The sequence below is a fragment of the Triticum dicoccoides genome, chromosome 5B, assembly GCF_002162155.2.
Source record: "Triticum dicoccoides isolate Atlit2015 ecotype Zavitan chromosome 5B, WEW_v2.0, whole genome shotgun sequence".
NCBI lineage: Eukaryota > Viridiplantae > Streptophyta > Magnoliopsida > Poales > Poaceae > Triticum > Triticum dicoccoides.
In genome coordinates, this window is record NC_041389.1 from 155,781,551 (window position 1) to 155,853,639 (window position 72,089).

Consider the following 72,089-nt stretch of genomic DNA (forward strand, 5'->3'; position numbering starts at 1 on the left):
GCTAAATAATTATTTGACTACTCATTGATCTTCACTTATATCTTTTTGGAGTAGTTTGTCATTTACTCTTGTGTTATATCCCATGAGTAAATGGTTGAATGAATTGAATATCATAAATCTGAATTTATATATGTTTCATATGCTTATACCATGGGGAGTAATGACTTCACATATAAGAAGTAGAGGTGGTAAATTTATTGAAAGTTAGCAAACATAGTATTGGTAACTTGTACAATTCATGAATGAATATTGAAGGAAGAGAGATTTCACATATAAATATACTATCTTGGGCTTCTTCTATGATTGTGAGCCCCATTAATTATTTTCAAACTTGATCAAATTAGCTGAAGTTGGACAAGGATGAGAACTTAATGAGTTATGTTTGGGTATATTTGTATAGAAGTTATATTGTTACAGATCCTCGAACATGTGGTGCTTGCTTTTTAGAATCTTTTGCTAGCCAAAATTTCTGTACTAAGTAGAGATACTACTTGTGCATCCAAAAACCCTTGAACCAAGTTTCTTCCATGAGTGTCAACCTGCGGTATTTACCTACTGTTCCAAGTAAATTTGCATGTGCCAAACTCTAAACCTTCAAATAATAATCTGTTTTGTATGCCCGAATCGCTCATGTAGCGACTAGGGGCTATCAGTATCTTCCATGCTAGATGGGTTATTTTCACGATGAGTGGACTCCGCTCATCATTCATGAGAAAATAGTTGGTAACCGGGATGCCCAGTTCCATGCTCAAATCAAATCAAATTATAATTGCAAACAAAACTCCCCCAGAATTGTTGATAGTTGGACGCTACCCGTTGTTTCGGATCAGCCATGGAATGTGCATGTTGGTGGTTGGGGAGTAAAAACTTTACCATTCTGTTTGGGAACCGCCTATAATCTGTCTAGCATGGAAGATAGTGAGAACTCTTGGTTGCTATGTTGACAATGAAAGCATACCTCTCAAAATAATTTTCATCTCTGTTTTAAAAGCTTCGAGCTCTGGCACCTCTGCAAATCCCTGCTTCCCTCTACAAAGGGCCTATCTTTTACTTTTATGCAAGAGTCAGTAGTATTTCTTCTCTTTCCAACCTACTCTTTAGTTGGCAAGCATCATGTCATGGGGAAAGATCTAAGCATATATGGCCATTCAAATATATTTTTGACCGTGAATTATTATTGTTGACAATTATCTATATGATAAATAAGTTGGGAGGCGAAACATTAAGCCCCTATCTTTCTCTGTGTTCAATGGATGCTATTTGTTCTAAAAATATGCTTTGAGCGGTAGCAATCATGGAAGACTATATGATAGTTGACTATCTGGGATTTGCTAAATCAAAGCTCTTACATAGACCCTTCCAGAAAATAAGATGAATTGCAATTGTTTGATGACTGGGAACCTAGTTTGTTAGTTTTCAAGAAAGTTTATGATCTATGCTTTAACATGTGAATAGCTTGCTACTTGATCATGAGAAGTTTTATGAGATGAGCTACTGTTATGATATATAATGATGCTAGAAAAAGTGACTGAAATTGTCATTGATCAAACTTGTGCACTTGCTAGCATTCACACTTCATAAATTATTTCTTTTATCATTTACCTACTCGAGGACGAGCAGGAATTAAGCTTGAGGATATTCATACGTCTCCAACATATATATAATTTATGAAGTATTCATGCCATGTTTACAACAACTCTATATGGTTTTGGTATGATTTGATTAGAACTAACCCGGACTGACACTGTTTTCAGCAGAACTACCATGGTGTCGTTTTTTTGTGCAGAAATAGAAGTGCTCGGAATGAGCTGAAAATTTACGGAGAATATTTTTGGAAAATATAAAAGATACTAGAAAAAAAAGATATCAGAGAGGAGTCCCGAGGCAACCACAAGGGTGGGGGCGCCCCCCCTAGGGTGCGCCCCCTGCCTTGTCATCGCCTCGTGGGCCCCCTTGACTTGTCCCCGATTCCAACACCTCCAGAAATAAACCTAGATCGGGAGTTCCACCGCCGCAAGCCTCTGTAGCCACGAAAAACCAATCGGGAGCCCGTTTCGGCACCCTGCCGGAGTGGGAAACCATCACTGGTGGCCATCATCATCATCCCAGCGGCCTCCATGATGAGGAGGGAGTAGCTCACCCACGGGGCTGAGGGTATGCACCAGTAGCTATGTGTTTGATCTCTCTCTCTCTCGTGTTCTTGATTTGGCACGATCTTGATGTACCGCGAGCTTTGCTACTATAGTTGAATCATATGGTGGTTGTCCCCTCTACCTTCTTGTGATGAATTAATTTTTACCTTTGAGGTTTCACTATTATCAGATTGATAATATTATGGATTTGAGAACACTTGATGGATATCTTGCATGGGATACCTGTGGTGACAATGGGGTGTTATATTGATTCACTTGATGTATGTTTTGGCACTCAACTCGCGGATTCCCGAGGTGACATTGGGGTAATCAATGCATAGGGGTTGATGCATGTTTTCGTCCTTGTTTCTCCGGTAGAAATCTTGTGGCACTCTTTGAGGTTCATTGTGTTGGATTGAGTATTATGAATCTGTAGTTGTTTGATGCATATCATATAATTGACCCACATATACTTGTGTTGACATTGGAGTATCTAGGTGACATTAGGGTTGATTGATGTGTGTCATACGGTGTTATTTTACTACGAACTCTAGGGCTGTTTGTGACACTTATAGGAATAGCTCAATGGATTGATTGGAAAGAATACTTTGAGGTGGTTTTGTACCCTACAAGCAATTTCATCTTATGTTCTCCGCGATAGGAACTTTGGAGTGACCTTTGTCGCACGCCGAGGGATCGCCATGTGATCTAATTATGTTATCATTGTTGAGAGAACTTGCACTATTGAAAGTATGAACCCTAGGCCTTGTTTTCAAGCATTGCAATACCGTTTTCGCTCACTTTTACCAGTTGCTACCTTGCTGTTTTTTTTATTTTTCAGATTGCAAAAACCTATATCTACCATCCATATTACACTTGTAACACCAACTCTTTGCCGAACTAGTGCACCAATACAATTTACCATTGTATTGGGTGTGCTGGGGACACAAGAGACTCTTTGTTATTTGGTTGCAGGGTGTTTGAGAGAGACCATCTTCATCCTATGCCTCCCACGGATTGATAAACCTTAGGTCATCCACTTGAGGGAAATTTGCTAGTGTCCTACAAAACTCTACGCTTGGAGGCCCAACACGAGTCTACGAGAAGTAGGTTGGGTAGTAGACATGGAGGAGATCAAGGCCCTCATCAAGTCCTACAAGAGATCTTCATCATCTTCCAGAAGACGCTCAAGAGCACATGCTTCCGAGCTATGATCTCCGGCAAGATCACATCAGGATCGACACCATCACCAACGAGAACGTGAAAGTCAAGAGCTCAACACCCACCACCGCTCAATGACTTCACCATCTCCCTTGGCATCTTTGCCAAGCGACTTCAAGGCATCTTCACCTACGGACATACAACATCTTCGCCAACAAGCACCCCAAGACTACGCTCAAGAGAAGCTCCCCAAGCTCAAGTCCACAACTTCCACGAGCTACTACGACCTCGGCACCGACCACGAGATTCCTTTCTATGGGACTCTAGAACCCGAGGAGTATCTCGAGTGGGAGCGCTTGATGGACGACTACCTCAAGCTACGTCAAGTTCCTCCTGAAGATCAAGTGAAGTGCGCCACAAGAAACTTCCACGGCTACGCGTCGACATGGTGGCTTCACATACCTTCAGAGAGCTATAACATGACTTGGCCCAAGACGAAGAGAGCTATGCGGTGAGATTTCGGGCCTCCAACCTACACAGAACAACTTCTACGCCAATTGGAGAACACCATACAAGGATCCACGCCCATCGACGCGTACTTCAAGGAGATGAAGAATGCCTTGCGACGAGCCGGCATGGACGACCCCATTTCGATGAAGTTCCACTCATGATGGGATTGCACAACGACATCTCCAAGACTAACTTCCTCGAGAACAACAAATCCCTCGACGACAACTACATTGGTGCTCTCAAGGCGGAACAAGAACTTATGAAGGCTACGACTTCTCCATGATACGTCCATTTTGCATCATGTTTTCCTACTGTTATTTACGATTTTTATGCATAATAATGTTTTTTTGGAGTAATTCTAATTCCTTTTCTCTCATAATTTGCAAGGTACACACAAAGAGGGTGAATTCCGGCAGCTAGAAATCTGGACCTGGAAAAGCTATATCAGGCTACCTATTCTACACAACTCCAAACAAGCTGAAACTTTACAGAGAATTTTTATGGAATATATGAGGAATATTGGAGCCAATAAGTACCAGAGGGGGCTCACCAGGTGGGCTCAACCCACCTAGGCGCACCAAGGAGCTCAGGCGCGCCCTGGTGGGTTGTGCTCTCCTCGTCCCACCTCCGGTGCCCATCTTCTAGTATATAAGTCATTTTAACCTATAAAAAATAAATAAGGAGAGGACTTTCGGGACAGAGTGCCGCCGTCTCGAGGCGGAACTTGGGCAGGAGCACTTTTGCCCTCCGGCGGAGCGATTCCGTCGGGGGAACTTCTCTCCCGGAGGGGGAAATCATCGTCATCATCACCAACAACTCTCCCATCTCGGGGAGGGCAATCTCCATCAACATGTTCAACAACAGCATCTCATCTCAAACCCTAGTTCATCTCTTGTGTTCAATCTTTGTACCGGAACTATAGATTGGTGCTTGTGGGTGACTACTAGTGTTGATTACATCTTGCAGGTTATTACTATATTGTTTATTTGGTGGAAGATTATATGTTCAGATCCAATATGATATTTAATACCCCTCTGATCTTGAGCATTATTATCATTTGTGAGTAGTTACTTTTGTTCTTGAGGTCATGGGAGAAATCATGATGCAAGTAATCATGTGAACTTGATATGTGTTCGATATTTTGATAGTATGTATGTTGTGATTCCCTTAGTGGTGTAATGTGAACGTCAACTACATGACACTTCACCATATTTGGGCCTAAGGGAATGCATTGTGGAGTAGTTATTAGATGATGGGTTGCGAGAGTGACATAATCTTAAACCCTAGTTTATGCGCTATTCCGTAAGGGACCGATTGGATCCAAAAGTTTAATGCTATGGTTAGAATTTATTCTTAATACTTTTATCGTAGTTACGGATACTTGCGAGGGGGTTAATCATAAGTAGGAGGTTTTTTCAAGTAAGAATAACACCTAAGCACCGGTCCACCCACATATCAAATTATCAAAGTATCAAACAGAAATCGAATCAACATGATGAAAGTGACTACATGAAATTCCCGTGTACCCTCAAGAACGCTTTGCTTACTAAGAGACCGTTTTGGCCTGACCTTTGGCTCAAAAGGATTGGGCTATCTTGCTGCACTTTTGTTACTGTTATCGTTACTTGCTCGTTACAAATTATATTGCTATCAAACTACTTTGTTACTTACAATTTCAGCACCTGCAGACATTACCTTGTTGAAAACCACTTGTCATTTCCTTCTGCTCCTCATTGGGTTCGACACTCTTACTTATCGAAAAGAGCTACAATTGATCCCCTATACTTGTGGGTCATCAAGGCTATTTCTGGCGCCATTGCAGGGGAGTGAAGCGCCTTTGGTAAGTGTAATTTGGTAAGGAAACATTTATAAAGTGTGCTGAAATTTATTGTCACTTGTTACTATGGAAACAATCCTTTGAGGGGTTTGTTCGGGGTATCTTCACCTTGAACAGAACCACAAGTAGCTACACCTCAACCTGCTGCACCTACTGAAAATATTGAATATTAAATTCCTTCAGGTATGATAGAACAACTGCTAGCTAATCATTATGCAGGAGATGGAACTGAACATCCTGATATGCACTTGATATATGTGGAACAAATTTGTGGATTATTTAAGCTTACAAGTTTACCCGGAGTTGAAGTTAAGAAGAAGATTTTCCCTTTATCTTTGAAGGGAAAAGCACTGTCATGGTATAGGCAATGCGATGACATTGGATCTTGGAACTGGAATCGATTGAAATTGGATTTTCACCAAAAAAATTATCCTATGCATCTAGTTCATCGTGATCGGAATTACATATATAATTTTTGGCCTCGTGAAGGAGAGAGTATTGCTCTAGCTTGGGGAGGCTTATGTCAATGTTATATTCATGGCCCAACCATGAGCTCTCAAGGGAATCTATTATCCAGAATTTTTATGCTCGGCTTTCTCATAATGATCGATCCATGCTTGATACTTCTTGTGCTGGTTCTTTTATGAAGAAGACTATTGAATTCTGGTGGGATCTTTTGGAAAGAATTAAACGCAACTCTGAAGATTGGGAACTTGACGAAGGTAAAGAGTTAGGTATTAAGCTTAAGTTTGATTGTGTTAAATATTTTATGAATACCGATGCTTTTCAAAAGTTTAGCACTAAATTTGGACTTGTCTTTGAGATAGTAGCCTCTTTCTGTGAATCATTTGCTACTCACGTTGACCTCCTTAAAGAGAAGTGGTTCAAATATCACCCACCTATTAAAGAAGAAATTAAAGAATCGGTATTAGCTAAAGAGGAAACTATTATTTATAATGTTCATCTAGTTGTTCCTACTGCTTACATTGAGAAACCACCTTTCCCTGTTAGGATAAAGGAACATGCTAAAGTTTCAACTATGGTTACCAGAAGTTGTATTAGAACACCTAAACCCGATGAACAAATCAAAGTAGAACCTAGTGTTGCTATGGTTAAGGATCTCCTGGAAGAAAATATAGACGGGCATGTTATTTACTTCTGTAATGAAGATACTAGAATTGTCATGCCCGTTGTCTCAGTTAAAATAGGAGATCGTTGTTATCATGGTTTATGCGACATAGGTGCTAGCGTGCGTGCTTTTCCTTTTTCTTATATCAAGAAATTATGAATGAAATAGCACCCGCAAAATAGAAGAAATACATGTTACTGTTAAACTTGCCAATATAGATACTATTTCACCATTTGGGATTGTTAGAGATGTTGACGTCTTGTGTGGGAAAATAAAATACCCTACTAATTTTCTTGTTCTTGGTTCCCCACAAGATGGTTTCTGTCCCATTATGTTTGGTTGTCCTTTCTTGAACACCATCGATGCTAAAATAGATTGTAAGAAACAAACTATCGGTGTCAGCTTTGGTGATGAGTCTCATGAGTTTAATTTTTCCAAGTTTAGTAGAAAACCTCATAAAAAAGAATTGCCTAGTAAGGATGAAATAATTGGTCTTGCTTCTATTGCCGTGCCTCCTACTGATCCACTAGAACAATATTTGCTAGACCATGAAAATGATTTGCATATGCATGAAAGAAATGAAATAGATAAGTTTGAACAACGTCCTCTGGTTAAACATAATTTGCCTATTGAAACTCTAGGAGGTCCTCCTCCACCTAGAGGTGATCTGGTGTTTGAATTAAAACAATTGCCAAACACTTTGAAATATGCTTATCTTGATGAAAAGAAGATATATCCTGTTATTATTAGTGCTAACCTTTCAGAACATGAAGAAGAAAGATTATTGAAAGTTCTAAGGAAGCACCGAGCTGCTATTGGATATACTCTTGATGATTTAAAGGCCATTAGTCTCACTCTATGTCAGCACAAAATTAATATGGAACTTGATGCTAAACCCATTGTTGATCACCAATGTCGGTTAAATCCAAAGATGAAGGAAGTGGTAAGAACGGAAATATTAAAACTTTTGGAAGCATGTATAATCTAGCCTATAGTTGATAGTAGATGGGTAAGCCTGTTCATTGTGTCCCTAAGAAAGGAGGTATTACTATTGTTCCTAATGATAAGAATGAACTTATTCCACAAAGAATTGTTACAGGCTATAGAATGGTAATTGATCTTACAAAATTAAACAAAGCAGCTAGAAAAGATCTTTACCCTCTGCCTTTTATTGATCAAATGCTAGAAAGATTATCTAAGCACACACATTTTCGCTTCCTTGATGGGTACTCTATTTTTTCACAAATACCTGTTTCTCAACCTAATCAAGAAAAGACCACTTTCACTTGTGGAACTTATGGTTACAGACGTATGCCTTTCGGGTTATGCAATGCACCTGCTACCTTTCAAAGATGTATGATTGCTATATTCTCTGACTTTTGTGAAAAGATTTTTGCAGTTTTCATGGATGACTTCTCCATTTATGGGAAGTCTTTTGATGATTGTTTAAGCAATCTTGATCGAGTTTTGCATAGATGCGAGCAAACAAATCTTGTCTTGAATTGGGAGAAGTGCCACTTTATGGTTAATGAAGGTATTTTCTTGGGCCATACAATTTCTGAAAGAGGTACTGAAGTGGACAAGGCTAAGGTTGATGCAATTGAGAAAATGTCATGTCCCAAAGATATCAAAGGTATTCGTAGTTTCTTAGGTCATGCTAGTTTCTATAGGAGATCTATCAAAGACTTTTCTAAAATTTCTAGGCCCCTAACAAATCTTTTGCAAGAGGATGTTTCTTTTGTTTTTGATGATGATTGTTTAGAAGCCTTTGAAACACTCAAGAAAGCCTTAATTTCTGCAGCTATTGTTGAACCACCTGACTGGAACTTGCCTTTTGAAATTATGTGTGATGCTAGTGATTATGCTGTTAGTGTTGTTCTAGGACAAGAGTTGTTAAGAAACTGAATGTTATTCATTATGCTAGTAAAACTCTAGACAGTGCTCAATGAAATTATGCTACTACAGAAAAAGAATTTCTAGCAGTGGTGTTTTCTTGTGATAAATTTAGATCTTACATTGTTGATTCAAAAGTAATTGTTCACACCGATCATACTGCTATAAAATATCTTATGGAAAAGGAAGATGCTAAAAATACTTATTCGATGGGTTCTCTTGCTACAAAAATTTGATTTACATATCACTGATAGAAAAGGAGCTGAGAACCTCGTAGATGATAACTTGTCTAGGCTTGAAAATATGCTTGATGACCCACTACCTATTGATGATAGTTTTCCTGATGAGCAGTTAGCTGCAATAAATGTTTCTAATAACACTCCTTGGTATGCTGACTATGCCAATTACATTGTTGCTAAATATTTACCACCTAGCTTTACATACCAACAAAAGAAAAAAAATCTTTTATGATTTAAGACATTACTTTTGGGATGACCTACATCTTTATAAAGAAGGAGTAGATGGTATTATTAGATGTTGTGTACATGAGCATGAACAGGTACAAATCCTACAGAAATGTCACTCCGAAGCTTATGGAGGGCATCATGCGGGACATAGAACTGCTCATAAGGTATTGCAATCTGAATTTTTTGGCCTACTCTCTTCAAAGATGCCCGTAAGTTCGTCTTTTCTTGTCATGAATGTCAAAGAATAGGTAATATCCGTAAGCGTCAATAAATGCCTATGAATTATTCACTTGCTGTTGAACCATTTGATGTTTGGGGATTTGAGTACATGGGACCTTTTCCTTCCTCTAATGGGTATACACATATTTTGGTTGCTGTTGATTATGGTACTAAATGGGTAGAAGCTATTCCAACCAGTACTGCTGATCACAAAACCTCTATTAAAATGCTTAAGGAGGTTATTTTCCCAAGGTTTGGAGTCCCCAGATATTTAATGACTGATGGTGGTTCACACTTTATTCATGGTGCTTTCCGTAAAATGCTTGCCAAGTATGACGTTGTCGGGGGAAACGACACCTACGGGATCCCGGGGAATCCCTTCTTAGGTTGGCGGGGCGTGGAGCTGTGCAAGGAGTGGGTCTAAAAGATTAGCGCGAGGGGATTTTTACGCAGGTTCGGGCCACAAGCGATGCGTAAAACCCTAGTCCTGCTTTTGTGTATATTTAGAGTTCTTGAACTAGCTGCGATGCATGCCCAGTCAAAAAAGTCCGAATCCTCCCTCAGTACACCTCGAGCCTAATTTTATATGTCAAAGGGGTCGCCACAGTGGCACACAGGAGGTGTAAAGTGTCTACAGTGCACAAGTTTATCACCTGGCACCGTAGGACAAACGCATTTAATGCGCTGCCGATGTGCCCTCTTGCTTTATCGGGGACGACAAAGAAGCTCGTCCCGTCCCTCGCCGCCTCGCCTTGCTTCGACGACCGTCCAAGCTGACAAGGCATGCAGCGCCATGCTGGCTGGCTAGTTGCTGAGCTGGTGCGGTGGCAGGGTCTTCACGAAGACCTGCATGCCACCACGCAGGTGCTTGACTGGTTGGCCTAGAAGTTGCATGCTGCCACACAAGCGCTTGCCTAGTTGGCAGGTTGATTGCCGCGTCGGCACAGGTGCGGGGCAGCGGAACATTGGTGGGTGCGGGCCTGGCCGTTGCACCATAGAGGCCCCCCGGCAAGGGTCTTCCCGGGGTCTCGCGAGCGTCCCTGGCAAGGATCTTGCCGGGGGTCTTCGTCTGTCCCCGGCAAGGCTCTTGCCGGGGGTCTTCGCCTTCTGGTTTCTCTCTAGACTTGCAGGCCTTTGTTCTTCACAAAGATCTGCATGCCACCACACAGGCGCCCCTGAGTCTTGGTCTCGATGTTGTCGATGGTGTCAGAGCTCCCAGGCTCAAGGGTGGCGGCTTTGCTGGTGTTGGCAAGCCACCCCGGCAAGGCTCTTGTTGGGGCTATGTAGGCCGCCCCGGCAAGGTTGTTGCCGGGGGAAATCCATCTTGTCCCTTTGCTCTTCATGCTTCCGGCTTGAGCACTGCCTTGGCAGTCTTGTACCTTCGCTTCTTCTACCCTGCCAAGCATGGCCGTAGGTGTGGCTACAACTGCCCGCACACAAGTAAAGGGGTATAGAAAGGCCCCTACTTTTGTACACCGACAGGAGCCCCCGGGCCTGGGCTATACGTAAGTGTGAAGCATTGTTGGGCCAGGCCCAGAATGGTGCGCGGGCACGTGTGGTAGAGTTTTAACTGCGGTAACTTCTTCGCCAGTTGCGGTTCCCCATGACCTGCATTGAGTGCGTGACGTTGGGGTCGTGCGTGGAACGGCCGCAACATGCTTACGTCACTCTATGGTGAATAGTAAAGAGGCGGCCCACACCTTCCCCACAAAAAGAGGAAGTCGTAGGGGCGCGGCTCATTTACAAAGTGGACTCGGGTCGTGGCCTTCACGACGCCCGTTGATACGTCTCCAACGTATCTACTTTTCCAAACACTTTTGCCCTTGTTTTGGACACTAACTTGCATGATTTGAATGGAACTAACCCGGACTGACGCTGTTTTCAGCAGAACTGCCATGGTGTTATTTTTGTGCAGAAATAAAAGTTCTTGGAATGATCTGAAAATCCACGGAGACACGTTTTGGAATTAATGAAAAATATTGGCGAAAGAATCAACATCAGCGCGCCCCTGCCTCATGGGCCCCCTGGGACTCCACCGACCTCAACCCCAACTCCATATATTCACTTTCGGGGAGGAAAATCAGAGAGAAGGATTCATCGCATTTTACGATACGAAGTCGCCGCCAAGCCCTAATCTTGCTCGGGAGGGCTGATCTCGAGTCTGTTCAGGGCTCCGAACAGGGGAATCCGTCACCATCGTCATCATCAACCATCCTCTATCACCAATTTCATGATGCTCACCGCCATGCATGAGTAATCTCATCGTAGGCTTGCTGGACGGTGATGGGTTGGATGAGATTTACCATGTAATCGAGTTAGTTTTGTTAGGGTTTGATCTCTAGTATCCATTATGTTCTAAGATTGATGTTGCTATGACTTTGCTATGCTTAATGCTTGTCACTAGGGCCCGAGTGCCATGATTTCAGACCTGAACCTATTATGTTTTCATGAATATATGTGAGTTCTTGATCCTATCTTGCAAGTCAGTAGTCACCTACTATGTGTTATGATCCGGTAACCCCGAAGTGACAATAATCAGGACCACTCCCGATGATGACCGTAGTTTGAGGAGTTCATGTATTCACTAAGTGTTAATGCTTTGGTCCGGTACTCTATTAAAAGGAGGCCTTAATATCCCTTAGTTTCCAATAGGACCCCGCTGCCACGGGAGGGTAGGACAAAAGATGTCATGCAAGTTCTTTTCCATAAGCATGTATGACTATATTCAGAATACATGCCTACATTACATTGATGAACTGGAGCTATTCTGTGTCACCCTATGTTATAACTGTTGCATGATGAATCGCATCCGACATAATTATCCATCATTGATCCATTGCCTACGAGCTTCACATATTGATCTTTTCTTAGTTACTTTTCCGTTGCCACTGTTACGATTGCTACAAAAACTACTACTGTTACTTTTGCCACCATTACCGTTACTTCCATACTACTCTGCTACTAAATATTTTGCTGCACATATTAAGTCTTTCAGGTGTGGTTGAATTGACAACTCAACTGCTAATACTTGAGAATATTCTTTGGCTCCCCTTGTGTCGAATCAATAAATTTTGGTCGAATACTCTACCCTCAAAAACTGTTGCGATCCCCTATACTTGTGGGTTATCAAGACTATTTTCTGGCGCCGTTGCCGGGGAGCATAGCTCTATTCTTTGAGTCACTTGGGATTTATATCTATTGATCACTATGAGGAACTTGAAAGATGAAAGAACCAAGATTTTTCTCTCAACTATGAGGGGAGGTAAGGAACTGCCATCTAGCTCTGCACTTGATTCACCTTCTGTTATGAGTAAATTTGTGACACCTACACCTGTTATTGATTCTGATATGTCGCATGTTATTGATGATGCCACTTCTGCTATGCATGATGCTTATGATGAAACTACTTCTATGCTTTATAATACTATGCCACTAGGTGAATTTCTTGATGAACAACTTGCTAGGGTTAGAGAGAATGAAATTATTGAAACAGATAATATTAATGAAAGTGATGATGAAGATTCCCCCCTAGATATGAATTGCTTGATGTGCCTGAGGGTTATGTTATGGATGAAGAAATTGCTAGACACCTTTTTGCTTGCAAAGATAGATATGATCTTAAGAAACTGTTAGCTAAGCTGAAAGAAAAGTCTTTGAATGCTAGAATGAAATATGACCCTGCTTTTGCTACTTCACCTGTCTGTATTTCTGATAAGGATTATGATTTCTCTGTTGATCCTGAGTTAATTACTTTGGTTGAATCTGATCCTTTTTATGGCTATGAATCTTAAATTGTTGTGGCACATCATACTAAATTGAATGATATAGCCACCCAATTCACTCATGAGGAAAAAAATTGTTACTATTATATCCTTAAGTTATTTCCGTTCTCATTAAAGGGTGATGCTAAAACATGGTTTAATTCTCTTGCTCCTGGTTGTGTGCGTAGTCCCTAGGATATGATTTATTACTTCTCTGCTAAATATTTCCCCGCTCATAAGAAACAAGTGCCTTAAGGGAAATATATAATTTTGTGCAAATTGAAGAAGAGAGTCTCCCACAAGCTTTAGGGAGGCTTCTCCGGTTGCTTAATGCTTTGCCTGATCATCCTCTCAAGAAAAATGAAATACTTGATATCTTTTATAATGGACTAACTGATGCTTCGAGAGACCACCTGGATAGTTGTGCTGGTTGTGTTTTCAGGGAAAGAACTATTGAGCAACCTGAATTGCTATTGAATAATATATTGAGTAATGATAATGATTGGACACTTCCCGAATCAACTCCTAAGCCAACTCCGAAGAAAAGGAGTATTCTATTTCTCATTCCTGAAGATATGCAAGAGGCAAAGAAATCTATGAAAGAAAAGGGTATTAAAGCTGAAGATGTTAAGAATTTACCACCTATTGAAGAAATACATGGTCTTAATAACTCGACACAGGTAGTAAAGGTAAATTCTCTCTATAGATTCGATGAAGGTGATATTCCTCGTAAAAAGTCTGCTAGCCAATGCTTGGATGAGTTTGATAATTTTATTGTTAAACAAGAAAACTTCAATGCTTATGTTGGTAGACAATTGAAACGGAATGCTTATATGGTTGAACACTTGAGTGATTATATGTCTAGAGTTAAAGGTGACCTTAAACTTATTAGTAAACATGCTTCTATGGTTACCACTCAGGTAGAACAAGTGCTTAAAGCACAAGATGATCTGCTCAATGAATTAAATAATAAGAAAAATGATAATGTTGTTAGAGTTATGACTAGAGGGGGTAGAATGACTCAGGAACCTTTGTATCCCGAGGGCCACCCTAAGTGTCAGTGGAAATGACACCTATGGGGTCACGGGAATCCCTTCTATGGTTGGCGGGCGCGAGGCTGTGGAAAGAGCGGGTTTAAGAGATCAACACGGGAAATTTATCCAGGTTCAGGACGCAAGTGATGCGTAATACCCTACTCCTGCTGGCTTGTGTTTATCTGGTGTTCTTGGACTAGCTACAAAGCGTCCAGGGTCCAAAAAGTCCTAGTCATCTCACAGTATGCCGCGGGCCTCCTTTTATAGTTAAAGGGGCTGCCGCAGTGGCACACAGGAGGTGGAAAGTTGTACAGTAGTCAAGTTTGTCGCCTGACATCACAGGACAAAACACATTAAATGCGCTACTTAGGTGTCCTCTTGCTTTATCGGGGATGGCAACGAAGCCCGTCCCGTCCGTCGCCGCTTCGCCTTGCTCCGACACGCGTCCAGGCCAACGAGGCATGCAGCACTATGTAGGCTGGCAGGGTGCTGAGCTAGTGTGGTGGCAGGGTTTTCACGAAGATCTGCATGCCACCACGTAGGTGCTTGACTAGTTGGCTTAGGAGCCATGTACTGCCACGTGGGTACCTTCTTAGTTGGTGGGTCGGCCGGTGAGCTGGGGCGCAAGGCCTTGCCGCGTTCTTGCTGATATTCCCGGCAAGGGTCTTGGCGGGGCCTTGTGGGCGCCCTCGGCAAGAGTCTTGCCGGGGCCTTGTGGGCGCCCTCGGCAAGAGTCTTGCCGGGGCCTTGTGGGTATCTTTGGCAGGAGCCTTGCCGGGGCCTCGTGGGCATCCTCGGCAAGGAGCCTCGCTGGTGTCTTGTTTTCTGGTTCCTATCTAGGCCTCGCAGGCCCTTTGTCTTCACAAAGATTTGCATGCCACCATGGAGGCACCTCCCGAGCCTTGGTTCCAATGTGGTTGATGGCGTCGGAACTTTTAGACTCAAGGGTGGCGGCCTCGTTGGTGTTGGGCAAGTTGCCCCGGCAAGGCTCTTGCCGGGGCCGTGAAGGCCGCCCCGGCAAGGGCCTTGCCGGGGGATTTTCACCTCGCCCCTCTGCTCTTCATGCTTCTGGTCTTGAGCACTGCTCTGGTAGTCTTGTGTGTTTTCGCTCCCTATGCCCCGCCAAGCGTGGCCGCGGGTGTGTGGCTGCGACTACCCGCACACAAGTAAAGGGGTACAAAAAGGACCCCCACTTTTGTACACCGACAGGAGCCCTCGGGCCTGTGCCAAATATAAGCGCGGAGCATTATTGGTCCAGGCCCAGAACGGTGCGCGGGCACGTGTGCGGTGGAGTTTTACCACAGTAACTCCCTTGCCAGTCGCGCTTCCTTCACGACCCGTGTTGAATGCGTGACATGGGGGTCGTGCGTGGAATGACCGCAGCATGCTCGCGTCATCCCGTGGTGAATAGTAAAGGGGCGGCTTCCATGTCCCTTTAAAACCGCAGGGCCGCTGCTCATTTACTCTCTCTGCCTTGGAACCGTCGTTCCACGTTTCCCACTACGCCTGCCCCTTGCGCCACGTACGCCGCATGCACAGCGTGGGGTAGGTGATAGACGCACAGGATACGGGAAGGCACGCAGTGGCCTATACGCGCCTTTGATTGGGCGGGGATTGCGGTCGATGGCTTTGCTCGTTGCCAACTTGATGAGACGGACTAGAACGGGCTCTTCAGAGGCGTAGAGCCAGTCTTTTAATCTTCCCTGCTCAGCTATAAAAAAGGGGACTCAGGAGGAGGAGGAGGAGCATCTCGTTGTGTCTCCCCTTCGTCTCCATTCTCCATCCACCGCCATGGCGAGAGGGCGTGGCCGCGACCATTCTTCCTCGAAGGCGACCAGGTCCTCTTCCCACCAGAGAGCTGCGGCGGTCAAGGAAGAGCCAGCCGCCCAAGGCGAGGGCCACGCTCGAGGTGGGGGTGTTGGACAGGGCATCGGTCGGCTAGGCGGTCACGACCGAGGTGGGCGCGGAAGGGGGACACCCATGTCATCGCCATCTCTGTCACTATCTCCGCCACCGTCCCCTCCTGCTTCGTCGAGTGGCCACGTCGGGGACACGGCGTTGGAGTTCATCCTGCAGCTACATGAGCCGCCACGTAGCCGCCTTCACCTTCCCGAGGCGTTCGCGAGGGTGCTGGAGATCGACCAGCCACCGAGGTTGAGGCTCCACACGAATGGGTGTTGCAACGGCGACATGTGGGTGAACACAGGGTTCCCCGCCCCTCATGTGATGCTCCTTACTCGGGGGTGGAAAACCTTCGCACGAGCCCACTGCTTGATGAAGGGGCATGTTCTCTGCTTTAAGTTGGTGGAGAGAGACCTGCTCTCCGTCAAGGTCTTCGGGCGCTCGGGACACAGGCTAGGGTGCTGCGCGGAGAGGTCGACCGACGATGAGAGCTCCTCTTCGAGCGACGGCGATAGGGAGAGGACCGGCAGGGAAAACGACGTGTATGGGTTCGACTAGGCATTGGACGCCCCATCCCTAGGCGACGTCGGCAGCAGCACCATCTGCACCTGGCCTTCTCCCCGGCAGGACGATCTACCTGGGGCGGGGTAGTTCTTGGCGGCGGCTCCTCGAGCCGGCTCCTTGAACTTCTCGAGGCCGCTGGTTCTGGCGACTGGCGCTGGAGGGCTGGAGAAGATGAAGAAGGCGGGTGGCGGGCCATCAACTCGGAGTACTATGGCACCGACGCCTTCGTCGCGTATTGCCAGCCCGCTGCCTCATCTTTCGGCTTCTTCCCCGGCACCGTCATCACCAGCCTTCTCTTGGTGTCTTCTGCTGCTCGTACCTCGCCTAGACAATTATTTTGCTCTCCTGTTTGTCCTGGTCTGCTTCCTATGGAGAGGGACAAGAAAGGGATTACATGCATCTTATCTTTTTTCTAGTTTTTAATCCTGCGGGCACTTGTTGAATTTTAGACTTTGTAATCCCCTTGCTCAAGCTCACACTCTGTATGAATTGTACTTGTTCACAATATATTAATGAAGAAAAGGGGTGTTTGCCAGGTTCTTTTGTGCGCGAGCGAGGCCCACACCAAGGATCGAATCCTTGTTATCTTAAAATAAACATTGTTACCCGGCAATAGACCTTGCCGTCCTCCTGCTTTATAGCTCGACTACACTCACGCCCTTGGCGGAGGTAGGGGCAAAGTAGGTTTAGGCCCTTCGTTTGTTCCCTTTCCATCGCACTACAACCAAGTTCTGGCTGAAAGAAATATTCTTGGACACGGGAAAGAGGGAGCACGATGGTATAAGAGTGAGCGAAGGTTCGTACGTTCAAGTTCCATACAGAAGTGTAGAGTGGGAGATAAAAGACTTATCTGATTCCGCAGCCCCCGACAACCTTGGCCTGCCTTGGTCGGATGTCTGGATCTGCAGCCCCTAGCAACCTTGGCTTGCCGGGGTTGGGGCGTCGGCCTGTTTCCTTTCCTCCAAACAGCTCAGCAGAAATGCCCGCACATCCTGCGAACTAAAAGAGAAGAAGGGAAGGAGCAGAGAGACGCACATTCAACCTCTATGCTAGGGCTTAGTCGCCGCTAAGTACTATCGACCCTAACAAAGAGAGAGACTCAACCTAGCATGCATGCTAAAACTTAGGGCGCCAGCGCTTCATTTATTTATGCTCAGGGTCTACGCCTGGCTCTGCACATAGGGTTACATGCCTTGCCGGCAAGGCTAGTACAAAATGGGGGTCGCCGGGGCTCCCGGCAACCGCGCCTTAGGGGTAAAACTTGTGAAGATGTTCGATATTCCAGGAATTGCTCACCGGAATGCCATCTTCGGTCTCCAGGCGGACTGCACCAGGCATGGTGACTCGTATTACCCGGTAAGGGCCTTCCCACTTTGGCGTCAACTTGTTTGAATTCTTGGTGGATGGAATTCGCCGAAGAACAAGGTCGCCTTCCTCAAGGCTTCGGGCGTGAACCTTGCGGCTATGATAGCGGCGCAAGGCTTGCCGGTAGCAAACGGCTCGCACAGCAGCCCGAAGACGATCTTCCTCAAGGAGCGTCGCATCCTCTTGATGCAACTGCTCTTGCTCAAGCGCATCATAAGTGAGCACTCGAGGTGACCCGTATATGAGTTCCGTGGGGAGAACTGCGTCTGCCCCGTATACCAGGGCAAATGGTGTCTGGCCAGTGGCTCGATTTGGCGTTGTTCTGATCGACCAAAGAATCATTTGCAATTCATCAATCCAGCGCCTTGAGCACTTGTGTAGCTTGTCAAAAGTTCTGGTCTTGTGGCCCCGCGACACTTCTACATTCGCTCTCTCAGCCTGGCCGATACTTCTGGGATGAGTAACAGAAGCAAAACAAACATTGCTGCCGAGATCTTGAATGTACTACATGAAAATGCGGCTTGTGAACTGTGTGCCATTGTCGGTGATGACCCTATTGGGCACACCAAAACGGCAGACTAGCCCCTTGAAGAACTTGACGGCTGACTGTGCTGTCACCTTTCTCACCGGCTCCACTTCTAGCCACTTTGTGAACTTGTCGATTGTGACGTACAAGTACTCAAAGCCCCTGACAGCACGGGGAAAGGGGCCCAGTATATCGAGCCCCCAGACCAAAAATGGCCAGGAAAGAGGGATGATCTGAAGAGCTTGAGCCGGTTGATGAAGCTTCTTCGAATGGAACTGGCACGCTTCACACTTGGTTACTAGTGCCGTCGCATCCTGGAGAGCGGTGGGCCAGAAGAAACCTTGCCGGAATGCCTTACCGGCAAGGGCTCTCGACCCTATGTGGGAGCCACACATGCCTCCATGTATCTCTGCCAACAGTCTCAGTCCGTCTTCCGTAGGAATGCATTTCAACTTCACGCCATTCGGTCTCCTTCTGTATAGGGCATCATCCACAAACTGGTATATGTTGGACTGACGGGCTACTTTCTCTGCTTCTTCCTGCTCCTCGGGGAGCTCTCCTATTTGGAGGAAACGGATGGTGGGCTGCGACCATGCCGGAGCATGGGGCTCGACGACAAGGACTAAAGGCACATCTTCGGCCGTAAGGACAGCTGCCTCTACGGCGAGGGCTTGAGGCCCTGCTGGGGGTTGCTGCTCTCCGGCAAGCTTGGGACACCCGGCAACGTCCTTGCCGGTGACTCCTGGGAGCTCAGCGGGAAAGTACTTGCCATGGCCCGCCTTCCTTCGCTTGTTCTGTCCTGCTGATGGCTCGACGGGCGGTTGAGTTAATTGAAGCACAAAGGTACCCGGTTCCATAGGCAACTTCAGGCAGCGCGCTTCGATAGGTCATCAGCAATGCTATTCTCCGCTCTGGGGACATGCTCTGCTTGCAATCCATCAAAACGCTCTTCCAACTTCCTCACTTCATCCACATAGGCTTCCATTAACGGGCTCTGGTAATCCTTGTTGACTTGCTTGACGACGAGCTGTGAATCACCCCTGACGATGAGCTTCCTGATCCCAAGGTCTGGTGCGATCCTGAGACCAGCAAGCAGTCCCTCGTGCTCCGCCGTGTTGTTAGTTGATTTTTCCCAGGGAAAGTGCATCAGGACTACGTACTTGAGGTGCTCTCCGGTGGGCGCGACGAGTAGTACGCAGGCACCAGCACCTTGCAATGAGAAAGCTCCATCAAAGTACATAATCCAATCGCGACACATTTCCTTGCCGGGAAGGGTGGTCTCTTGAACTTCTTCGTCTGGCGTTGCGGTCCATTCTGCTATGAACTCTGCCAAGGCTCGGCTCTTGATCGTTGAAGTACTTTCAAACTTGAGGCCAAAGCTCGACAGCTCCAATGCCCACTCCATAATCCTCCCAGTCGCATCTGGGTTGTGCAAGATTCGTTGCAACGGGAGGCGGGTGACAACAGTGATCTCATGTGCTTGGAAATAGTGGTGCAGCTTTCTCGAGGCCATGAGGAGGCCGAAAAGTAGCTTCTGCATACCAGAATACCTTGACCCAGAGCCCTGCAAGAGGGAACTTGAAAAAATAAACTGGGTGCTGCACCATCTTCTTCTTCTGTTCAACTTCGCCCATCTGCGCGGACTTCGCCTCACCGGGACCAGACCTTGCCGGGGGTTCCGCCTTGCCGGCGTCAAGCCCCGCCGGGGAGGGCCCCGACCCATCATCTGACGGCTCCGCTGCTACTGCCGCTTCTGCCTTGAGTTCCCTTTGCGCCACTAGCGCAACACAGACCACTTGATTCATTGCCGCTAAGTATAGCAGCAACGGCTCTTGTGGTTTAGGTGCGACTAGTATCGGTGTGGAGGAAAGGTACCTCTTCAAATCTTGAAGCACTGCCTCTGCCTCTGGAGTCCATTTTACTAGACCCACCTTTTTCAAAACATTGAAAAAGGGGAGGGCGTGCTCAACGGATTTGGAGATGAACCTACTCAGGGCGGCAACGCAGCCGGCAAGCCTATGTACGTCCCTGACTCGTTTCGGCGCCTCAGTCTGCTCAATGGCCTTGATCTTGTCAGGATTTGCTTTGATTCCGCGTTGAGACACAAAGAACCCAAGAAGTTTGCCGGACGGGACACCGAACACACACTTCTCTAGGTTGAGCTTGAGGTTGATTTGCGTAGATTTGCAAATGTTTCTTCTAGATCTTGTACGAGCGTGGCCCTGTCCTTGGTTTTGACCACTATATCATCCATATAGGCTTCCATATTTCCATGCAGCTCGGGCTCAAAACCAATTTGGACCGCCCGGGCAAACGTCGAACCAGCGCTCTTCAACCGAAAGGCATTCATACAAAACAGTACGTACCACATGAGGTGATGAACGCGGTCTTCTCTTCGTCTTCCTTCATCATGAAGATCCGTTGGTATCCTGAATAGGCGTCGAGGAATGACAGCAGGTCACACCCGATAGTGGAGTCTAGCATCTGGTCGATTTGTGGCAGAGGGAAAGGATCCTTTGGACAAGCTTTATTGATATCTGTGTAGTCAATACACAGCCTCCACTTCCCATTCGCCTTACGCACAACCACCGGATTGGCCAACCATGTGGGGTGGAGTACTCCTCTAACCAGGCGTTCCACCTCCAACTTCCTGATATCTTCAATGATGAACTCTTGTCGCTCCAAAGCTTGCTTCCTGACCTTCTGCTTGATGGGCTGCACATGAGGATAGACATCAAGATGGTGCTCAATCACCTTCCTGGGTACGCCGGGGATGTCAGATGCTTGCCATGCAAATACATCAACATTCGCCCACAGGAAGGCGACGAGCGCTCTTTCCTATTTGCTGCCGAGGGCGGAGCTTATAGTGAAAGCCCCGCCCATGCCGTCCTCCTTGACGTACACCTTCTTAGTTTCTGGTGGTGCAGCCTTGGACTTCTTGCTCTTGCTGGTGGAGCTCTCTGGCACGTTCTCAGTGGGAGCACATCACTCCGAAGAGGTACGCTTGCCGGAGTGGGTGCAAGAGGTCTTGTCGCCTTCTTCCTTCCCGGGGCTTCATCGGCAGGAGCAAGTGCCTTGGCGGCAGCTGCTGCAACTGCCTCTCGGTAGAGTTGGTTGGCGCAGATGAGCGCGTCTTTCTTGTCAGAGGGGACGGTGATGATGGTAAGTGGCCCCGGCATCTTCAATGTGTTGTAGGCATAGTGTGATGCCGCAATGAACTTGGCCAGCACTGGCCGGCCAAGGACCCCGTTGTACGGCAAGGGGATCTCGACGACATCAAAAACGATCTTCTCCGTCCTGTAGTTCAGCTCGCCCCCAAACGTAACGGGCAACATGATTTTACCATTCGGCGGACTCCTTCCCAGGTTAACCCCTTGGAACGTGCCCGTCTCCTCGAGATCTCCATCAGGAATCTGCAGCTTCTTGATCACAGTGGGTGAGATCAAATTCAGACTGGCCCCACCGTCAACCAGCACTTTGTTCAACTTGAGGTTGCATATTTTTGGTGAAAACAACAACGGCAAGCACCCGACCGCAGTCGTGCGATCAGGGTTATCCTCGGTGTAAAAAATGATGGGCGTGCGGGACCACTTCAGTGGCTTCTCGGCATCGAACAATGGCTCTACCGTAGTGACCTCACGCGTCCACTGCTTCAGTTGGCGGTGAGAGGTGTGCAGTGAGGCGCCACCGTCGATGCACATGGCCTCTGTAGCTTTCTGGAATTCGTGCTCGCCTGACTCGTCGTCCTCGTCATGATCATCATCTTCTTCCTTCTTGTCGCGGCCCCGTGCGGGCCTCTCTTGTTGATTATCTTTGCCGTGGCGACCCCCTTGGCCGCCACGCTTCTTGCCGGACCCCTGAGCACCATCCCGACCCTTCTCCTTGTCCCGCCTTTCATATTCAGCTTTCTGCTTTTCAGCAAGCAACTCAACCTGTCAGCAGTTCTGGAGGTCATGGCCCTTGGTGCGGTGGATCTTGCAGTACTGCTTGTCGGAGCCTCCTGGCTTGTCGGCGGCCGCCAAGGCCCGGCAGGCGGCGCACCCAGCAACTTCCTTGCCGGGGTCGCCAGATCCCTCAACGACAAGCATAGTCTTGCCCTTACGTTTCCTGTTACGGCGCCGACCCTTCTTCGTCGGGGCGGGGGTGTCTTCGTCCGTGGAGTCGGTTTCTGCGCCGACATCTTCGCCGAGGTACTTCCTTCCTTCCTCACCCGAGCACATCTATCAGCCAGAACATAAATTTCGGCTACATCCTTTACCTTGTTCATCGCCAGCTCTTCATGCATCTTGCTTTTGCGTACGTTCTGATGGAACGCACTGATGACAGCAGCGGGATGAACATCTGGGATGGTGTACTACACACGGCTGAATCTTTGTATGTACTTACGCAGGGACTCACCATCCTTCTGGGGGATGACATGCAAGTCACTTGCCTGGCCAGGAGCTTGGTGGCCTCCGGTAAAGGCGCCAACAAACTCGTGGCACAGATTCGACCAGGAAGAGATGGAATCTACCGGCAGGTGCATAAACCACGACATGACGTTGGGCTTAAGTGCCAACGGAAAGTAGTTGGCGAGCACCTTGTTGTCGCGAGCCCTGGCGGCTTGCATCGTGATGGTGTAGATGCTGAGGAACTCCGACGGGTGAGTCTTGCCATTGTACTTTTCCCCAACATCAGGCTTGAACGTGCGGTGGGAGGGCCACTAGAACTGCCGCAACTCTCGGGTAAAAGCCGGACAACCCACCTCGTAAGGCAGGTCGCCAGGGCCCCCCGGCGCTGGGTGGTCCATAGCAGGCCCCGCATGCCGATCTGACTGATGGCGCGCCTCCCGCCGTCGCTCGATGGTAGTTCGAGCATCTTCCTGAGCTCGCTCTCGAAGAACTCGACGTTGGTCGCAGCGGGTTCACGGGTCGGACGACACTATGGAAATGTTGTCACAGGCGTCAGCCCGACGGGCCGGTGGCTGCTGTCGCGGCCGCGGGGAGGAGAGTGCACCGTGGTCGCAGCGTCTCTGGTCACCCCACCGCCGGCATGCACTGGCTCGATAGAACGCCAACGTGAGGGTCTTGTTGGGAGCGGCTCATCTTTGTTGGCGAAGCTGACAAGGCTTCGGATGGTGGCCCTCCACTTGTCGAGCTTCTTCATAGCAGGGGGGAAGTCGAGGAGCAGTTGCACGCACGCCAGCGCTTCTGCTGGCGTGGGCAACGGTGAGAGCTGCGTAGACCATGACACGCTCTAACTTCTAACCAGGTTAGAAGGGGCGCTGTCACGGTCTCGTGGTCGCACGCCGCTTCCGCCAGCGTTCGGGCACGCACGCTGGCCTGGTGCATCCTGCGAGTGGCGCACGGGGCTCTTTCCGCGGCGGTGCCCGGGGGATCCAGCATCACGGTATCGCTCATTGCGAGCAGCCTGGGAAGGACGCGGTGCGGGTGCCAACTGAGGCGCTGTAGAGGTTGCCACGCTGCATGTGGGTAGCACGATTCCGCCCCCGGACCCAGCGGCATGCAGCTCGTCATCTCAGACTCGAACGACGCCGCTCGCCTGGCTCCGATCGCCAGAGTGTCCTGGATGCCCGCGGGCCACGTCGCGGCCCCATAAGTGGCCACCCGATCGCCTGCTCGCGCTAGCACAGACAAGCCGGCTCCGTACGACCCGACCGCTATGATCCCCTTTCTCTTGGGGGCCATGGTGATGATGAAGTCGATGCGCTAACTTCAAACCTGATTTTCATAGCTTGTGCCCGCTACCTGGCGCGCCAAAGATGTCAGTGGAAACAACACCTATGGGATCACGGGGAATCCCTTCTACGGCCGGCGGGCGCGGGGCTTGGAAAGAGCGGGTTTAATAGATAAACACGGGAAATTTATCCAGGTTCTTGCCGCAAGTGATGCGTAATACCCTACTCCTGCTGGCTTGTGTTTATCTAGTGTTCTTGGACTAGCTACAAAGCGTCCAGGGTCTCACAGTACGCCGCGGGCCTCCTTTTATAGTCAAAGGGGCTGCCACAGCGGCACACAGGAGGTGGAAAGTTGTACAATAGTCGAGTTTATCGCCTGACATCATAGGACAAAATGCATTAAATGGGCTACTTAGGTGTCCTCTTGCTTTATCAGGGATGGCAACGAAGCCCGTCCCGTCCGTCGCCGCTTCGCCTTGCTCCGACACGCGTCCAGGCCAACAAGGCATGTAGCGCCATGTAGGCTGGCAGGCTGCTGAGCTGGTGTGGTGGAAGGGTTTTCTCGAAGATCTGCATGCCACCACGTAGGTGCTTGACTAGTTGGCTTAGGAGTCACGTACTGCCAGTGGGTACCTGCTTATTTGGTGGGTCAGGCGCTGAGCTGGGACGACGACGGGGCGGCCAGGCCTTGCCGCGATCTTGTTGATATTCCTGGCAAGGGTCTTGTCGGGGCCTTGTGGGCGCCCTCGGCAAGAGTCTTGCCGGGGCCTTGTGGGTATCTTCGACATGAGCCTTGCCGGGGCCTCGTGGGCATCCTCGGCAAGGAGCCTCACTATTGTCTTCTTTTCTGGTTCCTATCTAGGCCTCGCAGGCCCTTTGTCTTCACAAAGATTTGCATGCCACCATGGAGGCGCCTCCCGAGCCTTGGTTCCAATGTGGTTGATGGCGTCAAAACTTTTAGACTCGAGGGTGGCGGCCCCGTTGGTGTTGGGCAAGTTGCCCCGGCAGGCTCTTGCCAGGGCGGTGAAGGCCGCCCTAGCAAGGGCCTTGCCAGGGGAGTTTCACCTCGCCCCTATGCTCTTCATGCTTCTGGTCTTGAGCACTGCTCTGGTAGTCTTGTCTCTTCGCTTCCTATGCCCCGCCAAGCATGGCCGCGGGCGTGTGGCTGCGACTGCCCGCGCACAAGTAAAGGGGTACAAAAAGGACCCCTACTTTTCTATACTGACACTAAGAGAGTTGAGCACGATTCGCAGAGAACTAATGTTGATGCACCTAGTCCTTCTAAGAAGAAGAAAATGAAAAATGATAGTACTTTCATGCTTCTAGTGAACCTGTTGTTGACACACCTGAGAATCCCAATGATATTTCTATTTCAGATGCTGAAACACAATCTGGTAATGAACATGAACCTAGTGATAATGATGATGCTCATGTTGACGAACCTAGCAATAACAACGATGTAGAGATTGAACCTGCTGTTGATCTTGATAACCCATAGTCAAAGAATTCAGCGTTATGATAAGAGAGACTTCGTTGCTAGGAAGCACGGTAAAGAAAGAGAACCATGGGTTCAGAAACCCATGCCTTTTCCTCCTAAACCATCCAAGAAAAATGATGTTGAGGATTTTGAGGGCTTTGCTGAAATGATTAGACCTATCCTTTTGCGTATGCGTTTGACTGATATGCTTAAAATGAATCCTTATGCTAAGTATATGAAAGATATTGTTACAAATAAAAGAAAGATATCAAAAGCTGAAATTTCCAGCATGCTTGGCAAATATACTTATAAAGGTGGAATACCAAAGAAACTAGGAGATCCAGGAGTACCAACTATACCATGCTCCATTAAAACAAACTATGTTAAAACTGCTTTTGTGATCTTGGAGCCGGTGTTAGTGTTATTCCTCTCTCTTTATATCATAGACTTGATTTGAATAAGTTGACACCTACTGAAATATCTTTGCAAATGGCCGATAAATCAACTGCTATACCTGCCGGTATTTGTGAGGATGTGCCTGTTGTGGTTGCAAACGTTACTATTTTAATGGACTTTGTTATTCTTGATATTCACGAGGATGATAATATGTCGATTATCCTTGGTAGACCCTTTTTAAATACTGTAGGGGCTGTTATTGATTGCAACAAAGGCAATGCCACTTTTCATGTTAATGGTAATGAGCATACGGTACACTTTCCATGGAAACAACCTCAAGTCCACAATATCAATTCTATTGGAAAATTTTCAATGATTACTATTGGAGGTTTTGAATTCCCTCTTTCCTATTGTCAAGAAGAAATATGATATTCTTATTGTTGGGGACATGCATATCCCCGTTGAGGTAACCTAGTGTTATTCGAAAATTCTCTGGTTTCATGTTATTCAGAAAGAGTTTGTTAACAAGACTTGATCAACCTTGTTAGTGGATTCCTTTTAATGAGCACGAGATGGATGAAGTTAGATAGCACAACTCTCTATACCCTCCTTTTCCTTTCTGTTATTTAGATTAAATAAAGCAAAAATAGTATTTTCTATCTGTTTTCTGAATTATCCTTGCAATAAAAATACCCCGAAAATAAAGTTCTCCAAATGTCCTGAAAATGAAATATGATTTTTTGTAGAATATTTAAGAATTTCTGGCACTGAGAACACACCAAGGGGGCCCCACCATTTGGCCACGAGGGCACAAGGCGCGCCCACACCCCGGGGCGCGACCCCTGCCTCGTGGGCCCCACGTGGACCCCCTCCACTTATTCCAGCACCCACTTAGTTCGTCTTCCTCCAGAAAAAATCCTCCCATAGCTCAAACCCGTGTTCTATCTCATCTTGCTGCCATTTTCGATCTCTTTGCTCAAAGCTCCATTCACAAAACTATTTTGGGGAACTGTTCTTCGGTATGTGACTCCTCCAATGGTCCAATTAGTTTTTGTTCTAGTGATTTATTTAGTGCAAATTTTTGCTGCTAAGGTGACCCTATTCTTGAGCCTGCATGTCAAATTTATATGGTTCAACGTAGTTTTAATGCATGATATAGCCTCTAGGCACTTGTGGGAGTAGTTGTTATCAATCTTGTTGAGTTTGGTTAACTTTTATTTTGAGTCACTAATAAATTTCAGAAATTTTTCAGAGAAAGAAAATGATGAAGAGATTGTTGAGGAGCTCTTCGAGCCGAAGCTCGAAGGATAAGTAGAATGAGGAGAATAAAAAGCCCAAATACAATCTTCCTCGCATTGCGGAGGTTCCACCGTGCGAATTGCCTTGTGATGCGTTCTTGAGAGCCACCGGAATTTACGATGACTATTATTACTTGGCTGAGAATGCAGGCCTCACCGACTTCCTCCACGATCAGTGCGAACAGTATCTCCTACTCACTAATATTTTCGTGCAAAATTCGTATTTCCATGCTAAGAAATCACCACATTTAGTGGAGTTTCACTTATATGATGAGGTTAAGAAGATGTCACTCCATGATTTTTGTCGGATCTGCAAGATACCCTTTGTGGGCAGCTTCAAGGAACCACATCGTAGTTTCAGATGCAAGAATTACTATTATACATTTTCCTGTTCTATGCTACTTTGCAGTATTTGCTAGTAGCTGCTTAATTGGTCACGGGAACAGTGTGTCGGATTCTGGGTTCTGGCAAACCCTTGAGGTTCGAACACTGGGGTGCACACGAAGATATCTCTCTCTCCCTGGCTCACGCTCGCAGCGATCTCAAGGCCAAGCTCGTCGAACCAAAAGAACAAGAGACACGAGGGTTTATACTGGTTTGGGCCATCGTTGCGGTGTAATACCCTACTCCAGTGTGGTGTGGTGGATTGCCTTGTAGGCTGAGGATGAACACATACAAGGTGGGAACAACCTCCCGAGGAGAGATGTTCTGGCGCTCGATGATCTAGTGAGATGGCCTTGGTGGAGTGGATCCGATCCAAGATGAGTCGATCCCTCACTATAGTGGTGGCTAGTCCTATTTATAGAGGCCATGGTCCTCTTCCCAAATATTAGGCGGGAAGGGATCCCACAACGACCAATTTGAAGGGGGACAACTAGTACAAGTTATCCTGACAAAAGGTGGTCTTCGCCTGCCAAAGGCTCTGGTGGTGACGCCGTCGTGTGCTTCGCGGTGACTTCCTTCCTACCGTCCTACTGGTCTTGGTCTCGTTGCACAATATGGAAACCTTTGCCTGACGCCTCGGGACTCCTTGCATGCGCTTGCCCCTTTAGCACCAAAGAGGCAACGCGTACTGGCGCTCCCGCTAGCGCCCGCCTGGCCTTGGTCGTCATGGCTCACGTCATGCACACCTCGCTTGGTGCCCCTTGCATAGATATCTCCACTCCTCGGGAGCTAGCCTAGTGAGGCTGCGCCTAAGGAGGTCTTGTCGTCGTCCGCCTCGCGAGGCTTGGCCCCTCGCGAGGGTCTTGAGCGGTTGTTTATGAAGATGGGACGTGCCAGGTTGCTGGATGAGCCACGCCCTGGGCCGTAGGCAGGCAAGTCTGGGTACCCCCGTTCCCAGGACGCCGACATAGTGGAAATCTTAGTGCTTATGATCTTGTCATTCTGCGCCATGCTTTGTTTCGTGATACAAGTTTCAGCTTAGGTGCTATAGTTGCTAAATGTTTAAGTCTGAACCGTACAAAGGGCCCCATTTTCATAGGCATCTTTGCTTCACGCCTTGCTAAACACTTTGAGATACCTATTAGGCATTATGAGAAAGAGTAAAAGTTGCTGCCCCCTATTTTTCTAGATTATAAGAGTATGGTAGCACATGAATTTATTGTTACAAATAAGAAGAAGATGCTTAATTATAATTTGATATTTGATAAAACTCACTGTGAGACCATTACCTTGCCTGCACCCTCTTTGTTTAACATACTTTCAGGCACGTACCTCATCTTACCCAAGGCCATTTATGCATACTGGAGGCTGACACAAGTCCCAAAGCCAGAGCCTGAGCCACCACTTGACCCTTATCGACAGTCTATTTATCAGTGGGATCTAGAGGAGATTGCCAACCAGTGGCACCCTGAGGACCCTCCTTAGTACACTACAGAGAGTAGCTTCGATCCGTGGGCATAGACCAACTTAGGCCAAAAGCCTAAGCTTGGGGGAGTACGTATTTCTCACGGACATTACATTCATGTTCACACACTCATTCTAGTTGTCGGTGCTCATACTTTTTCATTGTACTATCCATGCTAGTTTATTTTCTTTTCTAAGGCTTCTTCTTGTGTGTTTGAAAAACCTTAAGAAAAAATTAGTTGTAGCTTTTAGCTACTTTACTTTCCATGCCTGTAGTAGTAGTAATTAAAAGAAAACCCAAAAAGATTTATGTTCTTCTTTTGCTTGTTGGGAGCTTTCCCGTGTAAATAGTTTTATTTGTTTTCATATTCTTTGTGGGTCGAGAGGAGAAGACCATGATGAAAATGTTGAGTGTCTCTCATATGCATTATTGTTGATTTAACCAAGAGCCCATATTACCTTGTCTTCTCCCTTGTATGAAATGCTTGCAGATTCTAGCTTAGTCCAATGCACGTGCACTATTATTATTATCCACACTGTTCGGTCGTGCGAGTGAAAGGCAATAATGACGATATATGATGGACTAAGTGAGATGAGAGAAGCTGGTATGAACTCGTCCTATCTTGTTTTTGTAAATATGATTAGTTCATCGTTCCTGATTCAGCCTATTATGAATGAAAAATGTTTCCAATGACAATTAGAGATTATAGTTGCTCATGCCAAGCTTAATTAGCTAGGAGTTTATAATGGTTTACCTTGCGTGCCAACATTCTATTAAAATGGTTGTGATGTGATATGATATGGTGGTATCCTCCTTTGAATGATTCGAGTGGCTTGACTTGGCACATGTTCACGCATGTAGTTGAAACAAAATCAGCATAGCCTCCACGATATTTATGTTCATGGTGATTTATATCCTACTCATGCTTGCACTCATTGTTGATTAATCTTAATGCATGTTCATGACTGTTTTCGCTCTCTAGTTGGTCGCTTCCTAGTCTCTTTCTAGCCTTCACTTGTACTAAGTGGGAATACTACTTTTGCATCCACTTCCATAAACCCCAAAGTTATTCCATATGAGTCCACCATTCCTTCCTATATGTGGTATTTACCTACCGTTCCAAGTTAATTTGTATGTGCCAAACTCTAAACCTTCAAATGAAATTCTGTTTTGTATGCTCGAATAGTTCATGTATCAACTAGGGCTATCTATATCTTCCATGCTAGGTGGGTTATTCTCACGATGAGTGGACTCCGCTCATCACTCACGAGAAAATGGCCAGTAACCGGGATGCCCAGTCCCATGCTCAAATCAAATCAAAATAATTGCAAACAAAACTCCCCCAGGATTGTTGTTAGTTGGACGACACCCATTGTTTCGGACAAGCAATGGATTGATGTTTGTTGGTGGTGGGGGAGTATTAACTTTACCATTCTGTTTAGGAACCGCCTATAATGTGTGTAGCATGGAAGATATCGAGATCTCTTGGTTGTTATGTTGAGAATGAAAGTATGCCACTCAAAATATTTTTTATCTCTGTTTCAAAACTCGAGCTCTGGCACCTCTGCAAATCCTTGCTTCCCTCTATGAAGGCCATATCTATTTACTTTTATGTTGATTCATCATCCTGTTATTAAAAGCACCAGTTGTAGAGCACCGCTGTCATTCGCATGCATTGCTATTAATTTACATTGAGTATGACTGTGACTGGATCTCTTTTACCATGAAATACAATGTCTAGTCAGTCCTTGATCTTCAGGGGTGCTCTGCATTTATGTTTTGTGGTCTCAGAAAGGGCTAGCGAGATACCATCTTGTTATATCATGTTATGATTGTTTTGAGGAAGTGTTGTCATCCGAGATTTATTATTATTGCTCGCTAGTTGATTATGCCATTGATATGAGTAAACATGAGACCTAAATGTTATTATGGATATGGTTAGTTCATAATCTTTGCTAAAAACTTGAATGCTGGCTTTACATATTTGCAACAACAAGATCAAACAGAGTTTGTAAAAGTTTTTCTTTATCACTCTCAGTTTGTCAACTGAATTGCTTGAGGAGTTGATACGTCTCCAATGTATCTACTTTTCCAAACACTTTTGCCCTTGTTTTGGACTCTAACTTGCATGATTGAATGGAACTAACCCAGACTGACACTATTTTCAGCATAACTGCCATGGTGTTATTTTTGTGCAGAAATAAAAGTTCTCGGAATGACCTGAAAATCCACGGAGACACGTTTTGGAATTAATGAAAAATATTGGTGAAAGAATCAGCATCAGGGGGCCCACACCCTATCCACGAGAGTGCAGGGCGCGCCCCCTACCTCATGGCCCCCCTGGGACTCCACCGACCTCAACCCCAACTCCATATATGCACTTTCGAGGAGGAAAAAAATCAGAGAGAAGGATTCATCGTGTTTTACGATACAGAGCCTCCTCCAAGCCCTAATCTTCCTCCGTAGGGCTGATCTGGAGTCCGTTCGGGGCTCCGGAGAGGGGAATCCATCGCCATCGTCATCATCAACCATCCTCCATCACCAATTTCATGATGCTCACCGCCGTGCGTGAGTAATCTCATCGTAGGCTTGCTGTATGGTGATGGGTTGGAGGAGATTTACCATGTAATCGAGTTAGTTTTGTTAGGGTTTGATCCCTAGTATCCATTATGTTCTAAGATTGATGTTGCTATGACTTTGTTATGCTTGATGCATGTCACTAGGGCCCAAGTGCCATGATTTCAGATCTGAACCTATTATGTTTTCATGAATATATGTGAGTTCTTGATCCTATCTTGCAAGTCAATAGTCACCTACTATGTGTTATGACCCGGCAACCCTGAAGTGACAATAATCGGGACCACTCACGGTGATGACCGTAGTTTGAGGAGTTCATGCATTCACTAAGTGTTAATGCTTTGGTCCTGTACTCTATTAAACGGAGGCCTTAATATCCCTTAGTTTCCAATAGGACCCCGCTGCCACGGGAGGGTAGGACAAAAGATGTCATGCAAGTTCTTTTCCATAAGCACGGATGACTATATTCGGAATACATGCCTACATTACATTGATGAACTGGAGCTAGTTCTGTGTCACTCTATGTTATAACTGTTGCATGAGGAATCACATCCGACATAATTATCCATCATTGATCCATTGCCTACGAGCTTTTAACATATTGATCTTTTCTTAGTTACTTTCCGTTGCCACTTTTACGATTGCTACAAAAACTACTACTATTACTTTTGCCACCATTACCATTACTTCCATACTACTTTGCTACTAAATATTTTGCTGCAGATACTAAGTCTTTCAGGTGTGGTTGAATTGACAACTCAACCTCTAATAATTGAGAATATTCTTTGGCTCCCCTTGTGTCGAATCAATAAATTTGGGTCGAATACTCTACCCTTGAAAACTGTTGCGATCCCCTATACTTGTGCGGTATCACCCGTGCCCCACGATCACGGGGTGGAAAACGGTCGCTCGACTTGTCTTCTTGATTCCGGCCCACCCGACACGTGTCCTTCATGCCCCAGGGAGGGTAGGTGGCGGATACGGAGGGCACGGGCCTTAATGCTGAGGCGGAAATCCGGGTCGTCGCTAATTGGAGAAGTGGGTCGGTCCTGATTCCCTGCGCCTCTAGCGGCCGGATTGGTCGAGTGGGGCGGCCACCCTTAGGTTGGGGGGGCCGAGCCCTAGCCCCGCCCCTTTATAAATAGGGGAGAGGGAAAGCCTCCTTCTGCATTCATCTCGTTCCAGCTTGATCCCTTCCTTCCCTTCGCCATGGTGAGAGGCCGCGCCGGTACTCCAATGGCGGCGACGAGGGCTTTTGCTTGACAGCATGTCCCCCTCCTCCAGAGCTCATGGCAGTAGAGCCTTCTGCGAGAGGAAGAGGGAGGGGGCGAGGCCGAGGCCCACGCGGCGCCCGGGGGAGAGGAGGACGGGGCGGCGCACTGGCGCTTCTGCCAGCGGCTCTTCCCCCAATGGAGGGCCATGTCGGAGACCAGCCCCGTGAATTCTTCATCAGGCTGTACAAGCCAGTGTGTGGTCACCTCAACCTCCCCACTCTGTTTGCTCGGGAGATGGAGCTCGACCCGCCACAGGCCTTGAGGCTGCACATGAGAGGTTGCATGAATGGTGACATGCGGGTCGACGTTGACTTCCCCGCCCCTCACGTCATGTATCTCTGCCGCGGGTGGAAGACCATCGCCCGTGCCCATAGCCTGTCGAAGGGGCTCGTTCTCCATTTCAAATTAATGGAGAACGGCCTGCTCTCCATCAAGGTCTTTGGGCACTTGGGAACCCGCTTAAGGTGCTGCGTGGAGAGCTCCACCGACAACAAAACCTCCTCCTCGAGAGAGAGTGACGAGGAGGACAACGACAGTGACGACGAGGGTAGCAGGCATGAGGATGCCAATTCCGACTCCGGCTGACCGTCGGCGGCAGCGTCGTCATATGCACCGCCCTCCTCCCTCGGCCACGCACCTTGCCGAGGGTCATCCCCGCCATGCTCTCCATCGGTGCGTTCCACGTCGCCCCTTCTTTGCCTTCACCTGCCGCACCTGGGAGGAAAGGGGCAAGAACGGAGATCACGGGGCACTTATCTTTCTTTTAATTTGTAGGCACTTGCCAAATCTTAATTTCTAGATAATGTAATCTCTCGAGCCCATGCCTGTGTTCTGTAACCTTCATACTTGTATCAGCGTGTCAATGAAAAAGACCAACCTTGCCGGGAACCCGTGCACGTATACATTCGTGTAGAGGCGAAATGCCCCCTTAATGCAAATAAACGAGTCCTCCCGGCAAGCCATCTTGCCGGTGCCCTCTGCGCTTGCCAAAGAATCACATCTGCTGGGTTACAGACATAGGGTCCAGCCCCTCATCAATCTCCTTTTCGAAAGGGCTACTACGACCATTCCGATCGAAGCAGCATTCGGGCTAGGGATGGGAGCACGTGAGTTTTTAAAAGAGAGTGGCGAGGTTTTCTAATGCACACGTCACAAGTTACGAACGCGAATGGGCAAGAGGTAAAATTTATCTGTTTGGTTTGCCGGGGATTGCCATGCCGGGCAGTCTTCTCAACTTCTTGCCGGAGCCGGGTTCTTGGCCGGATTGAGCGTCCTTGCCGTGGCTGGAAAGAAGAGAGGGCAAGAGCATGGAACCTTGGCGGTCCTTAACATTTGTTTTGAATCAAAAAGCAGTACAATATCCTGGACAAGCATGCATATATGTATACACATAAACATGAAAATCAACGGGAAACTGTACATACTAAGGGATTTCTTTCCCTGACTGCACACAAGGTTTGCACCTGGCTCTGTACATAGGGTCACATGCCTTGCCGTCAAGGCTAGTACAAAAAATGGGGGTTGCCGGGTCTCCCGGCAACTGTGCCTTAGGGGTAAAACTTGCGAAGATGTTCGATATTCCGGGAATTGCTCACCGGAATGCCATCTTCGGTCTCTAGGCGGACTGCACCGGGTCTGGTGACTCATATTACCTGATAAGGGCCTTCCCACTTTGGCATCAACTTGTTTGAATTCTTGGCGGATTGGATTCGCTGAAGAACAAGGTCGCCTTCCTCAAGGCTTCGGGCATGAACCTTGCGGGTATGATAGTGACGCAATGCTTGCTGGTTGCGAGCGGCTCACACAGTAGCGTGAAGACGATCTTCCTCAAGGAGCATCGCATCATCTTGGTGCAACTGCTCTTGCTCAAGCTCATCATAAGCGAGCACTCAAGGTGACCCGTATATGAGTTCCGTGGGGAGAACTGCTTCTGCCCCATATACCAGGGCAAAGGGTGTCTGGCCAGTGGCTCGATTTGGTGTCGTTCTGATTGACCAAAGAACCGTTGGCAACTCATCAATCCAGCACCTTCCGCAGTTGTGTAGCTTGTCAAAAGTTCTGGTCTTGAGGCCTCGCAACACTTCTGCATTCGCCCTCTCATCCTGGCCGTTACTTCTGGGATGAGCAACAGAAGCAAAAAAACCTTGCCGCCGAGGTCTTGAATGTACTGCATGAAGGTGCGACTTGTGAACTGCGTGTCGTTGTCGGTGATGACCCTATTCGGCACACCAAAATGGCAGACTAGTCCCTTGAAGAACTTAACGGGTGATTGTGATGTCACCTTTCTCACCGGTTCCACCTTCGGCCACCTTGTGAACTTGTCGATTGCGACATACGAGTAGTCAAAACCCCCGACAACACGGGGAAAGGGGCCCAGTATGTCGAGCTCCTAGACCAAAAATGGCCAGAAAAGAGGGATTGTTTGAAGGGCTTGGGCTGCCTGATGAAGCTTCTTCGAATGGAACTGGCACACTTCACACTTGGCTACTAGTGCAGTTGCATCCTGGAGAGCGGTGGGCCAGAAGAAACCTTGCCGGAATGCTTTGCCGGCAAGGGCTCTTGACCCTATGTGGGAGCCACACATGCCTCCTTGTATCTCTGCCAACAACTTCAGTCTGTCCTCCTGAGGAATGCACTTCAATTTCACGCCGTTCATTCTCCTTCTGTATAGGGCATCATCCACAATTTGGTACATGCTGGACTGACGGGCTACTTTCTTTGCCTCTTCCTGTTCCTCGGGGAGTTCCCCTGTTTGGAGGAAACGAACAGTGCGTTGCGGCCATGCCGGAGCCTGGGGCTCAACAGCAAGGACTAAAGGGTCATCTTCGGTCGTAGGGGCAACTGCCTCGACGGTCAGGGCTTGGGGCCCTGCCGGGGGCTGCTGCTCCCCGACAAGCTTGGGGCACCCGGCAACGTCCTTGCTGGCGGCTCCTAGGAGCTCAGCAGGAAAGTACTTGCTAGGGCCCCCTTCCTTCGTTTGTTCTGTCCTGCTGATGGCTCAATAGATGGCTGAGTTAATTGAAACACAAAGGTACCTGGTTCCACAAGCAAGTTGAGGGCAGCGCGTCTCGACAAGTCGTCGGCAATGCTGTTCTCCGCTCGGGGAACATGCTCTGCTTGCAGACTGTCAAAATGCTCCTCTAACTTCCTCACTTCATCCACATAGGGCTGCATCAACAGGCTCTGGTAGTCCTTGTTAACTTGCTTGACAACGAGCTGCGAATCACCTCTAATGATGAGCTTCCGGATTCCGAGGTCTGCCATGATCCTGAGACCGGCAAGCAATCCCTCGTACTCCGTCGTGTTGTTCGTTGATTTTCCCGAGGGAAGTGCATCTGGACTACGTACTTGAGGCGTTCTCCGGTGGGTGCGACGAGTAGCGCACCGGCACCAGCACCTTGCTGCAAGAAAGCTCCATCAAAGTACATAATCCAATCACGGTTCTTCTCCTTGCCGGGAAGGGTGGTCTCTTGAATCACTTCATCGGGTGTTGAGGTCCATTCCACTATGAACTCTGCCAAGGCTCGGCTCTTGATTGTTGAAGTACTTTCAAACTTAAGGCCAAAGCTTGACAGTTCCAACGCCCACTCCACAATCCTTCCATTTGCATCCCGGTTGTGCATGATTCGTTGCAAAGGGAGGCGGGTGACGACGGTGATCTCATGCACATGGAAATAGTAGCGCAACTTTCTTGAGGCCATAAGGAGGCCGAAAAGTAGCTTATGTATACCTAAATATCTTAATATAGCCCCCTGCAAGAGGGAACTGACAAAATAAACCGGGTGCTGCATCACCTTCTTCTTTTGTTCGACTTCGCCCACTTGCGCAGTCTCTGTCTTGCCGGGACCGGGCCTTGCCGGGGATTCCACCTTGTCGGCATCAGACCTTGTTGGGGAATACTCTAGTCTATCATCCGATGGTTTCGCCGCTGCCACTGCTTTTTCCTCTAGTTCCCTCTATGCTACTAGTGCAGCACTGACCACTTGATTCGTTACCGCTAGATATAGCAGCAACGACTCGTGTGGCTTAGGTGCGACTAGTATTGGTGTAGAGGAGAGGTACTTCTTCAAATCTTGCAGCACTGCCTCTGCCTCCGGAGTCCATTTCATTGGACCCGCCTTTTTCAAAACTTTAAAAAAAGGGGAGGGCGCGCAACAGATGTGGAGATGAACCTACTTAGAGCAGCAACATAGCCGGCGAGCCTACGGACGTCTTTGACCCGTCTTGGCGCCTCAATCCGCTCAATTGCTTTGATCTTGTCGGGATTTGCTTCGATTCCGCATTGAGATACAAAGAACCCAAGAAGTTTGCCGGATGGGACACAGAACATGCACGTCTCTGGGTTGAGCTTGAGGTTGATCTTGCACAGATTTGCAAACGTTTCTTCCAGATCCTACACGAGCGTGGCCTTGTCCTTGGTTTTGACTACTATATCATCCATATAAGCTTCCATATTTCTATGTAGCTGGGGCTCAAAACCAATTTGGACTGCTCGGGAAAATGTCAAACCGACGCTTTTCAACCCAAAAGGCATCCGTACAAAACAGTACATACCACATGGGGTGATGAACGCAGTCTTTTCCTCATCTTTCGTCATCATGAAGATCTGGTGGTATGCTGAGTAGGCGTCGAGGAACTATAGCAAGTCACACCCGGCAGTGGAGTCCACTATTTGGTCAATGCATGGCAGAGGGAAAGGATCCTTTGGACATGCTTTATTGATATATGTATATCGATACACAACCTCCATTTCCCATTTGCCTTACACACTGCCACTGGATTGGCCAACCACGTGGGTTGGAGCACTCCTCCGACCAAGCCTGCCGCCTCCAACTTCCTGATTTCCTCGATGATGAACTCTTGTCGCTCCAAAGCTTACTTTCTGACCTTCTGCTTGACACGCTGGGGACAGACAGCAAGGTGGTGCTCAATCACCTCCCTGGGAACACCGGGGATGTCGGATGCTTGCCATGCAAACACGTCGACATTCACCCACAGGAAGGCGACGAGCGCGCTTTTCTATTTGCTGTCAAGGGTGGAGCTTATGGTAAAAGCTCCACCCGTGCCATCCTCCTTGATGGGCACCTTCTTGGTTTCTGGTGGGGCCGCCTTGGATCTCTTGCTCCCGCTGGCGGAGCTCTCTGGCACGTCCTCAACGGGAACGCGGCGCTCCGAAGAGGCGCATTTGCCGGAGGAGGTGCAGGAGCCCTTGACGGGGTCAGAAGTCTTGTCGACAGGGGCCTTGCCGGCAGGGGCAGAGGCCTTGCTGGTTTCCTTCCTTCCTCGGGTCTCAGCGGAAGGAACAAGTGCCTTGGCGGCAGCTGCTGCAACTGCCTCCCGGTAGAGTTGGTTGGCCCAGATGAGCGCGTCTTTCTTGTCGAAGGGGACGGTGATGATTCTCATCGGCCCGGGCATCTTCAACGTGTTGTAGGCATAATGTGATGCCGCCATAAACTTGGCCAACACTGGGCGACTGAGGATCCCATTATAGGGCAAGGGGATCTTGGCAACATCAAAAACAATCTTCTCCGTCCTATAGTTCAGCTCGCCCCCAAATGTAACGGGCAACATGATCTTACCCTTCGGCTAACTCCTTACCAGGTTGACCCCTTGAAACGTGCCCGTCTCCTCGAGATCTCCATTGGGGATTTGCAGCCTCTTGATCACGGCGGGCGAGATCAAGTTCAGGCTGGCCCCACCGTCAACTAGCACTTTTGTCACCTTGAGGTTGCGTATTGTTGGTGAAACCAACAACGGCAAACACCCGACCCCAGTTGGGCGATCAGGGTGATCCTCGGTGTCAAAAATGATAGGCGTGCTGGACCACTTCAGTGACCTCTGGGCATCGAACAATGGCTTCACCGCAGTGACCTCACGCGCCCACTGCTTCAGCTGGCGGTGCGAGGTGTGCAACGAGGCGCCACCGTCGACGCACATGGCCTGCGTAGCTTCCTGGAACTCATGCTCGCTGGACTTGTCGTCCTCATCATGATCATCGTCTTCCTTCTTGTCGCGGCCACAAGCGAGCCTCTCTTGTTGATTATCTTTGTCGCGGCGGCCTCCTCGACCGCCACGCTTCTTGCCGGACCCCTTAGCACTGTCCTAGCCCTTCTCCCTATCGCGCCTCTCATACTCAGCTTTCTGCTTCTCTACGAGCAGCTCAACCTGTCGACAATTCTAGAGGTCATGGCCCTTGGTGCGATGGATCTTGCAGTACTGCTTGTCGAAGCCCCCCGGCTTGTCGGCGGCCGCCAACGCCCGACAGGCAGTGCACCCGGCAACTTCCTTGCCGGGGTCGTCAACCTTGGCCTTCTTGGCGGCGCCGGGGTCGCTGGATCCCTCGACGGCAAGCACGATGTTGGGGATATGACTATTGGATATGACCCACCGAGGAGGGGCCGGGTTATCCCAATGGCGGTTCATCTAGATAAAGCCCATGAGTATGTTGAATATGGTGGTTCATGAAGTAGGCCAGTTAAAGGGCCCAAACCGAGAGGCGGTTTAAGGCCCATGAGTATAAACCACCATGTATATGTGACTTGTGTTGTAAGGGATGTAAGATAAGTTATCGAGCCGGACACGTTTGTATGAGCCGGCCAGGGCTATATTGGCTGTAGGGCATCAACCCATGTATATAAGGGGACGACCCGACAGCGGCTTAGGGTAAGAAGACAACATATCGAAAGCCGGGCAAAGCGTATTCGCTCCCTGGTAATCGAAACCCTAGCAATACCACCTCAAACTAGATTAGGCCTTTACCTTCACCGCACGGGGCCGAACCAGTATAAACTCCTCGTGTCCTTTGTCCCGTCTAACCCCTTTAAGCTAACCTCGTTGCCATGGCTCCACAATTAAGTCCTTTCACTAGGACATCTGCCGTGACAACTCCACAACAGTTGGCACCCACCATGGGGCCAGCGCATGGTGGTTTTGAGTTCTTGAAGGGCAGCTCTGAAGGGATCAAGGAATACGCTGTGGGCCGGATGACCAAGAGTCGTCACGACAAGCTCTACATCGACGATGCAGGCTGGGGCCTCGAGGCCGACTTAATTGTGTACGGGTACCGGGTCCCCTTCGGTGGAATTCACGTCTTCATCGGCAGGATCGACGAACCGGGCCGTGAGCCGGACATCTGCACCGACATCATCGAGACGGCTCAGTGTGCATGACCTGCCCGAGTTCAACCCACCGTGAAGTGTGTCTTCGTTGGGTTCATCCACGGGGCTTAGTTGGAAGGCTCTATGTCTGGCAGTGAGACGTCCATCTACTCTGATGATGAGTCGTCCACTGGCGAGACCAACTCAATGTATTTGCTACAAGACAGACGACTTGGGGGCTATTCCGATGGCGACAGTATTCCGGACCCCGTGAGCCGTCGGACAGGGTGGCGATCTTCATGGCTGGCACCCAGCCGGTTCTCGGTTCGACAGCCGCTGCGGCTATGACTTCTAGTGCAGCGGCGGTGACGGCAGCAGGCGCTAGCGGGTCAGCTCGCCCGCCAGCTCAAGTTTTGACAGATCTGTTGGAAGCTCTGGCGACTCTGATGGAGGTTGATGTAATCCCAGACAACCAGGAGCAGCATAAGGTAGAAGTGGCTAAATTGCGTGATGATATAGCGCAAGCTAAGGCAGACTTGGCAGCGGAAAATGCCAGGATGGCTGCAGGACGGGCCATTTTGAATGCCCAAGCACAGCGGATTCAAGCAGATTCATACCCGCTTATGGTGGATCAGAACGCTTCAAACGAAGTCTTGAGGAGAAAGCACTGAAGTCGTCTGCCCTCAGTTTATGAGTCGAGGGACCTCTTCAACACACCCGGGGCGGGGGCTAGTAACCCGCCAATAAGAAACCGGATGACTGAAGCGCCAAAAGGTGGAGTGCCGGTTCAGCCACGCGTGACAGGTTCTCCGCATATGAATAACACCCCGACTCGGCATGTGGTGACACTATCGGGTCATTACTCCACCCCTTTAGACAATATGATTGCTGCAGCTACGCGATTGGTGGCTCTGCCAGTCGAGGGCGAGACTCCAACAGCGGTTGAAACCCGAAGGGCCAGGGAGCTTCTTCAAACAGCTTTGGTGTAGTAGCAGGCTTATTCCTATAGTCGTGACCGGATTCATTCGACCCGTCATCCAAGCCGGAGCTACAATAGACACAATGACTTGCCAGCAGTCTCGAGTACGGAGCAGCACCGTAACCAACCTCATGGACATGACCCGGCGCGCAATAGTGCTAATGCACAGGATTTGGTGCACCAGGGCAGAGCGTGTCGGGAGGCCGAGCTAGCGGCTCATCAGCACACGCCGGTTTACCCAACGGCTTCAATTGAGGCAGGTGTAACTTCTAGAGCTTTCGGTGTGCCGTGTCTAACAACAGCTCTACGAAACGAGCGTCCGCCCAAGGACTTCAAAGGCCCTCGTAAGGTGCCTAATTACACAGTAGATCAGCCCCCTGAGGCTTGGGTGGAGAGTTATGGTATGGCTATGGAGATGCTATATGTTAGTGAGCCTGCATACGCTAAGTTTTTCACCATGATGCTGGAGGGGACGGCTCATACCTGGTTGAAGGGGCTCGCGGCCAACTCCATTGGGTCATGGGCAGAGCTGAAGGCCCGGTTTATCCAGAATTTGAAAGATACGTGCAAACAACCTATGCAAATCGTGGATTTGGTTTCTTGTGTTCAAGCTGAGGGCGACTCAATGACCAGCTGGGTGCGCCTAGTCTCGACTATCATACATTCTTCAGATAACATCAACGTTGGCTCAACGGTTCTAATGTTGGAGAAAAATTACCGTTTCATTCCATTCAAGCAGAAACTTGGGCGGCTTAAGCGTCATTGCAGTGACATGGGGGAGCTTATGGCGGCTCTTGTCAAGTATGCCGACTCTGATGGTACCAAGGACCCCGACTCTGAGGATGAAAGATCAGGAAAGGGAAAGAAGAGGAGTGGCATGAAGGGACAACAGTACAACCCAGCCAATCAGGGCGGCAACGGTAAGCGTAAGGCTAATGACTTTGTGGCTAACACTGGTGCACAGAGTTACAACCAGCATTGCAAGGGGAGGCCGGCTCAAGGGACGAGATTTGACCTTGAGGCAATACTGAACCAGCCGTGTCCAAAACATGGAACATATGAGAAGCCAGCTACGCATCTGTGGAAGGATTGCAGTACAATGCGATACTTTAGGGAGACTGTCTAGCACAACCGTGGCCTGACGGAGGTTCAGGATCCGGTTCTCATGGTCCGGGTCATGGAGGCGGTGGCTCAAATTCCGGGTTTCACGGCCAGGGCAACCAAGGTGGTTACAACCAGCAGAGTAATCAGGGAAATCAGCAGCAACAAAAGTCTAGTTATCGGAGCAACCCGAAGCAATTAAATAGTGGCAGTATCACATCTTCACCACCAGCCTGTGTAAGCGCGACCAGAAGCTTCATAAGAGGGCAGTGAACGCTGTTGAGCCGGCGGTGCCACGTTATTTGTGGTGGTCAGAATAACCTATTGTGTGGAGCCGTGAGGATCACCCGCTCAGGTTGATAATCCGGGTCACCTGGCTTTGGTGGTGGCGCCTCAGGTTGGGGGCTATAAATTTACTAAGGTACTCATGGATGGAGGCATCAACATTAATATACTTTATTATGAGACCTTCCGTCGCATGGGGCTGACTGATAAAAATCTTAAGCCGTTGAACGCCGTTTTTCACGGAGTGGTGCCTGGTAAGTCGGCGTACCCAGTGGGTAAGATATCTTTGGAGGTTGCCTTTGGAGATGAGCATGATTCCAGATCTGATACTCTAACCTTCAAGGTGGTTAAGATCAAAAGCCCTTACCATGCCCTGTTTGGGCGACCGGCTTATGCTAAGTTCATGGCAAGGCCCTGTTATGTTTATTTGCAGCTTAAGATGCCGAGTTACAAGGGCACCATCACAGTGCATGGGAGTCGCAAGGTGGCCTTGGAGTGTGAAGAGGGTGATGCTACTTATGCTGAATCAGTTTATGCAATAGAGGAGCTGAAATTTTACAAAGATAATGTTGACCCGGCGGACATAACGTCCTTAAAGAAGCCAACCATGGAGCATGACCCTTTGTTAAAGTTTAAATCGGCAGATGACACTAATTTGGTTGATTTTGTTCCTGGCGACTCATCCAAGCAGTTCAGCATCAGTGCCAATGTGGATCCGAAATAGGAAAGCGCGCTCATCAAGTTCATCCATGAGAACCGAGACATCTTTGCATGGAAGCCTTCAAACATGCCGGGTGTACCGAGGGAACTCGCTGAGCACACTCTTAATATTGATCTGAAATTTAAGCTGGTCAAGCAGTTCCTCCGTCGTTTTAACGAGGAGAGGCTTGAAGGCCATGGGTGAAGAGGTGGCTTGGCTCTTAGCGGCCGGGTTTATCGTTGAAGTTTTTCACCCCGAGTGGTTGGCTAACCTGGTGTTGGTGCTCAAGAAGAATGGCACTTGGCGAATGTGTGTGGATTACACGGACTTAAACAAGGCTTGTCCGGCTGATCCATTTGCTCTCCCTCGTATTGATCAAATCATTAATGCTACGGCAGGTTGTGAGCGTTTGAGTTTTTTGGATGCTTATTCTGGTTATCATCAGATCAAGATGGCAGTTAAGGACCAGGAGAAGACAACTTTCATTACTCCGTTTGGAGCCTTCTGCTAGTGTCTATGCCTTTCGGGCTCAAGAGTGCCCAGGCGACTTACCAGTGGTGTGTGCAAAATTGCCTTCACAATCAGATTGGGTGTAATGTTCATGCTTATGTAGATGACATTGTGCTGAAATCTAGGAAAAAGGAGACCTTGATTGATGATTTGAAGGAGACATTTGGCAATCTTCGGGTCTATAAGATGATGCTTAACCCGGCCAAGTGTGTTTTTGGTGTGCCAGCAGGCAAGCTCTTGGGCTTTCTGGTTTCTAACAGAGGCATTGAAGCTAACCCGGAGAAGATCAAAGCCATTACTTCGTTGGCTAAGCCGGCGTGTGTTAATGATGTTCAGCGTCTGGCGGATCGCATTGCAGCTTTAAGCCGGTTCATAAGCTGGTTGGGAGAGAAGGCCATCCCTCTGTATCAAATGATGAATAAGACAAATAATTTCGTCCGGAGCGATGCAGCTAATGAGGCGTTTGAGGCACTTAAGAAGCAACTGGCTGAGCCGCTGGTCCTTGCTGCTCCTATTGATAAGGAGCCTCTGCTGTTATATGTGGCTGCCAATGGCCGGGCTGTCAGTGTAGCTATTGTGGTGGAAAGTAAAGAAGCATGCAAGGAATATCCGGTTCAGCAGCCGGTTTACTGCATCAGTGAGGTGCTTATTGAGTCCAAGCAGAGATATATCCACACTAGCAGAAGCTTGTATATGGGGTCATTATAGTAAGCCGGAAGCTCAAGCAATATTTTCTGGGTCATCCCATTACAGTGGTTATCTCTGCTCCTTTAGGAGACATCATTCAAAATAGAGAAGCCACAGGCCGGGTTGCCAAGTGGGCAATTGAGCTGGGACCCGATGGTTTGAAGTATGTGCCTCGTACGGCCATCAAGTTCCAAGCACTCGTGGATTTTATCAATGGTTGGACAGAATTGCAGAAGCCTGAGGAAAAGCTGGACAACACATATTGGACTATTCATTTTGATGGATCCAGGCAATTGGAAGGCTCGGGGGCTAGAGTTGTCTTGACTTCCCCGCGAGGTGATAAGTTTTATTATGTTATCCGGTTAATGTTCCCTTGTACTAACAATGCAACTGAGTACGAGGCCTTGCTTCACGGTCTTCAGATGGCCAAGGAGATGAATTTAAGCCAGGTGAGGTGCTTCGGCGATTCAGATCTGGTAGCTCAACATGTCTCTGGCACCTGGGATTCTAAGGATCCACTCATGGCGGCTTATCGCTGAGAGGTTGATGCTATTGCGGGTCATTTCAAGGGTTATCAAGTTGAACATATTGATCGTAGGAAGAATAAGGCGGCTGATACTTTAAGCCGGTTAGGGTCTCAGTGTAAGCCGGTGCCACCTAACACGTTCTTGGATATTTTGCTTAACCCTTCTGTCAAATTACCTACAGAGGAGGATCTTGCTATCCCTGATCCAGAGGTACAGTTGGTGGCGGCTCTTCATGCTATTCCTGATTGGACAGTTCCGTATTTGGCTTACATGACCCGAGGCGAGTTGCCAGAGGATGAGATCTTGGCCAGACAGATAACCCGGCGGTCTAAGTCAATGTCAATTGTCAATGGGGAATTGCACCATCGCAGTGTCACAGGGGCGTTTCAGCGTTGCGTCTCTCCTGAAGAAGGTTGTTAGATTCTATGGGAGATTCATGAAGGAGATTGTGGTCATCATGCCGGCTCTAAATCTCTTGTAGCCAAGGCTTTCCGTCATGGGTTCTATTGGTTGATGGCTCATGTTGATGCCGAGGATTTGGTCAGCAAATGTGACGGTTGTCAGAAGTTTTCACGACGAGCTCATGTGCCGGCTCAAGAGTTGAGGATGATTCCAATTACTTGGCCGTTTGCAACTTGGGGGCTTGATATGGTTGGGCCTTTTAAGAGGTCCAAGGATAAGAAGACCCACCTTTTGGTGGAAGTTGATAAGTTTACTAAATGGGTCAAAGCAGAGCCGGTTAGTAAGTGTGATGCAGCAACGGCGGTTCAATTCATCACGAAGGTGATCTCCCATTTTGGTTTTCCACACAACATTATAACAGATAATGGTACTAATCTCTCCAAAGGCGCTATGAAAGAATTTTGTCAACGGGAGCATATTCGGCTTGACGTTTCCTCTGTGGCTCACCTTCAGTCTAATGGTCAAGCAGAACGAGCTAATCAAGAGATTCTACGAGGTATCAAGCCCCGGCTTATGGTTCCTTTGCAAAGAACGCTGGGTTGTTGGGTGGAGGAGTTACCCTCAGTATTATGGAGGACCAATACAACCCCCAAAAGATCTACGGGTTACACACCTTTCTTCATGGTTTATGGAGCAGAGGCGGTTCTCCCTAGTGACATCCGTCACGATTCACCTTGGGTGGCGGCTTATGTTGAGGCCGATAATGAAAAAGCCCGTCAAGATGCACTTGACCTGTTAGATGAGGAGTGTGACCATGCGGCGGCTCGTTCGGCGATTTATCAGCAAGACCTACGTCGTTATCACAGCCGCCAGGTCAAAACCAGAACCTTTCAAGAAGGCGACTTAGTGCTTCGGCTCATCCAGGATCAGACAGATATGCATAAGCTATCACCGCCTTGGGAAGGACCTTTTGTGGTCAACAAGAATCTGCATAATGGGTCATACTATCTTATCAACGTTTGAGACCACAAGGACTCACGTAAGTCGGAGGAGGAGACCTGTCGGTCGTGGAATATTGCTCATCTTTGGCCCTACTATACTTGAGCCACTGGCTCTTGTGGTGTACATAGTTTGATGATGTATATATTATAAACAGTATAATAAAGCCGGCATCCCTGATAATTCAGGGCCTCCATCGTTTCACTTCCTCGAAGTTGAGTCTTTATCGTCATCTTACATGTTCACTTAAGAGGCTTGACACCCAAACTACAGGGACCAAAGAGAGTTGGATGCATATCATAGCTCAAACATAGGTCCCCGACGAGCATAATTCGTAAGTATGCCACATGGGGGCTTCCTGTTCAAACATAGGCATATTCGACCAAAGAGAACATAGCGTGACTACCCTCTTCACCAAGTTATATTGTTCAAACATAGGCGTATTCGACCAAAGAGAACATAACCTTCCCGGGTCATCCTACATGTAGCCAGCTGCTTCAACTCCATCAAGTAATCCTGATTGACCCGCCGAACTCTTAACGATCAATCTTTTATGGCGTATTCAACCAAAGATCCTGAGCTCGTTAAGGTTCAAACGACGGCTTGTCATGCGAGAGAACGACTTACAGATAGTCAGGATAGATCCAGGCTTCATAAGCTGCCTTCCTTGAAACTTGGATAAATCGGCCCGTGACGCATGCTGCGACTCTGACCCCGCGTACTCCTGATAAGTCTATCTTTAAACAAGACCTGACTTTATCTGGGTTCAAATGTCGATTGGGTACTATGAGTGCCGGCTCACGGAAAGCACACACCTTCCTATTGCCCTTATGCTTCCTATTGCGGCGTCGCCCCTTCTTTGCCGGGGCGACGTCGTCTTCGTTTGTGGAGTCGGTTTCCGCGCAGGCATCTTCGTCGGGGTACTTCCTCCCTTCTTCAGCCCGAGCACATCTATTGGCCAGAACATGAAGCTCGGCTACATCCTTAACCTTGTTCATCACCAACTCCTCATGCATCTTGCAGTTGTGCACATTCTGATGGAATGCACTGATGACAGCGGCGGGATGGACATCGGGGATGTTGTACTGCACACGGCTGAACCTTTATACGTACTTGCGTAGGGTTTCTCTGTCCTTCTGGGGGATGACATGCAAATTACTCGCCTGACCAGGAGCTTGGTGGCCTCCGGTAAAGGTGCCAACAAAATCATGACACAGATCCGACCAAGAAGAAATGGAATCCACTGGCAGGTGCATCAACCATGACATGATGTTGGGCTTAAGTGCCAACGGGAAGTAGTTGGCAAGAACCTTGTCGTCGCGAGCCTCGGAAGCTTGGATTGCGATAGTGTAGATGCCGAGGAACTCCGACGGGTGAGTCTTGCTGTTGTACTTTTCACTTACCTCAGGCTTGAATGTGTGGTGGTGGGCCACTGGAACTGCCGCAGCTCACGGGTAAAGGCTGGACAACCCACCTTGTAAGGTAGGTTGCCGGAACCCCCCAGCGCTGGGCAGTCCATAGTGGGCCCTGCACGCCTATCTGACTGATGGCGCGCTTGCCGCCGCTGCTCGATAGTGGTCCGAGCGTCCTCCTGAGCTCGCTCCCGAAGAACTTGATGTTGGTCGCAGCGGGCTCATGGGTCCAACGACACTGTGGAAACATTGTCGCGGGCGTCGGCCCGATGAGCCGGCGGCTGCTGATGCAGGCCTGGGGAAGGAGAGTGCACCGTGGTCGCACCGTCTTTGGTCCTTCCATCGCCGGCGTCCACTAGCTCGAAAGAGCGCCGGCACCTGGGTCCTGCTGGTCACACTTCATCTTTATTGGCGAAGCTGATGAGGCTCCGAATGGTGGCTCTACACTCGTCGAGCTTCTCCGCAGCAGGGGGGAAGTCGAGGAGCAGTTGCACGCATGCCAACTTTACTGCTGGCGTGGGTGGCAGCGAAAGCTGCGTGGATCGTGACGGGCTCCGACTTCTAACCACGTTAGAAGGAGCTCTATCATGGTCTCGCGGTCGCACACTGTTATCGCCAGCGTCTGGGCGCGCATGCTGGCCCGGTGCGTCTTGAGAGCGATACAAAGGGCTCTTCCCGCGGCGGTGCCCGGGGGCACCAGCATCATGGTGTTGCTCATCACGCACGACCTGGAAGGCCGCGACGCGGACGCCGGCTGGGGCGTCCTAGAGGTCGCCGCATCGCCCATGGGCAGCACGGTGCTGCCCCTGGATCCAGCGGCGTGTGGCTCGTCGTCTTGGGCACGAACGGTGCCCCTTGCCTGGCTCCGATTGCCAGATTGTCATGGATGCTCGCGGGCCGCGCCTCTGCCACCATCCGCGGCCGCCCCGTCGCCCGCCCATTCTGGTATGGGCGGTTCGGCTCCAGACGAACCGATCGCTGTGATCGCCTTCTTCTTGGGAGCCATGATGATGAAGAAGTCGATGCACTAACTCGTAGACCAGATTTTCACAGCCTTAGCACCCCTACCTGGCGCGCCAAAGATGTCAGGGGAAAGGACACCTATGGGATCCCGGGGAATCCCTTCTACGGTTGACGGGGTGTGGAGCTATGCAAAGAGCAGGTCTAAAAGATCAGCGCGAGGGGATTTTTACCCAGGTTCGGGCCGCAAACGATGCGTAAAACTCTAGTCCTACTTTTGTGTATATTTAGTGTTCTAGAGTTCTTGAACTAGCTGCGGTGCATGCCCAGTCCAAAAAGTCTGAATCCTCCCTTAGTACGCCTTGGGCCTCCTTTTATATGTCAAAGGGGTCGCCACAGTGGCACACAGGAGGTGGAAAGTGTCTACGGTGTACAAGTTTATCACCTGGCACCATAGGGCAAACACATTTAATGCGCTACCGATGTGCCCTCTTGCTTTATCGGGGACGACAAAGAAGCTCGTTCGTCCGTCGCCGCCTCGCTTTGCTTCGACGTGCGTCCAAGCCGACGAGGCATGCAGCGCCATGCTGGCTGGCTTGTTGCTGAGCTAGTGCGATGGCAAGGTCTTCACAAAGATCTGCATGCCACCACGTAGGTGCTTGAGTGGTTGGCCTAGAAGATGCATGCTGCCATGCAGGCGCTTGCCTAGTTGGCGGGCTGATTGCCGCGTCGGCACGGGTGCCGGGCAGCGGGGCGTTAGTGGGTGCGGGCCTGGTCCTGGCCCCGCAGATGCCCCCCCAGCAAGGGTCTTGCCGGGGTCTCACGGGCGTCCCCGACAAGGATCTTGCTGGTGCTCTTCGTCTGTCCCCGACAAGGCTCTTGCCGGGGGTCTCCGCCTTCTGGTTTCTCTCTAGACTCGCAGGCCTTTGTTCTTCACAAAGATCTGCATGCCACCACACTGGTGCCCCCGAGTCTTGGCCTTGACGTTGTCGATGGTGTCAGAGCTCCCAGGCTCAAGGGTGGCGGCTTTGCTGGTGTTGGGCGCCCCGACAAGGCTCTTGCCGGGGCTACGTAGGCTGCCCCGGCAAGGGTGTTGCCGGGGGAAATCCATCTTGCCACTTTGCTCTTCATGCTTCCGGCTTGAGCACTACCTTGGCAGTCTTGTACCTTCGCTTCTTATGCCCCGCCAAGTGTGGCCGCAGGTGTGGCTACAACTACCCGTGCACAAGTAAACGGGTACAAAAAGGGCCCCTACTTTTGGACACCGACAAACGTCAACCTTTGAATTGCATCACCTTATCATCCTCAGTCTAGTGGTCAAGTTGAACTTAGCAATAGAAAATAAAATTAATTTTGCAAAAGGCTGTTAATAGGTCTCGGAAGAATTGGTCTAAGAAATTAGATGATGCACTTTGGGCTTATAGAACAACCTACAAAAATCCTATGGGTATGTGTCCTTACAAAATGGTTTATGGAAAGGCTTTTCATTTACCTCTTGAGTTAGAACACAAAGCATATTGGGCAATCAAAGAACTCAACTATGATTTCAAACTTGCCGGTGAAAAGAGGTTATTTGATGTTAGATCACTAGATGAATGGAGAACCCAAGCTTATGAAAATGCCAAGTTATTTAAAGAAAAAGTTAAAAGATGGCATGATAAAAGAATCCGAAAGCGTGAGTTTAAAGTTGGAGAATATGTTCTTTTGTACAACTCTCATTTCAGATTCTTTGCAGGAAAACTCCTCTCCAAATGGGAAGGACCTATGTTATCGAGGAGGTTTATCGGCCTGGAGCTATCAAAATAAATAGTGCCGAAGGTACTAACCCGAAGGTTGTTAACGGTCAATGAATAAAACATTATATCTCAGGTACGCCCGTTAATGTTGAAAGTAATATGATCCAAACAATGACACCGGAAGAACACATAAAAGAGTCCTTCTGGAACACTCCAGAATCGTGAAAAAGAGGAGGTACGTGATACAGTAACTAAACGGACTCCAAAAAATCCGCAAAAATACTTTTTGTCAGTTTTGGAATATTTAGAAAATTAGGAAAATAAGAAATAACCAGGAAGGTCACCCTAGTGGGCACAAGACCCCAGGGCGCACCAGGCACGCCCAGGTGGGTTGTGCCCACCTCGGGTACCTTCTGGACTTCGTTTTTCTACCATTTGCTTGTTTCCCAAGATAAAAAAAATCTTTATATACCCCTCGAACCGATTGACTACCGTATCGCAGAGAAATCTTGTGTTTTCTTTCCTTGCTATTTTCTGACAGATCCAATCTATCATGGCCGCTTCACACTCCTCCGAGGACAAGATATCTACTCCACCATCTTTGTCACCAAAAGAAAATTGAGTATCGGGTATGGGCACTCCCCTTGGCTTCTGCCAAGCTTGGGGAGGTGCCCCGGTATCGTATCATCCCCACTATCTTTTGCCTTTACTTATTTTAGTTCAATCTTTTGCTTTAGATGAATAGAGTTCGATCCTTTCTTTTCGAGAGCTTGCTTAGTGATCTATCCTTGTAATCGTGTGCGAGATATATAATAAAGTTTAGTTTGAGTTTTTGCTTTCTTTACTTTCATGTTGCAACAAAAAGAAAAGAAATAAATTAAAAAGATCATATGCTAATCTTATGGTAGGTGATGGCACCACATAAGGAAAATTATAAGTAGAAAATTTTATTAGAGATTGAGAAACATAGCATTGGTCAATGATGCAACACATAAAAGAATTAATAAGCAAAGAGAATATTCACATATAAATACACTATCATGGAAATCTTTTGTGATTGTGAGCCCCCATCAAAATATTATATGCCAAAAATTGTTGACGTTGGACAAGGAAGACAACGTAATGATTTATGTTTTTTCATATTCACATAGAAGTTATATAGTCATAGATCCTTCAACATGTGGTGCTTGCCCCTATCTTTGCTAGCCAAAAATTCCACACTAAGTAGGGATACTACTTGTGCATCCAAAAACCCTTAAACCCAAATCTTTTTTTTCAAGAGTCCACCATACCTACCTAGGGATTGAGCAAGATCCCTCAAGTAAGTTGTCATCGGTGCAATAAGGCAATAAAAATTGCTTCTAGAAGTGTGAGATCATTTTGGTGTAAGAGAAAAATTGAGCGTAGTACGAACTTGTGATGGTGAAGAATAAAAGTGACAGACTGCATAATAAAGGTTGCCATCACAAGGACCAATACAACGTGACGTTCTTTTGCACGAAGGGGTTGAGCATACAAGCAAATAAGCGCATGGCAACCTCTGCTTCCCTCTGCGAAGGGCCTATCTTTTACTTTAATGTATTTACTTTTATGTAAGAGTGAAAGTTTTTCTCTCTATTCCTTTTATTTTTCTCCTTTGGCAAGCATCATGCGGTGAGGAAAGATCTAGGAACATATGTCTAGTTGAATATGGGTAGCATGAGTTATTATTGTTGACATCACCCTTGAGGCGAATACGTTGGGAGGCGAAACTATAAGCCCCTATCATTCTATGTGTCCGGTTGAAACGTTTTGCTCATGTGTATGTGGTGAGTGTTAGCAATCATAGAAGACTATATGATGGTTGAGTATGTGGACTTGCCTAATGGCTCCGATACGTGACCCTTCCTGAAAAGATGATGAATTGTAGTTGCAAAGTTGACTGAGAACATAGTTTGTTGGTTTCTAATAGAGTTTTTGCTTTATAATTCGATTGTGTGATGAACTGTTACTTATTCATGAGAAGTCTATGATAAAAGTTTTATGTTTAAATTTGTTGTTGTTATAATAATGTACATGATGCTTCTATGTTCATATTTTGTTTTTATCGACACCTCTCTCTCTAAGCATGTGGACATGTTTTTCGATTTCGGTTTTCGCTTGAGGACAAGCGAGGACTAAGCTTGGGGGAGTTGATACGTCCATTTTGCATCATGTTTTCCTACTATTATTTATGATGTTTTTATGCATAATAATGCTTTTGGAGTAATTCTAATGCCTTTTCTCTCATAATTTGCAAGGTACACACAAAGAGGGAGAATTCCGGCAACTTGAAATCTGGACTTGGAAAAGCTACGTTAGGGTACCTATTCTGCACAACTCAAAACAAGCTGAAACTTTACGGAGAATTTTTATGGAATATATGAGGAATATTGGAGCCAATTAGTACCAGAGGGGGCCCACCAGGTGGGCACAACCAACCTGGGCGCGCCAGGGAGCCCAGGCGCGCCCTGGTGGGTTGTGCTCTCCTCGGCCCACCTCCGGTGGCCATTTTCTGGTATATAAGTCATTTTGTCCTAGAAAAAAATAAGGAGAGGACTTTCGGGACTGAGTGCCACCGTCTCGAGGCGGAACTTGGGCAGGAGCACTTTTGCCCTCCGGTGGAGCGATTTTGCCGGGGGAACTTCCCTCCCGGAGGGGGAAATCATCGTCATCATCATTACCAACAGCTCTCCCATCTTGGGGAGGGCAATCTCCATCTACATCTTCAACAACACCATCTCATCTCAAACCCTAGTTCATCTCTTGTGTTCAATCTTTGTACCGCAACTATAGATTGGTGCTTGTGGGTGACTTGTAGTGTTGATTACATCTTGTAGTTGATAGCTATATGGTTTATTTGGTGGAAGATTATATGTTCAGATCCAGTATTCTATTTAATACCCCTAAGATCTTGAGTATGATTATCATTTGGGAGTAGTTACTTTTGTTCTTGAGGTCACGGGAGAAATCATGTTGCAAGTAATCATGTGAACTTGATATGTGTTCGATATTTTGATGGTATGCATGTTGTGATTCCCTTAATGGTGTCATGTGAACGTCGACGACATGACACTTCACCATATTTGGGCCTAAGGGAATTCATTGTGGAGTAGTTATTAGATGATGGGTTGCGAGAGTGACCGAAGCTTAAACCCTAGTTTATGCGCTATTCCGTAAGGGACCGATTGGATCCAAAAGTTTAATGCTATGGTTAGAATTTATTCTTAATACTTTTCTCGTAGTTGCGGATGCTTGCGAGGGGGTTAATCATAAGTAGGAGGTTTGTTCAAGTAAGAAAAACACCTAAGCACCAGTCCACACCCACATATCAAATTATCAAAGTAGCGAACACAAATCGAATCAACATGATGAAAGTGACTAGATGAAATTCCCGTGTACCCTCAAAAATGCTTTGCTTGCTATAAGAGACCGTTTTGGCATGTTCTTTGCATCAAAAGGATTGGGCTATCTTGCTGCACTTTTGTTACTATTATCGTTACTTGCTCGTTACAAATTATCTTGTTATCAAACTACTCTGTTACTTACAATTTCAGCAATTGCATACATTACCTTGCTGAAAACCGCTTGTCATTTCCTTCTGCTCCTCGTTGGGTTCGACACTCTAACTTATCGAAAAGAGCTACAATTGATCCCCTATACTTGTGGGTCATCACTCCACCCCAAGAACACTTCTCGAAGACCAAGCTCCAAGATGGCGAGCATGAGGCTAGTACCACCACGATGTCGAAGCCCGACGATGCTCCCAAGTTTGAATTCACCGTCATCCCTCTTTGTGGCATTGATGGTGCCGAGTGTACTTAGACACTTTTTCAAGATGGTGAGGCAACGACTACGACTATGGAGCCAATCAAGGAACATGCTTTGGAGGCGAGCGACATGGTGGCGAGCAAGGATGATGCTTCCATCTTTGGAGGCGAGAGTGATGATGTGCCATCTTCGGCCTTCATCCACGGCGATGGTGACGAGATGGTCGAGCATGGGATTTTCCCTTCGGTCATGGAGGAGAGTGATGATGTGCCATCTTTGGACTTTATCCACGGCGACGGCGATGTGATGGCTGAGTATTTCACTTCGACCACGGCGACGTATGATGACTTGAGTGACTTGTGCCACCATATTGAGAATGAGAGTGACTTCACCACTAGCCCCATATATGATGTGTTACCCCAATTTCCATGTGAGGAGAGCCAGAACCCCCACCACTGGAGTGAGATCAGTGACTCCACCATACGTGACTTTGAGTGCGCCTACTTTGAGGGAGTGAGTGAACCACCACATAGAGAGAGTGTGATAGTTGATAGGTCATGTGAGGACATTTTCAACACTAACAACTTAACCTCTACCTCTATTGTGTCTTCTCATTTGGTGCTAGGTCCCATCTGTGATGATGCACCGATTCTCGACGAATACGTCCTTCCTTTGGACAAGATGATGGCCATGATGGAATACGATGCACCCCCACATGGTTCCGTCATGATGAAGATGACCAGCATTTGGTCTTTACCACCTCACCTACACCATTTGAGTGGAATGAGAATGCTAACATAGGTGAAGGTGATGCTCTAGTCCCACTAGTGGACATTCTTGACATTGGTTGCTTGCATGATGTTGATCAACCTATTTCCATGCTTCATGCTAGTGCGACTTCCTCATGATGATTTCTTGCCCATTTACAATGAGTATGATGATTCTCTTATGGAGTCTCTTAGTTGTGATGCCTTGTTACATAGGATTTCTTGTGACAATTCTTTAGGTCACATCATGTTTGACATTTCACTTGACATGTCATATGCTATGCATGAGATCAACAATATGTCATATTTGCAATCTCTTCGTAGTAACTATGCATATGCCATTAAAATAAACCCAGTTTACACATTGGCATAGATGACAAGCCCATGATTATTGGCATTTGTTTTTCTTGTGATGACATTGATATGCTCCCTTTGCATCATTTATATCATATGCCATGCCATGGCCACCTAGCTTAGGATATGCATTGTTTTGGATGTTGTCCATTTTGTCCATATGATGTTCCCGATATTGCTCATGAGGAGACCCCCATAGTTTCCTCATACATTTTAGGAGATTTAGATCACTCCCATCCATTGCATGATACTTCTGTGCATAATATGCTCCCCCTGAATAACAATGCTATTGGTGTGCCATATAATTGCATTCTCAATTTGTGTCCCCATCATGTCATACACAATAACTATTCTTTCATGATGGATGACATGTTCTTATACCATGCATCAAATTTCTTTGAGCGATGCTTATCTTGTGCTAACTCACACGTGCACATACACATCATGATGGATGATGTGTACATTTACCACACACACAATTTTCTTTGGTTTGTGTCTCTTTTGTGTAGGTACCCGTGAATACTTGTCAACCTCACATCCCATGAGTTGACAAAACGATCTCTAGAGAGCAACAATGACTTGGGATCACGTGGATTGTATTTCACACTGTTCCCACTGTGCAAAAACTTCACGCATTTCTTCTACATGGCCCTCACATGGTTATGGGTTATTGTCCATTACATATTCTATGCCCATCTTTCCATGTTCACTTTGCATGATATGATCATGACTATGCTTTTTCCATGCACTTGTGACCCATGCTTTGCATTACCCATGATGATTGATTCTCGTACTTGTATGTGTATTTGCAAGCTTGGTGGAGATATTGCTTGTTATTGCCATGTTCCATTTATGAGCCATTACTATGTTGATACTTCGACCATGATTTTCTTTTGTGCTTGGGATATGTCATGTGCTTTGTCTATGCCTACTATTTGCACACATGACATGATTGCCATGATTTCCTCTAGTGTGTTTCATCTTCGCTCCACTAGTTTGCACGATATGATTACTATGCTTGCTATGTGTCGTGCATTACCCATGATTCATACTTACTCGTATCATGCGGTTGATGACAACCATCTACATGCTTTGCACATGATTGTTACTGCTTCTTGCCATACATCTCCATATGTTACCTCTCTCATACTAGATGATTTAACATGTATTGAGTGCAACAATGCTTTTAGTCTTGCTAATGAGATTGCCCCCGTAGCATTCTCGCATATATATGGAGATTTTGACTTATTCCTTGTGAAGCATGCTTGTCTTACCTCTTTGCTCCATATACCCCATGCCATTAATATAGCCATTGTTGCATCATATTATTCATGCACTTGTTCTTCTAATGGTTATGTGCAAAGAAGAGAATCATCATGATGGATAGTGTGTTTATCTACCATGCGCATACGTTCTTTGTGTTGTTTTGTGCATGTAGGAAACTTGGAGTTTGTGTCGACTTCCACTTCACGTTAGTTGACTATTCGAGCTCGTGAGAGCGAGCCTCATACATTCTACCACGACTCGCTTCTACACCTCATTTGCTTGCGCTTCCACATTGTGAAGAATACACAAGGACACGCCTTCAAGGTGACATCTTTCTTGAGCATGGATATTGCGGATCATACTACTTGTGTTGCTTGCACAATGAGATTTATTGGCCATCTTGGATCACTTGATTGCGCACTTGTTAGAGATCTTGCTTTGACCTGCCATTTTCACATTTCCATGCATCATGATATATATGCCTTGTGTGTTGCATCCAATTCTTTGATTACTTGCTCCTATGATATGCTTGCTTGCAACAATGTCTTTTCTTCACATATGCCATGTCCCATTGCTTGTCACATGATTGACTTGATTACCTCACACATGATGAACAGTTGCTCTTTCTATTCTGTTGAGTGCCACATGATTTTGACTACACCCTATGCACATTATTCTTGGATTGTCTTGCACTTGACCCATGTGTTTAGACACGATTTTGACTACACCCTACCATAGACCATTTGTTGAGCGCTTTATGCATGATTGCTATAGACTTGATGTAGATGCTTATTCTCTTGTCTCACATATTTGCATCCCTACCTCACATTTACATGCTTGTTTCCATGATGTCCTTGATTGTGCTCAATATATATGCATCAATGCCATGTCACAATCGTTTGTTACACCATATGCTATGCTTGATGATGACATTTGTCGGGTGACTAACTTTCAAATGCTTGGTTTTGCACTAACGCTAACCACATTTGTTTTTCCAAGTGTTTGTTGTCCTTACTCCTTTTGAAGGAATCACAAGATGGTGCGACATTGGAGAGTGCCCATTTCGAGCTTCAAGATGACGAATACTTGGTGAACGTCCACTTCTACATGGCGAAGCCATCTCTTTCCCATGGTGATTTGGTTTTTCATCCAAGGTTGGATCTTTCCCAAGGGTGGGGGGGAGATGATGCAGAGCATCCTACGGACATCACCATGTCAAGAGTCCGTTTGGCGAGTGACACGTGCGACATCTACTTCACATACCGAAAAGTGAATCATCTCCTTTACACATGCTCAGTTGACACCTTCGAGGATGGTATACTACTTGGCAGTCCACTTGTGTGCATACATAGGTATTGTCGGAACACTACGGACGACGAGTAGGTGTGCAAGCGCCAAGGAACAACTACACCATTCACGAGGGAAGTGTGGAAGCGAAGACGGAAGAAACGGAGCTGCTACAAGCTACAACTCTCGGACGTCCGATGACCTCCGGACGACGGACGACCTCCGGACGACGGACGACCTCCGGACGACTGACGCCTGGTGACTTCACCAGCCAAAAGAGCTACAACCAACATGTGCTACAGCGGCCGAACGACCGACACCCACTAGACGTCCAACAAGTCCCAGCGACCGGACGACCGATGCCTCCCGGAAATCCAACGCCACCTGTCCAGAGCCAAAACATCGGAAGTCCGACGCGCTCCGGATGTCCGGACCCCTGCGAGCGACAGGACGTCCGACACCGACTGGACGTCCGACACTACCTGTGCGCAATGGGCCTTTGGCCTTGTATCTCTCTCCCACTTACCTCTTCATGGCATAGACTATAAATAGACCACCTCCACCTCCTTTCTAGGGTTAGAAAAGTGATAGCTCATTTGTATGTGAGCTTTGCTCCTACGTACGTCTACTCTTGAGAGAGAGAGAGAGAGAGAGAGAGAGAGAGACTACCACTCCCATGGAGTTCAAGACCTCCATGTGAGAAGATCCTGCAGGATATCATCAATCAAGGCCCGTCATAGGAAGATCCGTCTAGGATATCATCAAGACCTCCTCTTAGAGATGAACTTTACCTAGTATCTTTCCCTTTGTTGTTCATGTACCTTGTGGATCTTGTGTGTTTGATTGTCTAGTGGATGTGTGATTGGACTTGTTCTTGAGTGTTTCCTCTCCTTTCCCTCATGTTTTCCTCTCGTGCTCTTTCTGTTCTTAGCGGAATCCCCTACAATCGTGAAAGATCTTGCACCTAGGGTTCTACCCTACATCAGGTCTGACTTTCATGGTATGGCTACCACATTGATACGTCTCCATCGTATCTATAATTTTTTTATTGTTCCATGCCAATATTTTACAACTTTTATATACTTTTGGCAACAATTTATATGATTTTCTTGGACTAACATATTGATCTAGTGCCCAGTGCCAGTTCCTATTTGTTGTATGTTTTTTGTTTCGCAGAAAATCCATATCAAACGGAGTTCAAACATGATAAAAACTTACAGAGATTTTTCTGGAATACATGTGAATTTTGGGAATTGGAATCAACGCGAGATGATGCCTGAGGGGGCCACAAGGTAGGGGGCGCGCCCCAGGAGGTAGGACGTGCCCTAGACCCTTGTGGACACCCCTTAAGGCAGTTGGTGCCCTTCTTTCACCACAAGAAAGCTAATATCTGTATTAAAATCATGTTAAAATTTCAGCCCAATCGGAGTTACGGATCTCCGGGAATTTAAGAAATGGTGAAAGGCCAGAATCGGGGAGCGCAGAAACAGAAGGAAACAGGGAGAGAGAGAGAGAGAGAGAGAGAGAGAGAGAGAGAGAGAGAGAGAGAGAGAGAGAGATCCAATCTCGGAGGGGATCCCGCCCCTCCGCCACCATGGAGGCCATGGACCATAGGGGAAACCCTTCTCCCATCTAGGGGGGAGGTCAAGGAAGAAGAACAAGGAGGAGGGGGCTCTCTCCCCTCTCTCCCGGTGGCGCTGGAACACCGTCGGGGCCATCATCGTGACAACGATCTACACCAACAACTTCGCCGCCGTCATCACCAACTCTCTCTCCTTTATGCAGCGGTGTAACACCCCTTTTCCCCACTGTAATCACTACTTAAACATGGTGCTCAACGCTATATATTATTTCCCAATGATGTATGGATATCCCATGATGTTTGAGTAGATGCGTTTTGTCCTATGGGTTGATTGACGATCATGATTGGTTTGAGTTGTATGTTTTATTATTGGTGTTGTCCTATGGTGCTCTTCGTGTCGCGCAAGCGTGAGGGATCCCCGCTGTAGGGTTTGCAATATGCTCATGATTTTCTTATGGAGGGTCGCGTGAGTGACAAAAGAACAGACCCGAGTAAGTAGGTTGTTTGCGTATGGGAGTAAAGAGGACTTGATACTTTAATGCTATGGTTGGGTTTTACCTTAATGATCTTTAGTAGTTACGGATGTTTGCAAGAGTCCCAATCATAACTGCATATGATCCAAGAAGAGAAAGTATGTTAGCTTATGCCTCTCTCTCATATAAATTGCAATAATGATCACCGGTCTAGTTATCGATTGCCTAGGGACAAATAACGTTCTCGTGACAAAAAGCTCTCTACTAAAACTAACTTAGTTGTTTCTTTACCGAGAAAGGCTACAATTGATCCCCTATACTTGTGGGTTATCAAGACCTTTTTCTGGCGCCATTGTCGGGGAACAATAGTGTTGGGTGAATATTCTCGTGTGTGCTTGTTTGCTTTATCACTAAGTAGATTTTATTTGCTGTTCTAAGTTGTTCTCTATCTTTAGTTATGGATATGGAACATGAAATACCCAAAAAATAGGTGTACTTTCTACTCATGGAGGTGGGGAACCTCCTAAAAGCCTCAATGCTCATTATGTGAAAGATATTAAACACTACTTTGATAATCCTGAGAAAACCCAGTTCAACTTGATAATGGGAGACACGTTGGATCAACGTGAATACTTTAGGGATTATTGCTTGACTCAAAAAGGGAAACTATTATGGGATCAAATTCATATGTTGCATTGGTATGCTTGGAATTTGTGCCAGAGATATGATTATACTTGTTGCTCTAGGATGAAGGCTTGACACCTTCTCTTTTCATGTAAATTTAATGATAATAAAACCTTGGCTTCTTATGCTAATGTTATATATGATTACTATGATGTGGAACGAATAGAAGAATTTGTTGCTTTTAAGGCTGCTTATGAGATTGAATCTTTGTTTGAAAAGTGTGAAAATCTTGATGATGTTGTTTACAGACCTGAAAATTATGCTATACTTAAATATTTCTATGAGAATTATAAATATAATTTTGATATTGATGCATTTATTGAGAAAGTCTCCGCTGTCCAAGAAGAGACTAATATTTTTTGCAGGAATCTATGGAAGAAGAAATTGATGACACTATGAGCTCCTTAGATGAAAAAGATGATGAGGAGAGCGAATAACAAAAGGAGGAAGAGCAGATTAGCTACCCATGCCCACCTTCTAATGAGAGTAACTCTTCAACTCATACATTGTTTAATTTCCCTTCGTGCTTACCGAAGGATGAATGCTATGATGAATGCTATAATCCCTTGGATTCGTCTGAAATATCCCTTTTTGATGAAATTGATGCTTGCTATGCTTATGGTCATGATACCAATATGAATTATGCTTATGGAGATGAACTTGCTATCGTTCCTTATGTTAAGAATGAAATTTTGGATATTTCACCCACACGTGATAGTCCTATTATCTTTTTGAATTCTCCCACTACACTATGTCGGAGAAGTTTGCGCTTGTTAAGGATTATATTGATGGGTTGAGTTCTACTACTACATATGATGATTTTGATAAATATAATATGCATTTTCTTGCTGCTCCTACTTGCAATTATTATGAGAGAGGAACTACATCTCCGCCTGTCTATGTTTCCAATACGATAAAATTGCAACAAATTATTTATGCTATGTATCGGCCTTTACTACCTGTGCATGAATTGTCCTTTTATGACATGCCAATGCATAGGAAGAGAGTTAGACTTAGTTATTGCATGATATATGTTACTTTGTGTTCACTACTAAATTACAAATCATTGTTAATTAAAATTGGCTTTGATATACCTTGGGATCCGTGTGGATCCATTACTTCAGCACTATATGCCTAGCTTAATGGCTTTAAAGAAAACACTACTAGGGAGACAACCTGGAAGTTTTAGAGAGTCTTTTATTTCTGTTGTGTACTTTTATAAAGTTTGAAAACAAAAAAATAAAGCGGGGAACCTAAAACTTTTTCAAAAAGAAAAGCGAAAGTGAGAAAGACGAGCATTGTTAAAGTGGGAGCTAGCCTTGAACTTTGTTCATGCCCATGGAAACTTTCTGAACCTTTATTATAGAAACTTTTCAAAAAAAAATTATCCCCTTGGACAAATCCATTGTATTATAAAAATAATGTGCCAAGATTTTCCTTTAGGGCGATTAGATTGCTTGTTTGGTATGTGCAGTGGAAAAAATAGAAACTTTGGCTGTAGCACATGAATTTAATTTTTTTACTGGAATCTCAAAATCTTATGAAACTTTTTGCATAGTACTTCTATTCAAATTGGTTATTTTGTCCTAATTTTTCATAATTTTTGGAGTTACAGAAGTATCGTTGATGTTCAGATTACTACAGACTGTCCTGTTTAAGATAGATTCTGTTTTTGATGCATTGTTTTGCTAGTTTTTAGGAAACTATCAATTTTTCGGTGGCATAAGCCATCGAGAAGTTATAATACAGTAGATACAATGCAAAAATAGAATTTGAATGAGTTTGCAATAGTACTTGAAGTGGTTATTTGCTTTATTATACTAACTGATCTCATGAGGGTTTTGTTAAGTTTTGTGTGAATGAAGCTTTCAAGTTTTGGGTGAGATCACGATGGATGAAGGAATAAGGAGTGGCAAGAGCCTAAGCTTGGGGATGCCCCGGAAGGCATCCCCTCTTTCTTCCAAAGATCATCGCTAATTTTACTTGGAGCTACATTTTTATTCATCACATGATATGCGTAAATTCTTGGAGCTTCTTTTGTGTTTATTTTTCCATTTTCTTTTATGCACCATGCTGGTATGAGATAGTCCTTGGTTGATTTATAGAATGCTCTTTGTACTTCATTTATATCTTTTGAGTATGGCTTTATAGAATGCTTCATGTGCTTCACTTATATCATTTGAAGTTTGGATTGCCTATTTCCCTACACATAGAAAACCGCTATTTGTAGAATGCTCTTTTGCTTCACTTATATTTGTTAGAGAGTGGGCTTGTCTTTTTTAGAAATAATTGAACTCTCTTGCTTCACTTATATCTATTTATAGAGTCATCAGGAATTGGTCATTCACATGGTTAGTCATAAAATCCTACATAAAACTTGTAGATCATTGAATATGATATGTTTGATTCCTTGCAATAGTTTTTCGATATAAAGATGTTGATATTAGAGTCATGCTAATGAGTAATTGTCGATCGGTAAGAATACTTGTGTTAAAGTTTGTGACTCCCGTAGCATGCATGTATGGTGAACCGTTATGTAACAAAGTTGGATCAGGTGGTATTTATTGATTGTCTTCCTTATGAGTGGCGGTCGGGGACGAGCGATGGTCTTTTCCTACCAATCTACCCCCCTAGGAGCATGTGCGTAGTACTTTGTTTCGATAGCTAATAGACTTCTGCAATAAGTATGTGAGTTCTTTATGACTAATGTTGAGTCCATGGATTATACGCACTATCACCCTTCGATCATTGCTAGCCTCTTTGGTATCGTGCATTGCCCTTTCTCAGCTCGAGAGTAGGTGCAAACTTCGTCGGTGCATCCAAACCCCGTGATATGATATGCTCTATGAAAACATAAGCCTCCTTATATCTTCCTCAAAACAGCCACATACCTACCTATCATGGCATTTCCATAGCCATTCCGAGATATATTGCCATGCAACTTCCATAATAATCATATACATGACTTGAGCATTCATTGTCATATTGCTTTGCATGATCGTAAGATAGCTAGCATGATATTTTCATGCCTTGTCCGTTTTTTGATATCTTTGCTATGATAGATCATTGCACATCCCAGTACACTGCCAGAGGCATTCATATAGAGTCATATTGTTCTAGATATCAAGTTGTAAGTAAATAGAAGTGTGATGATCATCATTATTAGAGCATTGTCCTAGTGAAGAAAGGATGATGGAGACTATGATTCCCCCCACAAGTCGGGATGAGACTCCGAATGAAAAAAGAGGCCAAAAAGGGAGATACCGAAAAAAGAGAAAAAAGAAAGAAAAAACAAAAAAATGAGAGAAAAAGAGAGAAGGGGCAATGTTACTATCCTTTTACCACATTTGTGCTTCTTGGCGGCACCATGTTCTTCATATAGAGAGTCTCTTGAGTTATCGCTTTCATACAGTAGTGGGAATTTTCATTATAGAACGTGGCTTGTATATTCCGATGACGGGCTTCGTCAAATGCCCGAGGTCTTCATGAGCAAGCAAGTTGGATGCACACCCACTTAGTTTTCAGTTTGAGCTTTCATACACTTATATCTCTTAGTGCATCCGTTGCATGGCAATCCCTACTCTTCGCATTGATATCAATTGATGGGAATCTGCACAGCCTGTTGATTAGCCGTGTCGATGTGAGACTTTCTTCCTTTTTGTCTTCTTCACACAACCTGCACCATCGTATTCTATTCCACCTATAGTGCTATATCCATGGCTCACGCTCATGTATTGTGTGAAAGTTGAAAAGGCTTGAGAACATTAAAAGTATGAAACAATTGCTTGGCTTGTCATCGGGGTTGTGCGTGATGAATTACTTTGTGTGATGAAGAGGGAGCATAGCCAGACTATATGATTTTGTAGGGATAACTTTCTTTGGCCATGTTATTTTGAGAAGACATGATTGCTTTATTAGTATGCTTGAAGTATTATTGTCTTAATGTCAAATGATAGACTATTGCTTTGAATCACTCGTGTCTTAATATTCATGCCATGATTAGATTACATGATCAAGATTATGCTAGGTAGCATTCCACATCAAAAATTATCTTTTTTATCATTTACCTACTCAAGGATGATCAGAAATTAAGCTTGGGGATGCTGACGTCTCCGTCGTATCTATAAGTTTTTATTGTTCCATGCCAATATTTTACAACTTTTATATACTTTTGGCAATAATGTATATGATTTTCTTAGACTAACATATTGACCCAGTGCCCAGTGCCAGTACCTGTTTGTTGCATGTTTTTTGTTTCGCAGATAATCCATATCAAACGGAGTCCAAATATGATCAAAACTTACGGAGATTTTTTGGAATATATGTGAATTTTGGAAATTGGAATCAACGCGAGACGATGCTCGAGGGGGCCACAAGGCAGCGGGCGCGCCCAAGGGGGTAGAGCGCGCCCTGGACCCTTGTGGCCACCTCGTAAGGCGGTTGGTGCCCTTCTTTCTCCGCATGAAAGCTAACATTCGGACAAAAATCGTGTTAAAATTTTAGCCCAATCAGAGTTACAGATCTCCGGGAATTTAAGAAACGGTGAAAGGCCAGAATCGGGGAGCGCGAAAATAGAAGGAAACAGAGAGAGAGAGAGATCCAATCTCGGAGGGGCTCCTTCCCCTCCGCTGCCATTGAGGCCATAGACCAGAGGGGAAACCCTTCTCCCATCTAGGGGGAAGGTCAAGGAAGAAGGAGGAGGAGGGGGGCTCTCTCCCCCTCTCTCCCGGTGGCTCCGGAACACCGTCGGGGCCATCATCATGGGAGGACGATCTACACCAACAACTTTGCCGCCGTCATCACCAACTCTCTCCCCCTCTATGCAGCGGTGTAACACCCCTTCTCCCCACTGTAATTTCTACTTAAACATGGTGCTCAACGCTATATATTATTTCCCAATGATGTATGGCTATCCTATGATGTTTGAGTAGATCTGTTTTGTCCTATGGGTTGATGGATGAGCATGATTGGTTTGAGTTGTATGTTTTATTATTGGTGCTGTCCTATGGCTCTATGTGTCGCGCAAGCATGAGGGATCCCCGCTGTAGGGTTTTCAATATGCTCATGATTATCTTATAGTGGGTGGCGTGAGTGATAGAAGCACAGACCCGAGTAAGTAGGTTGTCTGCGTATGGGATTAAAGAGGATTTGGTACTTTAATGCTATGGTTGGGTTTTACCCTAATGATCTTTAGTATTTATGGATGTTTGCTTGAGTTCCAATCATAAGTGCATATGATGCAAGAAGCGAAAGTATGTTAGCTTATGCCTCTCCCTGATATAAAATTGCAATAATGATCACCGGTCTAGTTATCGATTGCCTAGGGACAAATAACATTCTCGTGACAAAAAGCTCTCTACTAAAACTAACTTAGTTGTTTCTTTATCTAAACAGCCCATAGATTTTATTTACTTGCTCTTTGTTATCTTGCAAACCTATCCTATCACACCTACAAAGTATTTCTAGTTTCATACTTGTTCTAGGTAAAGTGAACATTAAGCGTGCGTAGAGTCGGTGGTCGATAGAACTTGAGGGGATATTTGTTCTACCTTTAGCTACTTGTTGGGTTCGACACTCTTACTTATCAAGAAAGGCTACAATTGATCCCCTATACTTGTGGGTTATCACACACCTAGTAGGAACACAAAGCTTGTCTATGATCTAACATAGTGGAGATCTGATCGATTAATCAAGTGATATTGGTGTCCAGATTTCTTTGAAACTGGAAAACTAGCAAAAGATGTTTGATTCCTTGGAGATATCAAAAGATATTCTCGAGTCCCAACCAATTGCATTTGGTGGGTCCAATGGCACTAGGATATCAAACTTTGTGTCCCAATATTGCATTTCCATCATATCATGGTTTTAATGGATCTTTCTCTATGTCTAGAGATTGAACAACTGTTAGGGCATATTTCTCCTTTAGTGGTTTGGGTGATTGATGACAATGCTTTTGCGGACTAATCGGGTGCTTTGAGAATTTTGATAATCTATCTTATGACACATATACGATTCGAACCCCTCGGGATGTTTACGAAGACAATGTTTTTCTTGCATTACATTTTTGATGGATTTGAGTCATAGGAACAGTTTACTATTTAGAGGGGGTCCTCTTCGAAATGATTTGGGTGGAATCAACATGTACACAGTCTCTTTGCATCCCATTTCCTTCCCGACAACTGAGCTGGTCCTTCCTTCTTGCTTGGGCTTTTAAGAACATCATAAGCGGTAGTACCGCTACAGCAGTACTACTGCAGTTCAATGTGGTCCCTACTTCCGCTTGTCTTTTGCATTCTATAAACAAGTGATAGTAGAGCGGCAGTTCAGCATTGTAGTACTGCTCCAGTGATACTATGCCCTAACTGCCACCCCACCAAGATCAAATTTTATAGAGTTCTTGTAGGCTCAATTCAGCATAGTTCCACCAAAGCAACCGTTAAAGCGGTGCTCAAGGAGGCGGGGACAATGAATATGAATCCGTTGCCTAGATAAACATTGCACAATCATGCGAGGGCAATGTTGACATTGAGACACCGAGCTCCATGGACGATTCTTCCATGATCTCAGTTGAGATTTGAGTTGATGATGAAGGCACCCGTCCGAACTTGATGATCCGACATGGAGCGTAGTCCTCGATCCGGCCAAGGTGACCAGTCGAGCCAGTGACGAAGAAGCTGACGCCGGTGCTGAAGTTTCATTCCAGTGCGTTGATCGCGTCAGAGTCGATCTCAATTCCCATTGTACTTTGGCGACTACTAGTAGTCAGTGCTAAATCTAGCATATGTTGAGGTAGGGGTCATAATCTAGGCGTCTTAGAGAGATGGTAGCATGGACACGTGATTTTACCCAGGTTCGAGCTCTCTCAAAGAGATAATACCCTATGTCCTGTTGTTGATTGTATTGATATGGGGTATAGTATAGAGTACCGGTATCTACCATGATATTGCTGATCTATGTTGTAATGTAATGTTCTATTGACTAGTCTGCACTCGGTTTACGTAATGTACCGGAGGCCTAGGCCTAGGATAATAGGAGCCCCCGTCTTGTGTACCAAGTGTTGTGGAATCTTCCTTGTATACGTCATGGGCTGCCCGAAATGGCCCATTAGTGAACCGCTATGTGGGTCCTCGGCGTAACCAACCTGGCCGGGAGACACGTGGTGAATACCTCTTAGTCCAGCACTCCATCAGTGACATTGTGAGTGTACCTCCAATAGTCACATCATCGCTTGAGCTTGCTCTATTGACAATAAATAGCCCCTACCTCAACCTAAGTTGGTTGGATGCTCCATAGGAATTTGACAAGTGTTTTTCTGAGTAACCCATCCTCTCACAGTGATCGTGAGAATCCTAAGTGAGGAAATCCCTAGAGCCTAAAATTGCTAAGTGATTGAGCATAAGCGAAGAACTTGATCGAATTTAATTTAACCGAGAGGGTCGGTTGACTAGAGGGGGTGAATAGGTTTTAAGCTTAATTGCCTGTTTTAGTGGTTTGTGCATAAAGTAGCTTCTCTATATATGCAAATAGATGAACAAAATCTATAGGGAAAGCAAGATCAAAGCAATGTAAGCTAGGCAAAAACCTAATGAGGAAATCCTGATATGTCTCCAACGTATCTATAATTTTTTATTGTTCCATGCTATTACACTACAAAAAAAAATACACTTCCGTGATTATACATGTTTGTCACAGTAAGTCACGTTTTCTGTCATGCATGTACATCCATGACGATTTTATGACAGAATCAAGATAGTCATACTTGTGCTGTCGTAGAAGTGTTCCATGAAATTACCAAAATTATCATCACAGAAGTGTCCACTTCCATGACGATAAATTGCGCGTCATAGAAGTGCTTTCGTCAAGGGTGACCGACACGTGGCATCCATCGTAATGGGTCACCGTTAAGCTATCGGGTTCCGGTTTGGATCCGATAACCCATTAATAGCCCCAACCAATGGGGATTTTCCACGTGTAAAATCATCATTGGTTGGAGGAAACACGTGTCGGCTCACCGTTGGGACAGATGTCATCCACTCATTGGACTGAAGGCGCCTATGATACATCGACACATGGCACGGCCCAACAGAGGCCCATTCTTGTGAAAAAGCTGGCCCGTTTGACTTGGTCAAATGGTAGCGGGCCGGCGCACGGAAAGCCTATTAACGGCATGTTCGCATATAGCCCATTTACAGCCTGCTAACCTAGGTCCCATTATGGCATATCTGAATTAGGCCCAGTAGCGTCATTTGGGCCGTCCAATATGATTCCAGCCCGTTTTAACTTCCGGCCCATGTATGGCCCGTGACGTATTTCGGCCCATATGAGGCCCTTTTAACTCTTGGCCCATTTGACGGATGACAGGTTCCGCAGACCCTTGAGAGGTTTGAACTCTGAGGTGCATGCGAAGAACTCTCCTTTCCCAGTCTGCCTTCTCGATGGTTCCACGGCCTAGCTCGATGAACCCAAGAAACAAGAGACACAACAATTTATCCTGGTTCAGGCCACCTTTCGGTGTAATACCCTACTCCAGCTTTGTGGTGGATTGCCTCGAGGGGCTGAGGATGAACTAGTACAGTGGTGGAACAGCCTCAGGAGGTGAGGTGTTGTTGAGCTCAATGAGCTAGTGAGGTGGTCCGGGTGGAATGAATCCATCCTCTTCTATGGTGGTGGCTAAGTCCTATTTACAGTGGCCTTGGTCCTCTTCCAAAATGTAGGCGGGAAGGGATCCACAACGGCCAAATTTGAAGGGAGACAACTAGTACAGGCTATCCTAACGAAAGTAGTCTTCGCCTGCAAAAGGCTCTGGTGGTGATGCTGCGGTGGGCTCCGTGATGACATCCGTCCTGCCGTCCTGGCGTTCTTGGTCTTGTTGCACCGATATGGAAACCTTTGCTTGATTCGTCGGGACCCTACGCCTGCGCTTGCCTCCTTAGCACCAAAGAGGAAACTGGTACACCGCACCCGCTGGCGCCCGCCTGGCCTTGGTCGTCATGGCTCATGTCATATGAGCCTCGCGAGGTTCACCTTGCATAGATATCTCCGCTCCTCGGGAGCTAGCCTAGTGAGGCCGCCCCCAGGGAGGTCTTGGTGTCGTCCGCCTCGCGAGGCTTGGTCCCTCGCGAGGGTCTTGAGTTGTGGTGGTTGAAGCTAGGCCGTATCGGGCCATTGACGGAGCCACGCCGTGGGCCGCAGGCAGGCAAGTCTGGGCACCCCCGTTCCCAGGACGCTGACACCATTAACGGCCCATGGTGAAACTAGCCCGTAATGAACAGTGTATCACTTTATACCCATTAATGGCCCATTATTCCATTGGGCCATTTCCAGCCTATGTTATCTTTCGGCCTTCTCAGGGCCCATTTATTCTTGGGCTCATTTCCAACATTCGGTTACTTACAGCCCGTTAATGTCCTTTTCTGCTTATGGGCCAAATTCAGCCTATGGTTACAGTCAGCCCATTTGTGGCCCGTTAATCCATTTGGCCATTTTTGTAGCGTCATCAAATACGGCCAATTAACGATGGTCCGTTATGGTCGGCCCATAATGCGGTCTGTTATTGGCCCATGTTTGGCCAATCGATCATACGGCCCGTAGAAGACCCATTGATAATACGGCCCATAGAAGGCCCATTGTTCCTATGGCCCGTAGAAGGCTCATTGTTTCTACGTTTCCTCCAGATCCTGGATGAGGGTCTTTGCCTCCCGAGATTTCACCATGATGTCGTCGACGTAGGCCTCAGCGTTCCTCCCGAGCTGCTATCCTAGAGCGATGTGCATCAGCCGCTGGAAGGTTGCCCCAGCGTTACGCAGCCTGAACAGCATGCAGGTGTAGCAGTACACCCCACATGGGGTCAAGAAGGCCGTCTTCTTAACGTCTTGTACCGCCATCTTGATCTGGTTGTAGCCCGAGCATCTAGGAAGCATAGCAAGTCACACTCGGCGGTGGAGTCGAGGATCTGATCAATGCGCATAAGCGAGAATGGGTCTTGAGGGCAGGCCTTGTTGAGGTTGGTGAAGTCGACACACATGCGTTCCTTTCCACCCTTCTTGGGCACGACGACCAGGTTTGCCAACCACTCTATGTACCGCACCTCACGGATGACACCAGCTTCTTGACGTTTGCGGGTCTCCTGGACGATGAAGGACTGCTTCTCCATGGACTGCCGCCACGCCTTCTGCTTCACCGGGCGTACGTTAGGGCACACCCTCAGGTGGTGCTCGATTATCCCCCTCGGGGCCCCAACTAGCTGCTTGGGATCCAGGTGAACACCTCCTTGTTCACGCGCAAGAAGTTCACCAATGCCTCTTCTTGGTCCGGGGCAAGGTCGGCACCTATGGTGAAGGTGGCTCCCGAGGCCCCGTCCTCGTCGACCGGTACCTGCTTCGTCTTAGCCCGATCTTGAGAGAACAACTACTTCTTTTTGGCAAGCGCAGCCCCCGAGACTTCAGGGGCCCCATCTGCTTTTAGCCGTGCGGCAGCCGCGACCTTGCAGGCGAGCTCGAGAGCCGCCAGCGCCTCCTTGGTGTCTCCAGCCACGGTGAGGATGCCGCTGCTTCCCGGCATCTTCATGAGGTTATAGGCAGGGTGAGTTGCTGCCATGAACTTGGCCAGGGCGGGGTACCCGAGGATGGCATTGTATGGAAGACCGATGTGGGTGATGTCGAAGTCGATGAGCTCAGTGCGGTAGTTGTGGCGGGTGCCAAAGGTGATGGGAAGGAAGATTTTCCCCAGGGGGCAGGTGCAGCCATCGACGACTCTGGAGAAAGGCTTGGTGGGGTGGAGCTGGCCGAGCGGTACATGAAGTAGGCCGAAAGCTTCCACAGAGAGCACGTTGAGGCCAGCTCCACCGTCGATGAGGGTCTTGGTTACTACCACGTTGCATATGGTGGGGGTGCAAAGCATCGGGAGCGCGCCCACGCCCGCGGTGGTTGCGGGGTGGTCTCTCGAGTCGAAGGTGAGGTTGGCTCTAGGCGCTGCCCACCCTGGTCGAGCAACCTGCTGCATGCGGGCGGCGCCCACTTGGTGGAAGAACTGCTTGACGTGTCGATCCGAGGGCGGCGCCTGTGAACTACCGAGGAGGGCTGCGACGGCAGGGGCACCGGCACTGTGAAGTGCGCGACAAAGAGGTCGTGCAGCTCCTCCCAGGAGGCCACAGAAGACCCTGGCAGGCTGAGAAGCCAGGCGCGCGGCACGCCTGTTAGGTCCATGGGGAAGTAATTGGCCATGACTTTGTCGTCGCCGCTAGCCGCCCAAACGGCCTCCTCGTGGGCCTAGAGGAAACTTGCCGGATCCGCCACGCCGTCTAATACGTCTCCATTGTATCTACTTTTCCAAACACTTTTGCCCTTGTTTTGGACTCTAACTTGCATGATTTGAATGAAACTAACCCGGACTAACACTGTTTTCAGCAGAATTGCTACAGTGTTATTTTTGCGCAGAAATAGAAG